The 70,986-nt window shown below is 47.7% G+C and overlaps 3 protein-coding genes across 3 annotated transcripts; 2 read left to right on the forward strand and 1 right to left on the reverse strand.

Moving 5' to 3' along the window:
• Window positions 1-1,454: 1,454 nt before the first annotated feature.
• LOC123948564 (olfactory receptor 5A1-like) lies at window positions 1,455-2,462 on the forward strand. The gene has a single exon (XM_046015777.1). It carries the CDS (start codon window positions 1,500-1,502, stop codon window positions 2,460-2,462), a length of 963 nt encoding a protein of 320 aa, XP_045871733.1. The 5' UTR covers window positions 1,455-1,499.
• Window positions 2,463-19,572: 17,110 nt separating this feature from the next.
• Window positions 19,573-24,152, forward strand: MPEG1 (macrophage expressed 1). Its single transcript, XM_046017428.1, has one exon. It carries the CDS (start codon window positions 19,953-19,955, stop codon window positions 22,104-22,106), a length of 2,154 nt encoding a protein of 717 aa, XP_045873384.1. The 5' UTR covers window positions 19,573-19,952; the 3' UTR covers window positions 22,107-24,152.
• A 759-nt stretch (window positions 24,153-24,911) lies between these two features.
• On the reverse strand, window positions 24,912-59,156 carry DTX4 (deltex E3 ubiquitin ligase 4). Its single transcript, XM_046016906.1, has 9 exons — window positions 58,908-59,156; window positions 50,057-50,780; window positions 43,762-43,823; window positions 43,257-43,418; window positions 41,179-41,240; window positions 40,230-40,382; window positions 37,013-37,174; window positions 31,496-31,585; window positions 24,912-28,383 (listed from the first exon to the last, which is right to left on the reverse strand). Exons 1-9 carry the CDS (start codon window positions 59,116-59,118, stop codon window positions 28,150-28,152), a joined length of 1,860 nt encoding a protein of 619 aa, XP_045872862.1. The 5' UTR covers window positions 59,119-59,156; the 3' UTR covers window positions 24,912-28,149.
• Window positions 59,157-70,986: the final 11,830 nt, after the last annotated feature.

Below are 70,986 nucleotides of genomic sequence, written 5' to 3' on the forward strand. Positions count from 1 at the left end.
ACTCAAAACTAGACTTTTTTTAAAAATATTTTATTTATTTATTTGACAGAGAGAGAGGTCACAAGTAGGCAGAGAGGTAGGCAGAGAGAGAGGGAGAAACAGGCTCCCTACTGAGCAGAGAGCCCGATGCGGGGCACGATCCCAGGATCCTGAGATCATGACCTGAGCCGAAGGCAGAGGCTTAAATCACTGAGCCACCCAGGCGCCCCAAAACGAGACTTTTGTTAATCTTTTAACCCTGCTCACCCTATGCTCCTACCAGTCTGACATTTTTAAGGTGTCCCAAGTACTATCCTCTCCTCTGCTTTGGCAACTGATTTTCCCATCTTTAATATAAAGTTCTCTGAATCAACTGCCACCAACCCCCTCACACACCAAATTTTCATCCTGCTAATCCTTTTTTCACTGTTGGAACCCTCCTCAAACACATCTCTCTGAAGCCTCCAGCTTCGGTGCCCAGGATAAAGGCACCGTACAAACACTTCCCTCAGGGAACCTGTCACACTGTGCTGTGGTTTATCTGTTTCCTGTCTTTCCCATGCCTTATGCTGAATATTTTGAACATAATAATAAAGTTTCATTACTTTCTACATCATCCACATTTAGCTCTAGCAAACATAGAGTGCAAGGTTTGTGATCCGTTGATAATATTTGTGCTAAATGAGCACTGGTGCTTCCTAGTGTTGAATTTGTTTTAAGATTTATTGTAGAGAGAGATGAGTGTGAGCATGGAGGGGGAGCAAAGGGAGAGAGAGAAAGAGAGAGAGAAGCAGACTCCACGCTGAGTGGGGGGCTCAATCTCATGACCCTGAGATCATGACCTGAGCAGAAATCAAGACTCAGATGCTTAACCAGCTGAGCCTCCCAGATGCCCTGAACTTCTATTTTTAACTCCTTTCTTTAATCTTTAAAGGGGATGCCAGTGTTTCGCACCTCTACATGCTTCATTCCACTGATTAAAGGAGAAAGAACACCTTGATCCCATAAGAGCTGGTCAGAACAAATTATGATGATAAGAAACACAGAATTGCCTCTCTGGGTATTTCAATTTCTACATATTTATTTTCTTTTAAAAAAGAAAGAAGTATCTAGCATGAATTTGAGTAGTTCCATAATCCAACCACAGTGCTTAGAAGCAAGTGAATAAAGGGGGGCGGTATTTAGTTCAAGTACTGGTAATGACTTCCTTCAGAAAGTCATCGTGGTGGCATTGGCAGTGAAGGTGATAATCCAGACAATGCAAAAATGCCAGTCCTTTCTGAGCTGTCAGTTTTGCATGAACAGGGTATCAGAATCAGGATGATAATGATCTCCATAAAAGACCCAATAAATGCTGTCGAGAGGAATTCTGCATTGGATAGAGGTAGGACATTTGCTTTCCAGTGTTTCTTGTGACTTGGGGACTCTATGATTCCATGGCAGAACAAATGAAAATCATCTGGATTTTCATTCCCCAGGAATCTCCTTTTGGGGCTCTGCTAGCAGCAGAGAAAAGATCCATGGCTGTGGGAAGGAACATCAGCATGACAACCAATTTCATCCTTTTGGGATTTTCAGAACATCCAGAGCTACAGGTTGTCCTTTTTGTGTTGTTTTTGGGGATCTACTCCATGACTGTGGCTTGGAACCTGGGCCTCATTGTCTTGATCCAGTTGGAGTCATGCCTTCATTCTCCCATGTACTTCTTTCTTGGAAACCTGTCCTTTGTTGACATCTCATATACATCCTCCATTGCTCCCAAGATGCTCTGCGACTTCTTCAAGCAGCAGAAGACAATCTCCTTTGTGGGCTGTGCTGCCCAGTTTTTCTTCTTCTTTGGCATGGGGGGCACTGAATGCTGTCTCCTGGCAGCCATGGCATATGACCGGTATGCTGCCATCTCCAACCCTCTTCTCTACACAGCCCTCATGTCACCCACCTTCTGTTTGGGGATGGTCATTACAGCATACACTGGAGGGTTGCTCACTGGATTGGTCCAAACAAGCTCCATATTCCAGCTGCGTTTCTGTGGGTCACGAGTCATTAACCACTTTTTCTGTGACCTGCCACCTCTGCTTGTCTTATCTTGCTCTAGTACCTTCCTCAGCCAGGTAGTGAACTTTCTTGTTGTGTGTGCAGTTGGTGGGACATCAGCTCTTGTTGTCCTGGTGTCCTATGGCTACATCATTGCTGCTGTCATGAAGATCCGTTCAACCCAAGGGCAGATGAAGGCTTTCAACACCTGTGCCTCTCATCTGACCACAGTGATTCTCTTCTACGGCTCTGGTCTCTTTTCATATCTCCATTCAAGTGCTGGCTACTCACAGGACCAAGAAAAGGTGGTGTCTGTGTTCTACGGAGCTGTGATTCCCATGATGAATCCCATTATATATAGTTTGAGAAACAAAGAGATCAAAGATGCATTGAAAAAACTCAAGGACAGGAAGAAGCAGATGTCCTCTCTGTGTCTTGTAGTTCCTTGAGTAAAAAAAAAAAAAAAAAAAAAAAAAAAAAATCTTAAGTTCTGCTATATACAAATAGGCATAATGATAAGTTGGTCACAGAATCTGAGTAATGAAGAAGTTATTTCAAGCAAGATCCCTAACCTACATGTCTACTGCCCAATTAGGCTCAACAAAGGTTTTTCTTCCCTTTACCTCTCTTGTCATGGACTGATGCAATTTCAATTTTGGTCACTTACAATAGAAAACAAATATTCTTTTCGACGACATTCTTTAGCTCTGTGGCAACAGGCACTGGGTCCAGGATGCCATGCCTCAGAGTCAGTTGGGTCATAACCCCAGGACCACAAGCATCCACTGCAGACCTCTTTACAATATAACATGGCTCATACCAATCCATTCACCACTTGACACAAGTTTTATGCTCCCCTTGCCTTGGATTCCTTCCTATCCAAGTGTTGATACTGACCAGGAAGGTGACTCTGGTTAATGAACCTGATTGCTCTAACTGGTTGGGTCTAGCAACGGTTGCTCAGGAAAGAAATAGCATACCTCTAAATTATGCCCAAGATGAACCAATGTCATTTGTGTGGGGTCATGAAGTCCACTGAGCCAGAAACAGGAGCCCAGACCAGCAGATCCAAAGTTGTAATGTCACAGTGAGCAAAAAGCTGAGATAAGTTTAAGTAAGAAATTAGAGTGCCAAACGTTTCATTTTCGTGTCTGAAACCACTTAGTGGTTGGGAGGGACCACCTGGTTTAAGGGATAGGATCAGGGAAAAGAGGCTTCCCCTGGAAACTCTTAATTCCATATCTGCTCCCTGAACAGTTCTCCCTCTTGGTGCTGTGTGGATATTTCCTCTCTGTCCTCACCCCATTCTCAACTTACTTTCACTTTGTGTTATAGAGTTTTTATCTTGTCTCCTGTCTCTCTGGAATTTGACCTCAGCCTGTCCCATGAATCTGATATCCCTGCTTTCATTTTTATGCTTTATCTCAGAAGGAACCCACTCCAGGACATGAGGTGGGACAACCAAGTCAGTGAGCAGACCTGAATGTGGGTTTTAAGTCATCTTTCATCTATTTTTACAAGATGGTTCTTGAGCAAAGACAAACATTTCTGAAGTATCGATTCTTTAATGGTTGTGTGTATAAGTTGTGGTGAATCATGACAGCCATCCCTAAGTCATATCAAGTTTGACTCTAAATGGTCTGCTTCAAGCCTTCTTTCAATTCATGCTGTTATTGGTTCTAGTCTCTGACTACTTGCATTATTTGAAAAGTGTTCCTCGTTCCTTGACTTCTCCAAACCAGGTTAAGAGTTATAGCAATGTCAAAGATTGCCTGTTGTATGATTTGATTTACAGGAGATTTCTAGAAAAGACGAACTGTAGAAATGGAAACACATTGGTGGTCACCTAGAGCTGACGGTGGGAACAGGCATCAACCATAAATGGGGATGAGGAAACCCTGGGAGGTGACGGAAATATTCTAAAACTGGCTCATGGAGGTAACTGTACAATTATATAAATCTGCTAAAAACTCATCAAACTCTATATTTAAAATGGGTGAATTTTAATGCATTTAAATTGTGCCTCGATAAAGCTTTTAAAAATAAGTGATAAAACTATGAAACAACAAAGATAAAACAGGAAGAACAGGAAACCAATGCTGTTAACTGGCTTTCGAGAGAAGAACAGAAACAAGTATTATCCCATTTTTATGCATTAGGACAGTGAGAAACAGTGATGTGCCTGATGTCACATGGCTGGTAAGTGACAGAACCCAGAGGCGAACCTTAACTCTTTGACACCAAACCCATGTTGCTGACCCCTCCACTACAAAAACTTTCTTCCCTGTTGCGTGACCTGCCCCAAGTCAGCAGCGCTGTGTACAGAACCATCATGAGGGACTCTGCTCACATGGCAATGTGACCAGAATGCTCATCTGAATGACATGTAAGCAAGAGACCCTCTGAGGTCTGATGTCCTTGGACAGTTCATTGAAGTTGCTGTTGCTACTCTCCTGTGAGCGTGGTGTGCTGGGTTTCATTTGGTGTTTTTTGTGTGTTGCTGATCTGGCAGAGACTTACTACTCTTCAAGTTCCTGCAGATGGCTTTATTTTCTATTGCTATTCAGTTGGTTTTGAACAAGGAAAAAAAAAAGAGTTGCAGCAATGTGTTCCCATTACGTCCTCTGTTTCTACCAGCAGCTGTGACATTTTCTTATTTTGTCTTGGTCCATGAGTAGTCTTCTCTCTGAGTTGTTAACATCTGCGTAAACTGCTCTCTATTAAAACATAGACGTGACTGGAGCAAACTATGTGCTTAATACATATTTGTCTAATAAATGAATAAAATCCAAATTTACTTGGCAGATAATTTTGAGATTTTATGCCAAAGGAAGGGAATTAACACTTAATAGATGCTTATTATATGCCAGCCATTGTACCCAGCAGTTTTTAAACATTCTGTTTCAAGTCTTTTTTTTTAAAGATTGATTTATTTATTTTAGAGAAAGAGGGAGAGAGAGAGATTGATTGAAGAGGGGCAGAGGGAGAAGGAGAAAGAAATCCTTTCGCTGAGTACTGAGCCTGACATGGGGCTCATCCAGGACGCTGACACCATGATCTGAGCCAAAATCAAGAATCGGCTGAGCCACACAGGTGACCCAAAATTCTGTTTCAATTCTATAGTATATGCACAGATTCCTTGCTGAAAAAAAAAGACTTTAACACTAGAGGTAAGAAAATGTCTCCTTTGACCATAGTTCTCAGTTTCAGTTCCTTCTTGCACTCCCCAAGAGGCAATGACTGTTATGTTAGTGTGTAAATTTACAGTTTTTCTGCATATTCATATACATACCAACATATAATATTGCTTTATGTGGCTCAGTGCATGTTTACATAAATGGTGTCATACTGAATGATCCTTCCATACCCTTTTTTTTTTTTTTCATTTTTTTTCCCTTTTTATTAATTTTTTCAGCGTAACAGTATTCACTCTTTTTGCACAACACCCAGTGCTCCATGCAAAACGTGCCCTCCCCATCACCCACCACCTGTTCCCCCAACCTCCCACCCCTGACCCTTCAAAACCCTCAGGTTGTTTTTCAGAGTCCATAGTCTCTTATGGTTCGCCTCCCCTCCCCAATGTCCATAGCCCGCTCCCCCTCTCCCAATCCCACCTCCCCCCAGGTCTTAATCTTCCATACCCTTTTTTAAAAAAAATTTGATTTTATTTTACTTTTTCTGTGTTCCAAGATTCATTGTTTATGCACCACATCAGTGCTCCATGCATACCCTGGTTTATGTGTTTTGTTTTGTTTTTTCATTCAACGTTATTTTTTGGAACTCTTCCCATGCAATACATTTAAATCTACCTCAGTCTTTTAAATTATTTCACAGAATTGTCACACCAAAATTTATGTAATTATTCTGCTTTGATGGGCATTTGGGTAGTTTCCAGTTTTTGTTAGTTTATTACGAACAGTGTTGCAATATACGTGCTTATATGTACCTCTTCGTGCTAATGCCCAATTTTTCTGGTAGAAACAGAGGAGTTGAATTGCTATTTATAGGATTTGTCTTTTTTTAAACTTTAATAGACACTGCCTAACTCTCTTTAAAGTGGCTACCAATGGATATTCCTGCCAACGACATTCTAGGGCACCTGTCTCCTCATACCCTTGATGAAGGATGATATTAACAAAACTTAACTTTTTCCTACTTGATAACCTCTTTATACGTATTATTTTAATCCTTAAAATGATCTTGCTGGATAAGATTGTTTTACTTACATACGATGTACTACATACCATATAAAGACTATCTACACTCTTTTTTCAGTTTTTACAACCACATATGAACACAAAATAAGGGTTTTAACCATTTTTATCTAAGAAATGAAATATTTAAGGCTCAGGAAAGAGGTCACATAACACAAAGGCACACACTAAAAAGTGAGGGAGATCCTAAGTGCATATCTACATGACATTAAGACATTAATTGAAAATACGCATTCTCGCATGTATGTTTGGCATTATCCAGAAATGAAGAAGAAAATATTAAAGCACATTCTGTCAAAAAGTATTTTCTCAAGTCATGCATAATTTAAGTGCAGAAGAAGAAAGGAGAACAGACCTACAGACCTCTGTTAAATGGCTATGGCCAGTTTTGATGGGATCGTCACTTATGTTACATACCGGGAATGACAAGCTTTATTTACAAGCTTTATTTAAAACAGCATTATCCAAAAATGGATTTCTCAATGGGGCCGTTCTATAAATGGCTTTATTCTCAAGTGACCTTGAAACAAGCGAGAGACAAGACTGTTAAAACAAAAACAGAATGGAATTGATAACAAATCCATAATGCTTTTCAAAGGTAACAGTAGTGATGACGTTCCCTCCCAAATTAGAGCATTTGCATCTAGACTTAGATAAAGATTTAAATGAAGAAATGTCCAGTTGTGCTGTAGTCTCTGGTGAAGGAGAACAGTCTCAAGCAGCTAAAAAGTTCTGAGCAGAATCTGTGACTCATCTGTAGCAAGAATTTTGATCATCTGGCACACACTCTTATTCTTTTGGTTTTTTTTTTAAGATTTTATTTATTTATTTGACAGACAGAGATCACAAGTAAGCAGAGAGGCAGGCTCCCCACTGAGCAGAGAGCCCGATACGGGGCTTGATCCCAGAACCCTGGGATCATGACCCGAGCCAAAGGCAGAGGCTTTAACCCAGTGAGACATCCAGGTGCCCCACACACTCTTATTCTTATCCATGGTTCTCTTCTGCATCCCTGCTTTGTGTCTCTCACAATTCTTTATTCTATCACTATGTATATTTTATATACCTCTGCAAACTGCTTACTCAAATATTTGGGAGCAAAGTAGAATATAAAAATGTCTGAGAGTTTGCTTTACATGCTAGGTTGGTGCATTTTTTAAAAATATATATATTTAAATTAAATTTAGGTAACATAAACTGTAGTATAAGTTTCAGAGGTAGAATTTAGTGGTTCATCAGTTACGTATAACACCCAGTGCTCACTACATCAAGTGCCCTCCTTAATGCCCGTCACCCAATTACCCCAAGCCCCACTTGCCTCTCCTCCAGCAACCTTTCCTCAGTTTGTTTCCTACAGTTAAGTCTCTTATGGTTAAAAAAAAAAAAGTCCCTTACGGTTTGCCTCCCTTTCTGTTTTTATCTTATTTTTCCTTCACTTCCCCTATGTTCACCTGTTTTGTTTCTTTCCATATATGAGTGAAATCATATGGTATTTTCTTTCTCTGACTGACTTATTTTATTCAGCCTAATACCCTCTACTTTCATCCACATCCTTCCAAGTGGCAAGATTTCATTCTTTTTGATGACTGAGTTATATTCCATTTCCATTTTCTTTATTCATCCATCTGTTGATGGGCATCTGGGCTCTTTCCATAGTTTGGCTATTGTGGATGTTGCTACTATAAACTTTAGGGTGCAGGTGTCCCTTTGAATCACTATGTTTGTAGCCTTTGAATAAATACCCAGTAGTCCAATTACTGAATCATGAGGTAGCTCTAATTTTAAGTTTTTGAGGAACCTCCATACCGTTTTCCAGAGTGGCTGCGCCAGCTTCCATTCCCACCAACAGTGTAAGAGGGTTCCCCTTTCTCCACATCCTTGACAACATCTGTCATTTCCTGACTTGCTATTTTAACCATTCTGACTGGTGTGGGGGTATCTCATTGTGGTTTTGACTTGTATTTCCCTGAGGCCAAGTGATGTTGAGCATTTTTACCTGTGCTGTTAGACCAACCCAGTCAAGAAATGGGTTGGTCCGTTTGAAAGGGAATTAGGCGTGTAGGTAACTGATGTTTCTGACCTTTGCTCCAATCCTACCCTTGTTCCTACTCTGTAGTCATTCCAGACTTCCTCCTCATAATTCTCCCAGTTCCCTCTCATTCTCTTTCTGTCTCTCTCTGAGCTTCTGTGTATCTGTCTGTCTGTCTTGGAGGATAATTCTGACCCCCTGGTCCAAGCTGAGGCCCTCCCGAATGTTCTTTTTGTCTTCCATACTTCCCTTTCATACAGTTCATCATTGTTCAATGTCTGTCTTCCCATTAGACTACAATTTCCACAGCAAAACAAGTGGTATCGGACACATACTATGTGCACAATAAATTTTTGTGAGTACTTTAATCATATGACTGTATCTCGGAAAATTTTTAGAGTTGTAAATGACCTACCAGTGACTAATCTGTTCCACTCCTCTCTTTGCACAAGTAAAGACTTGAAGCTCTGGGGGGTGAAGTAATTTACTAATGGCTCCTGTTTAGTGAAAGCAGCCCCTTTCCAGGCAGCCTCTTTCCAAGCACTCCACAACAGCCAATGGTGGCCTGTTAACAGCTTCTCTGAGATGAGGTGAAATGGCTCATACACATTGTGGGTCAAGGATCTTTGCTTCACAGTTTGGCAACTCTCACTTCCTGTTTTTGGGGAAATCATGTCACTCAGCTCTGTTGCATGAATTTCATGGCTAGGAAAACTTTCCTGCTCCTGATCATAATTGTAAGGTCTCACTGGGAGAAACTGGAGAAAGTACATATTGTTTCCTGCTGTTTCCACACCATGTTCCAGGGATCTCAGGGATCTGCACAGGACTTTTCCAAGAGGCGAGGAGGAGAGGAAGCCACTGGGCTTTGGGTCCCTGGCCCTTGTTCAATCAATCAAGGCAGTCCCCCCGCCAATCTTTTTTTACAACTCTAAATATAAGTTTCTGTGTAAACTTGCACTTGAAAATAAAGTTTCCACTGCTAAATTATGGTTATAATCCATAAATTTAATACAGTCCTCTAATTTTGTGAATGAAAAAGTGACAGGCAGAGGAAAAGAAGCAATTCGCAAGAGAACAACAAGTCTGGGATTCAAGCTTACTTCTCCAGACTCCCACTGCCTGGACTGTGCCCTTTACACACACACACACACACACACAAACACTCTCTCTCTCTCCCTCTCTCTCTCACACACACAAACCCACACAAACTCACAGTACTCTCTCACACACACAATACACTCATACACAATCACACAACATTTAAATACATGCACACACACACACACAGACACACGCATCATGGAGGTGAAGGTGAAGAATGGAAGAGGTGGTTCTTGTTCATATCCCAATACCAATAAAGCTGGTCTCAGGCCTCTCTCCACCCCAGGAGCTTGGCTTGCTTCACCACTCCCTCTCTCTACCCTACTTACGCAGTGACCAGCTGCTCTCCTCCCTTCTCCCTGCTCAGGAAAAGTTCTGTTCTTGTCACTTTGTGAGAATAGCTAGTCTCCATCTTATCCCGGGGATGCAGCAAGAGGGAAAGGCAGGTCACATTGGAAGCCCGAGCTCTCCCAGCGGGAACAGAGTTGTTGCCTATAGTAAAAGGGCTTCAGGCTTCAGTGAAGGAGTCCTCTTACTGGGAGGAAGGGTGTGGTAGCAGGAAAGTTTGCCTCCTGAAGCCCTGATACCACAGTACGTGTGTGACCCCCAAAGTATATCTGTGAGAAATCAACCATACAAAGTAGCCACAACAAGGCAGAATGTGACTGGTTGAGCTGACTCAACCAGTAGATTCCCCTCCCCCTTAGAGGGACACATTTCTTCCAACACAAGGTTTGAGCTCAAAAACCAAGGAAGAGAAATATTTAGGTGCCAGAAAGAGAGAACTTGAAATCAGGGCAGCCAGTGGGAGCTGAATTTCTATGGCTAAGGGGCGTTCTGAGTCATAGTGGGCTCCTGGGGTATTAGGGGCTGTGGGAGGAGATCCAGGTCACTGGACCCATGTACAATATTCACAGGGGACTGGAAGTCAAGAGAGGCTGTCTGTCTCAGCCACCACCTGCAGATGAGAAACACTTCACCCCCTTGCCTGTGGGAAATGGGTGAGTTGTTTGCCATCTTCTAAGAAATGTCAGAACCCCAGGCCTCTGTTCATGCAGATGTGAGGTCTTACTTCAGGCTGAGACCAAACAAAGAAATTAGCATGAACAGTGTTCCCGCAGGAGTGTCAGGCCTCAGCACAGACAAATTTAAAACCACTTTGGAGGGACAACTGCATGAACCGGAGCAAACTGGCCTGCCAGAGCAAACCCCTGCGGAAAAGGAGCTCAAGAGTCATAAGTTACAAACCACACAAGGAAACAAGCCAGAAAGAGGAAGTGGCATTGGGAACAACAAGTGGGAAAATGTACATGCCATGACCCATATGGGACAGAGTATCCTCAGCATTTATTAGTAAAAGATCACAAAAGATCACCTAGTAAAGTGTGTAGCTTTCAGCTGAAGCAAGTTAATTGGATTGTAGAACTCGTGGACCATGCATCATGCCGATGCCGAAAAGGAGCTCAACAAACTATTATTTTATAGATGCAGAAACAGAGATTCAGAGAGGGGAAGTGACTTACCTAAGGTCACCAGCAGGCTAGTTGACAGTTGAAAAACAGAACCCAAATCTCCAGAATTCAAACCCTGTCCTACTTTTACTGCCCCATGATGCCCTAATTTCCCAGTTAGACACGAAAAACCCAGCTTCACGAGAGGACCAGGAGGAAAGAGAGACAGAAAGACATTCTTGAGACTTTCCTAAGACTCTAAGTCCAGAGCCAAGGCCCTCGGTCTCGGTAGCCAAGCTCAGATTTGGTTCTGTAACACTAGAAATTTTAAATAAAACCCCTCCTATTTTCTTTTGCATTATGCTGACCTGTTTCTCTTTCCTGTTCTTCCTCTGCCTTCCTAAGTCCCTGTCCTGACGGTCAGCATGAAGGAATTGTCATCAGAATTGGGGCAGGTCAGTTCTGGTAGTTTCTCCTTCCTACTCAACTTCTACCCCACCCCCGAGACAGGCCCTGCTTGCACACTGTGCAAGAGGATCACGGAGAGGGAAAGGGAGTAGGGGAGGGGTGAGATCTGGTACCTTTAAGCCAGCCTCATTAGCTGCAGGCACTGGCCAGGGATGGGGGATGAAGGTGAGTATGTAAATGGATATGGATTCAGTCCTTCAAGGTCAGAGCTTTCAGCACTGATTCAGACATAGATAAGGCAAAAGCTCTTGGCACGTAAGAGTACTCGTTCTGGACTTTTATAAGTCATTTGTTACATAAGACACTAGGCTCACACAATCCCTGATCCACCCAGGGTACAATTATAGATCAGAACATTAAATCATTTTATAATAAGAAATAACAAAGACACAGTAGTGTCAGAGTAAGTGCTCAGAAATATTGGCGTAGATTGAAATAAAAATCGTATAATGTTGCTTCGATTGGAATATTCACTTCCAACCATTCACGGCCTGACTTTCCAGAGATGTGTTTGAGAATCATTGTCAGCTTTGTCTGCTCTATTAATTTATGTACTCGTTCAATAGTAACAAGTGATGCTAGGTACCAGAACCTGCACTAGGCCCTGTAACACAAAAATGAAGTGAAAGGACACAGTCTCTTCCGTAAGGAGCTCACAATTTACTGGAAGAGAAAGTCAAACAAGAAGGTCATTAAAATAGACTGTGGCAAATGCAAGAGATGTTACAGAGCACATAAGAGGGACATTATAATGTTAACTCATGTTCCACATTAATTAATGTTTCACTGGGAAGTACAATCCCAGGACAGCAAAGGCAAACGCGTAAGGGAGCTAAGGCAGGAACAGAGACAAAGCAAACTAAGTGGGTATATTACTGAGCTGATCACAGCTTAAGGAAAGATACAGTTGTGTAGTATCTTTGGACAAATCACATGAAAACACCAGTCCTCCAAATGGTCCATTGGAAGGAAGACCAAATTTTTTGCCAGATCCCACCTATCTCTTGTCTCTAATTCAATAATGTTTACTGGCACATGGAATTAAGTCCTCTGTACTTCAAGACTGCATTATCCAGTTCCTCTGGCCAACTACCAGAGAACCCATATACCATAGGACCTAGTGCTATAGCTGAGTTAAATATGAGGAAGAAGCCAAAGTCTCTCTGGGTCCAGTAGTGTTTATGGTCTCCGGATACAACATAGGCTGTCAAGAGACCACTCTTCAGTTTGGGTTTGCCCCCATAACACCCACTAATAAACACGTGGTCAAAATCTTCTTACATGTCCACATTCTCATTTTCTCCCTACTCTAATCCCTGGTAAAGGTCATTCTACTTCCTGTCTCTCTGAATTTATTCTATTCTTATTCTAGGAACCTCAGGTAAGTGCAATCGGTCCTTTTTTTTTTGGTCTGTCTAGTCCCAATTTTGACAAGTGTCAGAATGCTGGCATAAATGTGGATTCTTGTCTTCAACCTCCAACATAAATTGGATTCTCCTCCTAAATGGAATGTCTTGCCCAGTTTGTGCTGTCACCTCGGGCCCTGGAGGTCTCTGCCATCGACTTTTCTGGTATCTCATTAATAGAATTCTAAGATTGCAAGGTTCTTACTTCATTTGTCCTTTTAGTCAGCTATTTTTTCCAACAAATATTTATTGACTACCTACTACATGTCAGATGCTTTTTTACAGAAGACTCGTATTCATGTGGATAGGTAGTGAAAATATTGAAATATATTTTTCTTGTAGGTTAACAGGTACTTTTCCCAGCCTACCAAGTACCCTATCTGCTCCACTCTCTGCCTTAGAAACCCTGAAATTCTTCATGACCCACCAATAAGGGAATAATTGGGTCAACAAGAGGCCTCTAGGACCCTCACACTATGGTCCTCACCCATTATGATTAGTCATTAAACAAGATAGACTTAATCATACTCCTGCAGGACTTCCATCCTGTGAGCCAAACACCTTCTCTTGTTTGGATGTGATATACAACATTGTTGTCAAGATGGCCATAGCTCAAAAGTCTGATCTCAGCCCCCAGAAAATTCAAAAGGACAATTTGGGTTCAGTTGAAGAAAATGTTAAGAATCAGAATTATCTGCAGACAATAGGTAGATGCCCTGGAGGCATCCAGGCCGAGGTTGGATTATATTGGATTGCTGAGACTGTATTGGAGGCGGCTCAAGCCTTAGTTAGGAGAGCACGTCTGCTCCAATTATGGGATTCTATAATTCTATGATTCTAAATTGGTCATCAGTGAATTACAGACCACAGCCAAAATCCAGCCCCACCCCACCCCATTTTGGTAAGTAAAGATTTATTGGAACACAGCATATCCCTTCATTTATGTATCATCTACTTTTAAATTACAAGGGCAGAATTGAGTAGTTACCACAGAGATCATCTGGTTGCAAAGCCTGAATTTTTTTACTCACTGGCAAAAACTTGTCAGCCCCATTCTAAAAGACTCCTAGGATGAATTCTTTGATAAAGCAACCAATTACTTCTAATTTACCTCTGTCATTAACCAGATGGCATGACTGCTAGATTGTTTTCCTTAAAGAGATGCCTGTCTTTGTCTAGGACATTAGTAAAAAAATATTCAGATGATCCCTCAGAGTCAATACGGCTTCCCAGGCTGTCAAATGGACAACCAGAGGAAAGTCGAGCTCCCAGGGTGCTGTAACATGCCTTTTCTCCCATTTCCATTGTGAGAGGACTGAACTACAGGGTCAACCTGAACACGCCAGCAAGCTCAGCAAAGCTGAAGGCAGATACACACTGAGTTCCTACCCGGGTCATATGGAGCTTTTTACATGGATGATTTACAACTTCACGTGTTACATACAGGTAGATGCTACTACTCCTGTTTCCCAGTTGAGGTGACAGAGGTTTAGGGAGGCTCCAGAACTTGCCCAAAGTCCCATATGGAGCCCAGATGTTGCCTACATTTCAATTCTGAAAACTGTGAAAACATCCATGTTTATCAGTCCAGACATGAGATATTTTCGAGTAACTATACTAAGCAGAACAAAATCTAGAGACTGAATAGACCCATAACACAGCCCATGCTCTTTTTTTTTTTTTTAGATTTTATTTATTTATTTGACAGAGAGAGATCACAAGTGGGCAGAGAGGCAGGCAGAGAGAGGAGGAAGCAGGCTCCCCACCGAGCAGAGAGCCTGATGTGGGGTTTGATCCCAGGACCCTGGGATCATGACCTGAGCCAAAGGCAGAGGCTTTAACCCACTGAGCCACCCAGGCACCCCAGTCAGCCCATGCTCTTAATGTCACATTTAGATCACCAAAAAAATAGAGACAATAGGAATATCTCTTTTTTAAAAAGATTTATTTATTTGAGAGAGAGAAAGAACAAGTGAGCAAGAGAGTGCACAAATGGGGAGAGGGGCAGAAGGAGAGGGAGAGTGAGAATCTCAAGTAGACTTTCCACTGTTCAAGGAGCCCAGTGCTGGTCTCAGTCCCACAAACCTGAGATCATGACCCCAGTCAAAAGCAAAAGCTGGAAGCTCAACCCACTGAACCACCCAGAGACTCCTAAGACAATAGGAATATTTCAGTGGAGGACCCAAAGCTCCCAACTCCACGTAATTCTGGAAGAACCACCTTACTAATTCGCTTGTTTTACCTTAACCTATTCATGATCACTTCAGATAGAAAGAAAAGTGTCTCTGCTCAAAGTCCCATCTGGAGAACCTGTGGTTAAGGAGGAAAAGATTGAATGTTAGACTGGTTTTATTACCCAATAAGGGAACAAATAGAGAAATATGAAATCTGTCAGCAGTTGACCCAGGGAGGTCAAAGGCTACTCAGTTATTTCTTTTGTCCAGCTATTTCTCAAAGAGGAAGTTACATGACAGGAAAGATGTGGGGACTGGGAATCAAGGACATAGAGGAATCCCACTGTATTTCCAGTCCTGTTGTGTATAAATCTCTTCATGTGAAGCTGCTTTCAGCTCAAGAAGGATACAAGAAGCACTCTTCATATTAGACTGATGCCATTAGGAATCCTGAAGGTAGATGGGGAGGGGGAATGGGTTGGTCTTAATTGTTCTGTCTCCAAAAAACTTAAATTGGAGAGGAGATGGAAAGTGAAGGCAGCTCTGAGGGCTCACTCAGTCACACAGACTCTTAAAAGAGCATTAAATTGGTATTGGCTACTTCAGATATGGCACCTACAATGGGTGCCCAACAAATAATAGATGCTCAGTAAGTATTTATTTAGGGAGGTAGGTTGATGGGATGGGGTAACTGGGTGACGGGCATTCAGGAGGGCACGTGACATGATGAGCACTGAGTATTATACACAACTGATGAATTACTGAACTCTACTTCTGAAATTAATGATGTACTGTATGTTGGCTAAGTGAATTTAAATTTTAAAAATAAGTATTTATTTAATAGGTAGATGAAACAGGCTTCCATTAGAATGTCCTAGAGAACTGTGCTGAGAAATTACAGACCACAGAAGGGTATGGAGGCAGCCTCAGAGCAGGAATGAATGGTATGACTGATGAGTGATGTCTGCCATGACATGGAATAAGGAAGCACAGCCTAAACGGAGTCGGTGTTTATTTCTTCTTTAGTGCAGTGGAAATGTCATCCTACAACACAGACTTGTGTCCCTCGAACCTACATATGGAAATGGCAAAGAGAAACAAAGAGCAGAAAAGGAGTAGTTGATGAGGAGAAAAAGCATTAGCAAAATTGGGAGGAAGAAGGGAGGGAAAAGTATTAACCAAGAAAAGAAGAAAAATGGCGTAGCCTGCCAAATCCTGACCTAGCTTTCAGCGGGAATTTCAGAGGCATTTCACCTGGGCATTCTGTCTTTCAAGATTAAAAGGACTCAAGGAACCACAGTGTTCTTATTTTTGGGGTCAGAATGCACAGTTGGGGTGCCTGGGTGGCTCACTCATTAACCATCTACCTTCAGCTCAGGTTATCCCTGCTGAGTGGGAAGTCTGGTTTTCCCTCTCCCACTCCCGCTGCTTGTGTTCCTTCTCTCGCTGTCTCTCTCTCTCTCTCTCTGTGTCAAATAAATAAATAAGTAAATAAATAAATAAACAAATCTTAAAAAAAAAAAAAAGAAAGAATGCAAACAGACCTGATGGGAAAAGCAGTCTCAGAGGGAAAGGCTTAACAAAGCAGCTCTCAAAAACATCGGGTTAGCAATCCACTCTTCAGAAAAGACAATGTTGTCACTTTGTTAGCTGATACATCCTGCATTTTCCAGAACAAAGTTTATTACAGAGTCTTTAAAAGACTTTGTTCCTCGACCCATTTTGTGACCATTTGATTGGTTTCCTGGATCCCTGCTAAAAATAAGAACGGGCTTGGTTCCCCGCAAACACAGTCTGGGTTTCCTGCCCATGTCAGATCACAGGTGAAAGGCAGAAGTTGGAAACAGCTGGACCTGCTCCAAGCCCACACAGAACCGAACCTCAGGCATGAATCATGGTTTGGCTCAGAAGTTTGCACGTGCTCAAACTGAGAAAGAAAGCAGACGTGGGACTTCCCTCTTGCCTCTTTCTGGAGGAAGTGAAATCACACTTCTGCAGCACTGAGGCAAACGTTTGCAGAAAAGTGACCTTTTTCTTTTCGAGACCCAAGTTCGGTTTTCAGGCCCTTGAGAGTAGCCATTGGGAGAGTTTCTGCTATTGCATACGCCTCTCAGCACAAGAAAAAGCAGAGGAAGTTGCCGGTGAGCAGAGTAAAGCAAGAAAGAAATGAGTGACCCCCGCTTCCTCACCCCTGACCGCCATGAGCCGTGATTTCTGCCTGTGGCACGCAAATTGAAGTTGTGCTGGAATTCCCATCATTTTGCACTTCTCTTTTCATTGTTTCTCCATGAATAGAAAATAGAACTTCCTTGAACACAGCAATCACAGGCTTTAGATCATTTCAGGTACATGGAAATTCCAAAAATAATTTTTTTCTTTTGTGTTTAAAATGGATGTTCATGCCTTATTTTCCTGAGTACAAAAGTGATGACCATTCCATACCCATCCCTGTGTTTGCTACTTAATAGAATCTCACTAAAAATATGTCAGATGAGGAAAGATATGCTCCTTGTTGAACACTCAAAAAATATAGGAAAGTCAGAGGGAAACATTTACATCATCTATAAAACTTACCAGCGGATATCATCGCTGTGAATGAGTCGGTGTATGTCTCTCCAGTAGCTTAAATGTACATAGCGAAGGCCACACTGGGTGCCTATCATGCTTTCATCACTTAACCTTACGGCGTAAGAATTTCTTATGTCACTAACATTTTTTGAAAATATAGTTAAAAACCTTACGGCGTAAGAATTTCTTATGTCACTAACATTTTTTGAATATGTAGTTAGGATGGCTATAAAATATTTCATCAATAGATGCAATATAATTTCACTCCTGTTGGATCTGTTAACTATTTTCCACTTTTTGCTGTGGTAGAAATGAAGACAAAAACCAGGACAACTGTGTGCGTTCAGAGATAGAGCAGCACCAGCATAGAGAATGATTTATATCCGCCTCGCTTGGACTCTCATCGAGGAAGAGTGAGAATGCACCAGGATCTATTAACAGGTAAACGAAAAGTAATAAGTTGTCAGCATGTCTCCAAAACGGGGTACGTGTGCCGGTTTTCTCACGATGATGAACTCACCCTGCGGCGGTCTGACGAGGGGTGTGGGGGCATTTTAATAGACTTATTGGAAGTTCTCGAGGGCATTCACCTCTAATGTTTCTAGTGGTGGAATCACTCTACTGAGCTACAAATTTATAAGTAACTCATTTGTTAATTACCCAGGACATCCCCTGCACAGGCTTGCTTCTCTGGCCAAATATGAATAGTGGCCTCTGGCTCATACATTATATATGGATATATATAATGAAACAGGGATATATTATTATATATAAGGAAATTCCTCCAAGCATGATAACCTAGGCATGAATAAGCCCAGAACATCACCAAGGTTTGAATAATAACTGGTGGAGTTCGACCTGTGAACCTGGACAACTGCATCAGGGGCGACATGCCGCCGTTCAAGTCCTTGAGACCTTTTCCCCAGGTTGCACACAGGTGGTAGAGTTGTGGTACCTGTAAACTGAAACACGATGTTCTCAGTCTCAGCTCTGCCTCTGGTTTGTGGTAAGATCTGGGGGGCCATGTGGGTACCACTGGGAGCTTCATTAATTCTTTTGGATTCTTTGTTTACCACCGGATGGACTAAGATGCACCTTAATGGTCTGAAAGAAGGGATGGAGCCGGGCTTGGGTTAATCCTGGCACTAGACCAGGTCTGGAAACACACTTCCAAACTATGGGGTCTAATAGACATGTTACATACATGTATATACATACACATATACATCATAATACACACAGCATAGGCACACGGAAGGAAATTCATGAAATTGTGTTCTCCTAATGATAGAACAAATGAGTCGTTGCTTCAAAACCAATGAGTAATAAAAAGGCACTTGCTTTTTTATGCACCTAGACTGAGTACATAAACTTAGCAGCAGCACGAAAAATTAAAGCTGTAACAACAGGTACCAACTTAGCAACTGTACACACACACACACACACACACACACACAGAGGATGTGTAAGTGTGTACATGCATACACAAATATTCCTTGGCTACTGTCTGCTTTTTTTATTTTTTAAGATTTTACTTATTTATTTGACAGACAGAGATCACAAGTAGGCAGAGAGGCAGGCAGAGAGAGAGGAAGGACCCTGGGATCATGACCTGAGCTGAAGACAGAGGCTTTAACCCACTGAGCCACCCAGGCGCCGCTGCTTTTGATCAAAATCTAGATCAGAGTGTGGATTTTTCTCTTTGCTTCAACATTTCGGCCTGAAAGGAAACAACACGATGTGGGGCCGATGCTTTTACTCTGAGCACGGAGGACGGCCCACACCGAAGTTTCCGGAACGCAGCAGAACCGAGTCTACTTGAGCCTCCGCAGCTCTGCCTCACGTAACGGCACCTCCAAAGCCCGCACTACGAGGCTCATAACAGGGAAAGTCCACAGGACTTGTGTCCAAGATTGCCATTCCTTTCTTGTGTGTTAACTGCCTTCACCCTGAAGTGAATGGGAGCCCCAGGCCTTGGCTTTGACCTACAGCGAGCCCAGGGAAGGTGGAGGCAGGGAGTCTCAGCAACGGCGATGTTGACGTTCACTATTTACTGTAAAAGGAAACCGATGCTGGAGTCCTAGGAGAGAGCCGTCAAGGAACATTTGAAACATCAGAGCAAAAATGAAACCAAAGCTTTCTTTCAAAGCCGGAAATCTGCCGTGAAAGCAGCCCTGAGACGTGTGGTCTGGTCCCACTTCTGAGAGCCCACTGCTGCGGCAGAGTCACCAGCCTGGAGCTGGGGGGCAGAAGGGGCGGTTAGGGCAGTTAACTGTTAAGGATACAGGGCTGCCTTTGCATATCTAGCACAACATGACTTTTTCAAAGTCCTGATGGGCATTTGTATTCCAATCGACTCCCGTTTCCCTATTTGGCGATTAGACTAGCCTGAAGAGGAACTGGTGGCTTTGGGAGAACTGTTGCATGTGTTCATTTCTGCGGCTGCCTTCTTTCCCATCTGCTCAGTTTGTACAAAGCTCGCTGGCTGCTGCTTAGGGCTGGCGTGCGGTGGGACTGTCTGAGCCATGAACGGCCTCACAGGTGCTGTCCTCTTCTGGGCAGTGGTAGCGTGGGCTGAAACGAACGAGCCTCTGGGAGAGACGAATGAGGCTGGATTTCAAAAATGCAAGAACGCCTTGAAACTACCTGTTCTAGAAGCCTTACCCGGAGGGGGCTGGGATAACCTGCGGAATGTGGACATGGGACGGGTGATGGACCTGACTTACAGGAGTTGCCGGACCACGGAAGATGGACAGTACATCATCCCTGATGAAATCGTCAGCATCGCCCAGAAACAAAGCAACCTAGAGATGAACTCTGAAATCCTGGAGTCCTGGGGGAATTACCAGAGCAGCACCTCCTTCTCCATCAACTCAGAGCTCTCCCTCTATTCCAAGGTCAATGGCAAGTTCTCCTCTGGCTTCCAGAAGATGAAGACCCTTCAAGTAAAAGACCAAGCTGTGACTACCCGGGTTCAGGTGAGAAACCTGATCTACACAGTCAAGATCAACTCAGCTTCAGAGCTAAACTGGAGGTTTAAAAAGGAGCTGAGGGACATCTCTGAGCGCCTGGAGAACAACCAGACACGGATGGCGACCTACCTCGCAGAACTGCTGGTCCTCAACTACGGCACCCATGTCATCACCAGCGTGGATGCCGGCGCTGCTCTCGTCCAGGAGGACCACATTCGAGCCTCATTCCTACAGGACGGCGAGAGCAGCCGCACCTCCGTGACTGCCTCTGCTGGGATTGCCTTCATGAACGTCGTCAACTACAAATTCGAGGAGAATTACACCTCGCAGAGCGCCCTCACCAAGAGCTACCTCTCGAACCGCACCAACTCCAGGGTGCAAAGCATCGGAGGGGTTCCCTTTTACCCGGGCATCACCCTCCAGGCCTGGCAGCAGGGCATCCCCAACCACCTGGTAGCCATAGACCGCGCTGGCCTGCCTCTGCATTTCTTCATCAACCCTGACATGCTGCCCGAGTTGCCAGGGCCCTTGGTCAAGAAGCTGTCCAGGACGGTGGAGGCCGCCGTGAGGCGCTATTACACATTCAACACCTACCCTGGATGTACCAATGCCAATTCGCCCAACTTCAACTTCCAGGCCAACATGGATGACGGCTCCTGTGAGGGGAAAATGACCAATTTCTCCTTCGGAGGAGTTTATCAGGAATGCACCCAGCTCTCCGGGAAGGAGGTTGTCCAACTCTGCCAAAACCTGGAGCAGAAGAATCCCCTCACTGGTGATTTCTCCTGCCCCTCTGGCTACTCCCCAGTCCAGCTGCTCTCCCAGATCCACGAGGATGGCTACAACCACCTGGAGTGTCGGCGGAAATGCACCCTTCTCGTCTTCTGCAAGACGGTGTGCGAAGACGTGTTCCGGGTGGCAAAGGCTGAATTTAGGGCTTTTTGGTGTGTGGCGAGCGGCCAAATACCAGAAAACTCAGGACTGCTTTTTGGGGGCCTCTTCAGTGGTAAGAGCATAAACCCTTTGACAAACGCGCAGTCCTGCCCAGCTGGCTATCTTCCACTGCGGCTCTTTGAAAGCCTCAAGGTATGTGCCTCCCTGGACTATGAGATGGGATACAGGTTTTCAGTCCCCTTTGGTGGCTTCTTTAGCTGTGCAGTCGGGAACCCTTTGGTAAATTCTGCCGCATCCAAAGATTTGGGGACACCTTCGCTAAAAAAGTGTCCCGGGGGCTTCAGCCAACACCTGGCTGTCATCAGTGATGGATGCCAAGTGTCCTACTGCGTCAAGTCTGGGCTCTTCACAGGAGGGACTCTGCCCCCTGCCAGGCTCCCCCCTTACACCCAGCCACCCCTCATGAGTCAAGCTGCCACCAACACTGTCCTAGTGACTAATAGTGAGACAGCCAGCTCCTGGATTAAAGACTCCCAGACCCACCAGTGGAGGCTGGGGGAGCCGTTAGAGCTGCGCAGCGCCAGGAGGGTCATCCGTGGGGATGGTGGTGGTCTGTCGGGAGGGGCAGCCGCTGGGGTCACAGTGGGGGTCACCACTGTCCTGGCAGCAGCCATCGCCCTGGCCGTCTATGGCACCCGGAAGTACAAGAAGAGGGACTACCAGCTGTTGGAGGAGGAGAGGCAGAGTTTGGCTGCGGGCACTGCAGACACTGGAGGTGCCCCTGACCAAGAACAGGAGCGGAGTCCAGCCTGAATCTCTCCCCCAGAAACGTCTCTCCCGTCTCTGCATGCTTGCCTTTCATCTGTCCCCACTTCTGCCTTCCTGAGGACTGGTGTGGTGGGTGCAGGAAAAATCAGGTATAACTTTGTGACTTCCTTAGGGCTCCCAGCCATGAAATGAACAGAGCTGTGTGGACAGGGTTGGGGAGGGTAGGACAGCCAACGTGCCTTTTAAGCCAAGGTCATCCTGGGGGCTAAAACGTGAAGGGGGTGTCTTTTCTCTGTGTTCATCACTGTTTATCTTCACCTGGCTACAACCATGAGAAAAGAGGGGGAGAAACATGCAGATCTTTGGGTTTGGGGACCCTGCGTTGAATCCGAGATCGGTTTCCAATTCACAAGCTGTAAGGATTTGTTTTGTTTTTTAAATATCTCTCTGGATTTCATGCCCCTGGGGGCTGAACTTTCCCCCAGAAGATATGGGAAGTCCCGCATGGGCACTGATTTTCAGTGTTGAGGGTTCTGTACCAATGCATGAGGTCCTCCGAGGCTTATCTGAACAGCACGATGTTGTCTCTACTAAGTCTATGTTTTCTAACTTTCCAACCACAATTCAGACTCACTCAGATCGGGCCACTCTTGGACTCGAGACTAGTGCCATAAGGTCCTCAAAAATATTTTAACTTAACAATCTTCTATTAGGAGGTCAAGGGAGAAGGGACGGTTTCGAGACAAGGCATGAGGAAAGAAAGGATGAGAACTGGACAAGATCCTGGCACTCAGGGGAAACTGAAATCCTTACTCTCAACCACCTGCCTGACTTATGGAGCTGCAGATTGGAGTAGAACAAGCATTACAGTTTCCTCTCTGTTTCCAGAGTACTACCCCCTCTTCATCCATGAGGGACACCTTCCCTTCCCGTCCTCACATCACTGTACACACCCTCAAACACACACACACACCCCAAACACATGTGTGCACACACACACCCCTTCCCCCCACCCAGCACATTCCAGCAAGAAGTCTGCATTTTTCTAGGGGTGGGAGACAAGGGAAAATGCAAGAAGTCAAAGTAAGCCCATACAAAGTATTATTTCCTCCCTAAAACCAAAACAGAACAGAAACTACCAATTATATATCTTACCTTTGTTTTCTTCCCCCTCAGCAGAAAAGGGGCTGTCATGATCAAATCCATGTTTTTAAATGAAACAAAAAAGGCATCCAACACCATTCGTGACACATTTATTTCAGTTCCGGCAGACCTCCTTCAGGCATCCAGTGGGATGTATGACTGTTTCCTGGCATTTGGGGCTTTGTCCAATTTTATTTGTTTTTTTTTTTTTTTTTTCTATTTTTTTTGTGGGGGTGGGGGAGATTTGCCTGATTTTAATACCAGTCTCATTGAATTGTAACGATTAGGGTGAGTTTATTAATATTTCTCCATGACATTAAAAAAATTTTTTTTATTGACTAATCTCTACTCCCAGTATGGGGCTTGAACTCACAAACCCTGAGATCAAGCGTCACATGCTCTATGGGCTGAGCTAGCCAGGCACCCCTTCTCTACAACATTTTTAATTAGTTAAATATCCCTTCACTGAATCAGATGCCACAAATGAGTTCATTTTTGTGAAGGATAATCTGCCCTCGCCTTGTTAACATTCACAATCACGAGTTTCGGCTTACATAAGTCCTTCTGAGGAGCCTGCAGCATCCCAGCCTGTGGGAAGATGGGAAGGAGGCTACTCATTTGTCTCCCAGGGAGTGTGAGCCCTCCTCTCCAGACTGCCCAGCCACCAACACTGATTTCTGCAACCTCCGCTCTGAATCCTGCCGCTTAAACATTAAAATATTCTTCTAAACCTCTGGGTGTTTTGTGGGTGAGTTTCAGCTGAACTAACCACTTTTCTGAAAATTCGCCATGAATTCCTTGAAGACGACTGAGTCAGAGAGATAAAGTGCAGCTAACGGTTCTCAGACTTTTAATGCACTAACTGCCCTTTGAAATAGAAGTTCTTCCCAAACTTGTATTTCTAACAAAATTACGCATAAATATGCATTAAAATGTGTACTGAAGGATTACGCTCTCCAACTGCTCATCTACAGGAAATGAGAACATGGGGGTTTGCAGTTTTCAGCCATCACATCATTTTGCAAATTCAGAACCCAGGGTGGGGAGTTCACGGGCTCTGCAGTCCTGACCCGGGAGCTCAGGCTGAGCTCTGTGGAAAGATGAACCCCACCTTCCACGAAAACAACACTCTCTAGATTCTCAGAAATCGACACATTTGGGTGATAAGGGCAGGTTTGTATTTGCATTTCGTGTTCGCGTTAGTTAGTATCGGGATGATTAATACTAAACATTTACTTGAGAAGCAACAGCTTGCAAACTATTGAAACATCCGCTACATTGTAGTTAGGTGGACTGAACTGTAAGAAGCAAACATCCACGTGTTTAAAGGCGGTCTTTTCCGTATAGATTCACTTAAATTTCCCCTGCCGTGCGGTCTAGTTCTTGAGAGGAATGAGAAGTCAAACCAGGTCCCCTGGTCAAATGTGTGGTTGCAAAAGATTTGGGGAAAAAAAAATTTAAGGCGGTCTTTTCCGTATAGATTCACTTAAATTTCCCCTGCCGTGCGGTCTAGCTCTTGAGAGGAACGAGAAGTCAAACCAGGTCCCCTGGTCAAATGTGTGGTTGCAAAAGATTGGGGGGGGGGGAGAGAAGGACTCCCCCGCCCAAATTCTGGTCTTGTGGTTGCTTACAGATCGGGGAAGGTGCCCCACATGCCCCGTATTTAGGTGCCCTGATCTGCAAAAAGCAGGTTAACAGCCATTTGTGGTTTGTTCACTTGCCATTTATTGTTCTGCACATACACCTCATGAGCACCAGGTGGCGATGTCCTCTCGCAGAGCAACACCAAGGACTTCAAAACACCAGTTACGAAGATTTAGGTTAGGACATTCACCTTCCCTCTCCCAGAAAAACCCCCACTCAATTGCCAGTGACCACAGACAAGAAAAGGGGACAGGGCCCTTTCTTGTACCACACGGGGCCTTCCCCCTACCCTCTCATGCACACAACAGTGCAATACCAGGACGAGTACTTTTCACCAAGTGTAAAACCACAGAGAAGTCCAAGTTTTACAAAAAAGATGGGGGAAAGGGTATGAAACACAAAGGCACACACAACCACATATACACAAGTAACCTTTAAGGGATGGTCATCTGCCAGAGTTTGTCTGCAATCCCATTTGTCGTCCCTGCAGACTCAGGAGGGACAAAGGAGGCTGCTGGTGCATGAAAGGAAAGGCATGGGGTTCCCCTCACGGGCCAGGAGACACGGCAGGAACAGCCATGGTGGGAAAACATCCTGTGTCGGAGGGGTGGGTGCTCAGGACCCCTGCTGGCAGGATTCTCACTGAGCCCAAGACTGTGCCTTTCCGGGCCGGCACAGAGAAAGGGCAAAGGGACACCCCCTCCACGCCTTCTGTGGCACAGTGTTAGAAAGGAGAGTCAAGACCCCTTCTGCCTAGAAAGCCCCCAAGAGGAGCAGCTTGAGGGTGAGGTCATGCCTACGGAGCACCCCAGGGAGGAAGAGAACCAGGGTGCAGACATCGTCAGCATCCTAAGGGGGAAGTCTTGAAGGTATGAAGACTTATTGCCCCTGGTCCTGCCTGGTCCATTCTCGGAGTCCTCGCCCTTCTTCGCTCCGCTACCCCCTTCCCCCCCCGTCCCTTCTTCTGCCTACTGCAGGGAAACCAGACTCTCCCCGCTGCCCTCCGCCAGTGGTCAGAGTGTAATTTCTACCTCTCCTCACCTACTCCACAGATGTGTATTTCTACCCACCGACCCTCAACCTGTTTCCTCAGCCCCATGGGTGAGAAGCTCGGCAGACGCTTGACCCGGGTCTCCCGCTGAAGGCGGGGATGGGACTAGGTCTCCAGTGAGGCTCTTCCACGATCTCTGGTACACCGTAGCCTGGCAAAGGGCAGGGGGTGGGTGTGATATTAAACACCGCAGCAAGGTCCCTTCTGCTGAGTTCAGATGTTTCCTCCCGACTGTGGTAGGAAACTGTGCCCTGTGGAGCTGTGAACTCAGGCCCTATGTCCTGGTCCACTGGTAAGATAAGACGGCAGGTGGCCGACAGGAGAAACCCGACCGAAGGGGTCAGGAACAATTCTCCAGTCAGAGCTCCCTCTGCTGGAGCCAGTTAGCATCCTGATAGCCGTTTGGAGAATGAAGAAAGGCTCAGAGCCAGCATGTCCCAAGGAACTGGGTGACGCTCCGGTGAATCCACCAGTCACATCAACGTGAAAATGGCTGCGGGCGAACAGCAAGCAGCTAGGAGTCAGTTCGCAGGAAAGCCTGGCTTCGGGTTCTAACTTAAGTACCATTTCTGAAGGTTCTTTTGTTTCATTTTTCTAGCATCAAAAACCTTCCAAATATTATGAAATATATATGGATATATACACGTCAAACCCCCAAAACATGAGGTATATAAATTCAAATTAGTATCCAGAGGAACTTCCCCCAAACACATAGTTCAAAGAACCCACTTTCTAAGGGAGATTTGGGTTTCCCTTCTTGATCCCCCTTCTCTCCTCTCTGACCCCCAATTCATTCCTTAAGGGAAGTGGAAAGCAAGAGGAATGCTGGAGAGGGTATAGACAAGAGTCTTGGGACACAACCCAAACGCAGGTTAGACTGGACCACGATGTGGTCCCAGCCCGTTAGGAATGAGCTGAAAAGTCTCCCTCCATGCTCCAGCTCAATCTGTGATAGATGAGGGGTCCAGCACCACCTTGGAGCTCTCATTAGCAAATGTGCATGGAGACAGAGCAAAGCCCTCATAGAAACAAGACTGGGTGAATTGGTTAGATCCGATCTTGAAAGAGATATAAAAAGGGGTCAGTCCAGCCCTCACCTGACACATCTCCCTAAGCACAGTTCCCTGGGGCATCTGGTAAGATGCATGATCGTTGCCATCTGGGTCCAAGTTTACTATGGGATGGGTTGCAAAGGGTGAGGAAGGTTAAGGAACCACAGCCTGATTGTTTGATCCCCATCAGAACTGGAGTTTGACAGTTCGCAAAAAGGATGGGAGAACTGGACGGGGCTGTCCACCAACCTGGCCCAGTGGTGCACACACGCACACACACAGATATGCACATACACAGGTGACACAGAGCCCAACATGGGCTCTACTCACAGTGACTTGATGAAACTCATGGAATCTTTGAGCTGGTCTGGGATGAGTTGGGAAGAAGGCTATGGGCTCCTCTCCCTGAGGACAGTTCAGATGCTAAGTGGGATGCAGACTCTGGTCTGATCAGAGAGGGGCTGGACACATCACGGGATGCCACCCCAGAGAGGAATCCCAGAGTCCATCCATCCACACAAGAGAACCAGATGCCTCTTTGGACAGGTCAATAAACGTGAGGAGGGAGGGCTCAGAGAAGCCAGGGACTATGATGAGAGCTGAATGTGCTCCCAGAAGCCTTTGCTTCCCTGACCCTCTTGGTGGGAAGTGCTTCCTTGCTGTACAACGAGGCATTGATTTCTGATGTCACAGCAGTTTAGCGGTTCACCCCTTTCCCCCCAATCTTGCACAGTGAGAGCTCCTCACCTCCAGAGGAGGAGAGAAAAGCAGAAACTCCGCTCTCAAAGGAGAGTGGAAGCAGCAAGAAGCCGGCTAAGGTACTGAACCTCAGGCTTCACAAGGCCAGGGTATGGAGCGCCCTTGCACTGTCCATACCCTAAGTGTGCTGACCATGCCCCCTACTTAGGGGGGTGGGGGGGTTCTTGCCTACCCAGCACCGAAAACTCCATGGGAACAGACCGAGGAAGGCCCTCATCCCATGTTTCCTTTGTGGTGGATGAGGGTTATGAATGACGTCACCTTACTCAATCTCCCTCCCCCACTGTGGCCGGGAGGGATGGGGGATGGGGACAGGACAGAAGGGGAGATGAGGGAGTCGGGAGGGCATGGCACCAACTTCCACCTTGACTCTCCCGCTTCCCGCCCTGTGGTCCCCACGGCCCCTCCTGGCCCATAAACCCCCCACCCCCAGCCCAGCTCAGTCTCTCTCCTGAGCAGTGCTGTCCTCAGAAATGCCCTGGGCAGCCAGTTCAGCCAACACGTTATCCAGGTAATTGGCATCCGGGTAGCCATGACCTGTGAGATTAGAGCCGAACTCTGTCTTGTGGTGGACCTCATTCCAGATCACGGTGTCTGACTCGCCCGTGGTGCTGGAGGTACCAATGGCAAAGATGAGGCGGCGATCCCAGGCCACAAGCAGCAGCTTCAGCACCTACGCCAGTCAAGGCAAGAGACCAAAGGCAGACATTTAATGTTGGTCAAAGACTATGCCTCGGACAGTAGAGCCTTCCCAAGGGTCCACCTCTACTTGCATCATGATGCCCCAAGCAGCACAATGAGAAGAAAGAGTTTGGGTGTAGAGTTAGGGAGGCGCGAGTTAAGTCTTGGTTCTGTCACCGGCGAACTGTGTGAACTTGGACAAATGACATCACTTTTCTGAGCCTTAATTTCCTCACTTACAAAATGGCGATGCTATGATCTGCTAAATGTTACTAGCACTTTCACAGGAGAAACTGACTCACGCTACTCAACAAACATTAGCTACCAGCATCACGGCGAAAAGATAAGACCTAGGACTTCAAGGAACTTATGATCCCTAGAGATTCTGAAGCTGTGCCTTCTCCTCTCACCCCCCAAATGTAGTATTAGAGCACACGCAGCTAAAGACATGCCATAGCTCTCCAGTGATGGGGTTGCAAATGCTGTGACATCAGGCTTTTTTTTTTAAGATTTTATTTATTTTTTTGACACAGAGTGCGTGCACAAGCAGGGGGATTGGCAGACAGAGGGAAAGGGAAAAGCAGGCTCCTCGCTGAGCAGGGAGTCCGATGCGGGGTTCGATCTCAGGACCGCGGGATCACGACCTGAGCTGACGGCAAATGCTTAACGACTGAGCCACCAGGCCCCTCTACCAGGCTATTTCATATTTGTTTGCTGCCCTGGTCCTCACAAGTCCACCTTGTGGCAGATCTGGCAGGGGTTACTATCGTCTCTATTTTATAGGTGAGACCCGGAGAGGTGTTAGGGCTTGCAGAATGTTCTAATTCAGCTAAATTTTTAAAAATCGTCGTTGAGTGGGCGCCTGGGTGGCTCAGTGGGTTAAAGCCTCTGCCTTCCGCTCAGGTCATGATCCCAGGGTCCTGGGATCGAGCCCCACATCGGGCTCTCTGCTCGGCGGGGAGCCTGCTTCCTCCTCTCTCTCTGCCTGCCTCTCTGCCTACTTGTGATCTGTCTGTCAAATAAATAAATAAAATCTTAAAAAAAATTGTCGTTGAGTAAGACAACTGCCTACCACCCTGTCCAGCATGAAGAAAGCACCTGATGAAAATGCCCGGCATTCCAAAAAGGACTACCATGGGGCACCTGGGTGACTCCGTCAGTTGAGCATCTGACTCTTGATTTCAGCTCAGGTCATGATCTCAGGGTCCTGGGATTGAGACCCGCATCGGGCTCTCTGCTCAGCGGGGAGCCTGCTTCCTCCTCTCTTTCTGCCTGCCTCTCTGCCTACTTGTGATCTCTGTCTGTCAAATAAATAAAAATCTTTAAAAAAAAAAAAAGAAGAAGAAGAAAGAAAAGAAAAGGAGTCAAGTGGTTTAGTGGGCAGTTCATGGGTAAATGCTCTGAGCAGGGCATTCAGAACAAGAGATCACCAACATGTCCAGTCTGGGTCCCAGGGATCCTGGGTATGTCATTAACATGGGGACAAGCCTTGGAAGAGGAACAGCTCTCGACAAGAGGGTTTAAGTTTTAGCAGTAGGAGTCCACAGTGGACATGTTTAGCCAGCAGCTGGGACGGTCGATCTGGGGCTCAGGTACGGACATGTGTCTGTTCAGAGCAAACAGGTATCAGGCCTAACCCTGACTCCTAATCTAAGGACCCCGCACTGGGCACATCTTCACATTATGGTTGATTTTCTCACTGTTCCAAACGATCTGCTTCCTCCTCTGTAAGAGGAAAACACAGTCATACCCTTTGCCATGGGACCCAAGGGGCCACTTCTGGGCAGTTCATGACCTCATTGCCTGTGTAGTGCCCATGATTTGTTGGGCTCGGTGACACGTGAGTAGAAGCAAGAAGCTTTCAGGTGCAACTCTAGTAGGGTTGAACCATGCCACTTGGATTCTCTCTTGGTCCCTGGCCCCGTTCTGTGGGATGGGCATAGGTCACAGAAGGGCTGCTCCTTCACCCCGCATTCCAGGACATGGAGCCACATGGGCAGACTGAGGGGACTCACAGCAGCAACCAAGCCACAGCCACTGGCGTGTAAAGTGCATGAGAAATAAACATTTGTTGAAGTCACCTCTGAGACTGAGGTTGTTTGTTACACAGCATGACCTGGAGAAAGCTAGCTGAAATCCACCCCTTAGGAGGCACCTAGGTGGCTCAGTCAGTTAAGCGTCTGCCTTTGGCTCAGGTCATGATCTCAGGATCCTAGGATCGAGCCCCACATTGGGCTCCCAGCTCAGCAGGGAGTCTGCTTCTCCCTCTCCCTCTGTCCCTCTCTTACTCCCTCCTCTGCCCCTCCCCCTGCTAGTGCTCTCTTTCTCTCTCTCACAAATAAATAAAATAAAATCTTAAAAAATAAAATAAAATCCACCTCTTGTCCAACACTGGCCCCCGGCACCCCACAAAAAGGGTCACAACACCCCCCTAGATCAATGGTTCTTATCCTTTTTGAGATTAGGGAAGTTTTAGAAAATTCAATGACTTTCTGGCCTTTGCCACAGAAAAATGAACATAAAACTGTATTCTAACTTTATAATTTAAAGAACCACTGAAGCCTGACCACGAATCCTGGGAATCCAGAAACCCAGTGATTTTTTCCCTCTGCCTTTTTGGGACCATCATAGAATACAAAAATACATTATAAAAAAAAGTAATCTCTCCTAAATTAAGATCCCTGCCCCAGAGCAGTGCCTCCGAAGCTTTAATGTGATGTCAGATCACCTGAGATCTTGTTAAAACGAAGCAGGTCCCAAGGTTCTGCATTTCTACCAAGCTTCTAGGTGTGGCCCTGGTGCTGGTCCCAGGACCAGCAGCTAATAAGCAGCAAAGCCTGAGAGAAAGGATCCTAAAATAGATGAATTATTGCTGGTATTATCCAGGAGAGGAAAAAACCCTGCCCCCACACCCCTGCAAGAGAAAAAATTCTAATCATACCCACCCTTACCTATGGCTGACTCAAATATGACCTTAGTTACCATGTGCATTTAGAGTAAAAAGAGACCCAGCACTTTTTAGCCTATGCATGGCAGGAAGCAAAACCTGGGGTCCTGACATAGAAGGAAATCCTCCCCCACCCCACCCAGATGCCTGCTCTTACTTTTCTCCCTTTCTCGCTGTCTGGAAGGTAGCAGTGTCTTGGGAAGCCACGGGCGCTGAAACTCTTCCCGGGATTCGGGTGTTCTGGCCCCTGAAAGCAGAAAGAAATATAGCCAAGGGCAGTTTTCAGATGAGATCGGGTGCGTTTGGAGGGGTATGGCTGTAGACAAGTTTTCAAAGTTTTTTTTTTTTAAAGATTTTATTTATTTGACAGAGACACTGCGAGAGAAGGAACACAAGCAGGGAGAGTGGGAGAGGGAGAAGCAGGCTTCCCGCTGAGCAGGGAGCCCAATGCGGGGCTCGATCCCAGGACCCTGGGATCATGACCTGAGCCGAAGACAGACACTTAACGACTGAGCCACCCAGGTGCCCACGTTTTCAAAATATTTTTAATGAAGGGACGCAGACCGTGACAAATGCAAATAACGATGACAATAATAAGGGTCGTAGTGTCTAGGCAGAAACAGATTGCAAAGCTGTGACAGGAGTGGTGTGACGCACGCACAGTGGAGTCTTTAGACCTGGGTTTGGACCCAGAGCTGCCACCTCCCAGAGGCACTGGCTGGAGCCCTCTCTTGGGGTGTGGGTTCCCGTCTGCTAAATAGCGAGAATATGAATGTTAAGTGTGCTTGGCCCCCGTGCATAGTAAGAGTCGGTAAATGTTCATCGTCATCACCCATCAGCTCTGCTGGCTCTTTGCTTTTACAAAAGAGGAAAACGTGCAGCCTAGAGAGGTTACAGGCCTCCTCCAACAGCTTTGCCCAAACCTAAGTCCAGGTTTCCTGGGACACACTGAACTGTGTACCTCCAGACTACTCAGAATCACGCAAGTGCCTCCAAGCCAGGGGCCGTGCTATCCTCTTCTTTATCTGTTCATCCACTGATGGACCCTTATCTTAGGTTTCTTCCCTGCCTTGGCTATTGTGAATAATGCTGCAGTGAACATGGGGGTTCACCAATACCCCAATTAGGCAAGCAGTCTCCTAGGGCTGGGTGGCAAAGGACTGACACAGAATTCACCCAGAACCCAGGCTTCCTAAGCAGGGTCCAGAATGCGTCCACAGGCCCCCTGAGCAACTAACGAAAACAGCGGGATTTTCTGCCAGGACCACAGCACATACTTCCCTCAACCCATCCCCGTCCACACACAAATGTCTGCCTATAATTTCTGAGCATCTCTGACCCCCTGAGGGTCTGTGGGACCCCTTGAAAAATCCCTTCTAGACGAAGCCAATATAATAATGATAATTCCACGCAGCTCCTGGCACAAGGTATCATACAAATGGTAAATGAGTTCTGGCTGAAAAAAATGAGTGAACAATGGAGCGCCTGGGTGGCTCAGTGGGTTAAAGCCTCTGCCCTCAGCTCAGGTCATGGTCTCAGGGTCCTGGGATCAGGCTCTCTGCTCAGCAGGGAGCCTGCTTCCTCCTCTCTCCCTACCTGCCTCTCTAACTACTTGTGATCTCTGTCTATCAAATAAATAAATAAAATCTTTTAAAAAAGTAAGTGAACGAGTGAATGATTGTGTGAATGACAAAACTGAAAGAAAATACAGACTTTGGGTTTTGTTGGTATTTTTTTTTTTTTTGTAAATAATGGATGTGGTTCCAAATTGATGTTAAAATCCTGTGACTTAAAAAAGAATTTTAAGGAACCCCTGGGTGGCTCAGTCCATAAGCATCTGCCTTCCGCTCAGGTCATGATCCCAGGCCTGCATCGGGCTCCCTGCTCAGCAGGAAGCCTGTTTCTCCCTCTCCCACTCCCCCTGCTTGTGTTCCTGCTCTCGCTGTCTCTCTCTCTCTCTCTGTCAAATAAATAAATAAAGTCTTTTTAAAAATTAAATAAATAAATAAATAAATAAATAAAATTTTCATGGGGTGGAACAAGATCATCTACCGTTTCACAAACGAATGGCGTAAGTGCACTATCGGAGAAGGGAAAGGTCCCTGTAGGCACCTGAGAGAGGCAACACCATCTTCTTTTATTTTAAAGATTTTATTTATTTGACAGAGAGAGAGGGAACACAAGCAGGGGGAGTGGGAGAGGGAGAAACAAGCTCCCTACTGAGCAGGGAGCCCGATGCGGGCTCCATCCCAGGACCCCGGGATCATGACCTGAGCGGAAGCAGAGGCTTATGGACTGAGCCACCCAGGCGCCCCGCAACACTGTCTTCTTGGAGATCCAGGACCTGACAGCCCTGAGTTTCATATTCATGTGACATCATTCCGCATTTACAACACGCTCACGGCCACGGCTGTTTGTCGGCCAGGCTGCCAAACGGAAAGGCCATTCCCACCACGGCTCTGCCCGTGCCTCGCCGGCCAGGGACGTGCCCAGGGTGCAGCCAACACAGACGCCTGCCTGGCTCGGACCCAGCAAGGCTGCGTGCTCCCGGCCCGTCGCTAAGCGGAACAGTCACGACTCTGCCTCCCGCCCCCCCATCAGAGTCTCTCCTCCAGGGAATCGTTCTCTGAAGGTGGAGCTTCAAGTTCTCTACTCTTCTTGGAAGCTCAAGCCTGTGGGGTCTTTGGGAGTCTCTAGGGATGGGAGCAGATGTGACCCTGGGCGTCCGCAGCTGCCCTGACCCCAGAGAGATGCAATTCTCTTAACACAGGCTTGGAGCCCCTCTACCCCTTGGTGCCACCTCTCCGTTCTTCAATCCCGGAGGCCGGGAAAAGAGTCTCCTGTGAGATAGTGCCCCCCCACCCCCGCTTCAGCCCGTTCTACTCGCCGCCACAGCCGGCCGGGCCCCAGCACCTCCCGTGTTCGTGTCCCAGGACGGGAACAGCCGCTAACCTCTCCTGCCCGGCTGGCCTTCCTGAACTGCATTCCCAACTGCCCAAATTCCCGTCATGCTGGTCATGCCCAGCAGCTTCCCAGGGCTCCCCACAGCCTGGCAAGTACACAGGCTGGCGTCCTTCCTCAGTCTGGTCGCGGTCCTCCTTCAGGGTGTGGTCGTCTCCATCCTTCTCGCGCCCTCCTCCCATCCCACCTTTGCAAGTCGTAAGCCCCAAATTAAGCTCTTCCTCGTGGGCCTCCAACACCTCTCCGCTACAACCCCGCTGTGTCCTCCCACTACCAATGCTTTCCATTTCTTCACGGCTCTTAAGGCCCTACCATGTGCCCTGCACCAGAAATTCTCCTCCCAGCCCTCCCAGACAGACAGACAGACAGACATAAGCCCTCTTCCTTATGACAAGCAGCATCTTCAGCTAACCCCGGTGACTAGGCACTCAGCACAGAAGCCCTGTGCCCAAGACCACAATGTGCACAGTGGGTTCCCAGCTGTACAGCTGAGCTCAGAAAGGTCAAGTGGTCGTCCAAAGTCCCAGCCAATAAGGAGCCAGACATCGGTCAGAACCCAGGTCTGCCAGACTTTGGAGACCCTGTGTGGCATTTATCAGTGTGTGCCTTTATCAGTGCCCACCGTGTCTGACTCTACGGTTTAGTGATATGTATCTCTTTTCCCAGACTGGCTGGTAAAGTTTTTATTCAATTCTTTTACAGACTATCACCCCCCCCCATTTTATTTCTTCCATGTAACTTATCATCAGTTGGAAGAAACTTGGGTGGCTCAATCGATTAAGCGTCTGCCTTCGACTCACATCCTGATCTCAGGGTCCCAAGATCAAGCCCCACACCGGGACTCCCTGCTCAGTGGGAAGCCTGCTTCTCCCTCTCCCTCTGCCCTTCCTCCTGCTCATGCTCTCTCTCTTTCTTTCACTCAAATAAATAAATAAAATATTAAAAAAAAAAGAAAGAGAGAGACAAAATGGAAGAAGGCAAGGAGGGGGAAGGAAGGAAGAGTGAATTAATAAATATTTGCCCAATAAATGAATCCAGTAAGTACCCTAGATCATTTAGGAAAATCTTCAATGTGTGAAGGAAGGAACGCATTTGTATTTACTGGCAGGAATATTGTTCAATTTGTTCATTAGAACTATCTTCCAAAGAGTCAAAAGAGGAGAGCAGTGTCCCCAAAAATCAAAGGCAGGGAACATCTATCAAATATTAAATGCAAATACGATTTGACAAAAAAATTCTGCTTCTGGAAAATTATTCTACAGATATACTCACAGGCATACAGGTTATTCCCTATGGCATTATTTGTTGTTGTAAAAGATTGGAAACAATCCATATGCCCATCAAATGGAGACTGTTGAATATAAATTATGGTACATTTATATGATGGATTATCACCCAGAGCGAAGAAGGAACGAGGAAGATATACTGACAAGGAAGGTCTACAAACTATATTTTAATTGAAAAATTCAGAGTGCAGAACAGTGAGTCTCATATGTCATCTTTTGTGTACAGATGGATGGGATGGAAACGATCTTTGCTGGCAGACAGAGAGAAAGCCGGGAGACACGTAAGAAAGTAAGCACAACGGTGGAAGTTTGGGGGCAGGGGGTGAGACCATGTCGATGGGAGAAAGGAAACTTTTCATAGTATAAAATTATCTTAGCCCTCTTGGGCTGCTCTAACCAAATACCACAGACAGGGTGGCTTAAACAACAGAAGTGTATTTCTCACAGTTCCGGAGGCTGGGAAGTCCAAAGACCAACAGGCCCAGTGTCTACCGAGCGCCCCCTTCCTGGTTCACGGGCGTCTGTCTTCTCCCTGTGGCTTCCATGTGGCAAGGGGTGGGGAAGGGGGTCCCTGGGGGCTTTTTTCACAAGGGCACCAATCCAGGTCCTGGTGGCTCCACAACGTGACCTGTTCAGTTTCACGGGTTCCCAACTGGAGAGGAATATGTACGTGGGGTCTCTCCCATCTCTGGTCTAGATGGTCTATAGGACAGACCTTGGATTTAGACTTTCAAGCTGATGCTGGAGTGAGTCTTAACTCACTGGACTAGAATGCCTTTTGCACGCAAGGACAGAGAGGGGTGGAATGTTATAGACTGAAAGACTGTGTCCCTCCAAAATTAATGGGTTGAAATCTAACCCCGAAGGTGATGGTATTTTTTGGAGGAAGGACCTTGGTGGGGGGGGATGATAAGATGAATCCTCCCGAAAGACATCAGCGCCCTCCTCAAAGAGACCCCAGAGAGCTCCCTGACCCTTGTGCCATAAGGACACAACAAAAAGACATCTATGAACTAGGAGGCAGGCCCTTACTGGACAGTGAATCATTTTTTTTAAGATTATATTTATTTGAGAGAACATGAGAGCAGAGAGGGTCAGAGGGAGAAGCAGATTCCCTTGCTGAGCTGGGACCCTGATCCGGGACTCAATCTCGGGACTCTGGGATCATGACCTAAGCCCAAGACAGTCCCCTAACCAACTGAGCCACCCAGGCGTCCCCAGACAGTGAATCTGCCAGCACCTTGACCTTGGACTTCCCAGCCTCCAGAACTGTGAGAAATAACTTCCTGTTGGTTCAAAGCCGCCCAGTCTGTGGTGTTTTGGTACAGTGGCCTGAACAGATTAAGACACACATATCACCTGCCAACATGCAAACCTCAAGAAACAAAACAAAACAAACACCCGCCAGCGGCCGAGAGTGAGCGCACCTGAATGCCGGGAGGAATGCTGTAGATGATCCGAATGGTCTTGCAGTCGGGGTGGCCGGGCAGGGAGTGAGGGATGAGGTGGTACTCCATCTTCCCCGGGGGCTGAGTGCCTGTCTTCACTCCATAGATGGTCTTACAGGTTGGGCACTGCAGACTCCCATCCTGAGGGGACAAGGCAGGAATCAGTTTGGGTAACAACCTCCCCACCTAACACTGGAAGGAAACAAAGATAAAGGGCCAGGGGAACAAAATGCACCCGAATAAGTAAATTCCACAACTCGGCTCCCTGCTAAGGAACCTGTAAGAGAGACCCCACCCTTGCAAGGGGGACCAGCTCCTGCGGGCAGGTTAAGTCATTATTTAACCGCTAAGTACCAAACGAGTGGGACAGACAATGAAGCACTAGGGGGGCAGCCACTGCCATACAGCCAAGCATCACCACCCCCTGAAGAGCTTGCTAGAAATAAAAGATGTCTGGACCCCACCCCAGGACACCGAGTTGGTTTGGTCAGGGGTGGGGATTGGCCCCAGAACACAGGGGTTAAGAGTAAAAACATTAAATAAAAAAAGAAGAAGAAGAAGAGTAAGAGTAAGAACTCTGAAGTCAAACTGCTGGGATTTGATTCTCAGCTCAGCCATCCACCTGCTGTGTGACCTTGGGCAAATTAATTAACATTCTGGGTCTTGTTTTTTGTTTTTTTGCTTTTTTTGTTTTTTCTATTTTTTTTTTTTTTTTTTTTTTTACAAAACAAGAAGATAATAGTATCTATCTCACGGGATTGTTGGAAGGATTAAATTGGATAACCCACAGGAAGGGTTATACACCATGAAGAGGTGGATCTCAATGTTCTGATGATCTCTGTGCCGAGTCTAATTCTCCTTCAGGTTTGCCAACCACTGCTCTGAGAAGAGAAAGTGGGCGCCATGTGCTGGAGTAGATGAAGCTAACTTTTAAGGAACCGGTCCCTGAAGAAGAGCTGTGAATTTGCTTTAAAGGAGGGAGGATAAGGTCTGCCCACACAGGGAAGGAGGGAATGAGTCGTTAATTATAGCATTTTATACCTTACAACAGAGTTTATATCTTGTTTTATTTAGCCCTCGCCTGACAGCGGCTGAAAAGGAACATTAGCCTTATTATTATTATTAGCCTTAACAAATGAGTCCCTTTAACAGAAAGGAAAACTGAGGCACAACACAGTTGAAGACGAGGGCCCCAACCGGTGTGTGTAAACTCCCCAGCTCTGCATAGCACCTCGGTGGCTGCGGTGGAGGGCAGGGCCAGACTCTGGATGCAGAGATAAAAGGGGCCCTGGCTTCACAGGGGGACCCAGCGAGGCTTGGCCTGCATGGGTGGGAGGAGCCTTGTCCCAGGCTTTCCAGAAGAGAGTGGGTGAGAAGGAAGACGTGAGCAGGGAGCAATGTGTGCAGAAAGGGCTCTTGTGCAGCTGGGAGAGGAACTCTCCAGGACATCTGCAGCATCTTAGGACTGAGATCCTCTGAGAAGCTATCTGGGGACTTTTCAAAGGAAGCTCCAAGAATTTCAAAGAAAAACTTGTATTGAGGATGATGGAGAAGTTTCCTCCATGCGATGGATGGATGGAACCCAAGGCTTGGGGTCAAGAGCCCAGGGTCCCGCTCTCTGCTCTGGCAGAATCTCTTCATTTCTCTCTGGGTCCTTTTGTTCCATCTTCTGTGCAAAGAAAATTTTAAATGCATGCTTCAAAGTATTAGTGCTAAAAGAATGAAGGATAGTGTCTTGAGGCATATTTCTGAAGCACTATGGAAATAAATATAAAAAGGTGCTAGGTTATTCTTGAAAACGGACACCAAAAAAGGGAATCAATGTGCTAGAAAACCCCTTTAAATCCAGAATAACCCTTTAAAATGCCAAGTCCCAGTGAAACTTCCTAAACTAGGGTCAGGAAGTTGAGCACCAGACTGGACAGGTATCACCCATCAATGACTGAGCATGAGCTCTCTGAGTCAGACAAAGATCCCAAGGTCAGCACCATGGGAACTTAAATCCCAGGCTATATAAAGATGAAGGGAAAAATTACAACTATCATATCAAGGAGATATCAATTTGAATAATAATGGTGATAATACCCTGTAAACTAGGTATTGTTTTATCTCCACTTCCAGATGGAAAATGAAATCTCAAAGAGATTGAAAATCTTGCCCAAGGTCATCCAGTTGCTAAACCAGGTCAAGCTTGGGTCTGCTACCTCTCCTGCCTCTACTTTTTCCCACAGCAAGAGAAGTCCAGAGCAGCCTCCCAAAGCCAGAGATTTTTCGGAGGCAGGGGATGAGTAAGAAGTTGGAGATATCAGGGAAATCTCTGATTCTGATGCTCTCCGAGCCGGTCTGGAGAAGCAAGTAGGACTTGAATTCATGGAGATGGGGGAGGGATGGTTATTGTGGCACAGCAAAGAGCAGGAGAAAAGTCAGTGGCTTTGTGAAAACTTGGACAGTATAAGAGAGAGTTATCATCTAAGGAGACTCCCAGATTCCTGGGGACCAGCTTCATAAAGGAATAGCACTCCATCATCAACAATGGACAAAACAAGCATCACAAACAGCCTTCCCGTGGGGTGCTTGCGTGGCTCGGATGGTCGGGCGTCTGCCTTCAGCTCAGATCATGATCCCAGGGTCCCGGGATCAAGCTCCATATCAGGCTTCCAACTCAGTGGGGAAATCTGCTTCTCCCTCTGCCCCACTCCTAGTGCACTCTCTCTCTCTCTTGCATGTGCACTCTCGAATGAAGAAATAAAATCTTAAAAATAAACAAACAAATGGCTTCCCCCTCCTCCAACAGGAGGGTTCGAAGGGCCTAGCAGGAATACTTTGGCAACAGTCCCTAATGCCTCTGAAGAGGCAATTGAGGGTGTTATAAAATTGTCCATAGAAAATGAATTGTAACTGAAAATCACTAGCCCTGGAGAAGGACGGGTAATTTCGGGAAATCCGTCTACACTGGTAGTGCACCATGGGCACCTCCCCTCCTCCACTGCCCCCCATCTCTCTCCCCCCAACCCCAAGAACATTCAGGGACTGGAAGTCTACACCTCTCAGACCGTCACACCCAGTGTAGAGACTGGGGGCAGTTGCCTAAGACAGGTTATCATTTCGCGGAGGCCTGATGCTACTGAGAACAGCCGAGACGCGCCCCCCTCCCGATGCCGATCACCTGGGCACAGCCCCATGGGCCGGTGCTAACCTTGTTGCCGTTGTTGTACATGGCAACCAGGCAGTAGATGTGGTAGATGTGGCCGCATCTGGACAGCTTGCCCACCAGCTCAGGCTTGACCATTGGCTGTAGGCCCTTGTAGCCTGAGGGGGCCGTGAGGCGCTCCATGCAGATGGTGCAGTCCTGAAGGTGGGAGGGGACAGGGTAGAGAGACCATCAGCTCTCACCAGCCTGGAAGCCAGAGCACCTCACCGTGAGGTCCAGCAGCTGTCTCCGCTGCTCTTTTAGAAAACCCACAAACCAAGGTATAGATTAACGTGCTTTTGGGAGTCTAAATACAGCTTTATCTCACTTTACACGACAGAACAATTCTTCCAATAATTGCTGGCGTCAGTCCGTGCTCCCAGGGCTCACCCCCAAAACTATAGGAGGAAAGAGACTCTTGCCTATAGACCCCTTTAAGCTGAACGTTTGCAAAGGAGTTATACTTCAAGTGTACCAGAGGGCTATTTAAATAAGTCCACAAGAGGATTTCTCAACTTTGGCGTTATTGGCATTTGGGGTTGGAGCATTCTTCCTTGAGCGGGCTGTCCTGGGCACCGGTGGGTGTTCGGTATCTTTGGCCTGTGCCCACAAGCATTGCCCCTCCCCTCCAGACACGCAAAATCCCCTCTGGCTGAGAACCACCGATCTACATCAAACCCACTGAAAAGTCGGCTCCCATAGCTTATCATACCGTTCGTCTTGTATTCAGACTATTAATGGAAAGGTAGCTTAGACTCAATCAATCAGCTCTTTGCTAAGTGGGGTCGGGGGATGGGGGAGGGTCAGGGGACCAACCTTGGAGCCCTGGGACAGCTCTGAGTGGCTCTGTGCCCTTCAGGACACAGCCGGTCAGCTGCTCCCACCACATCCTGAGGAAAACTCCAGCAGGGGAAATGCTGGCAGGTGAGACCGACCCTGCTCCCCCTGCACTCACCTCATCCGGGGGATGCCGGACTTTCTGCAGGTACTTCTTCAACACCTCTTCCGGGGTTTTACCTATGGGGGGACAGGACGGTTGGTCAGCCACTAAGACAGAGATAAGGGATCAAATAGCCCTGTCAAGAGGGGTTTGCCAGACAGGGGCTGTCAGCCAGGATCCAAGCAGGAAAGGGCAGGAACTCATTCTGCAATAATCAGATGTAGGACCCTGAAAGGGAATTAGCAGATGGAGGAGGAGAGACCAGGGATGTCTGAGGCGGTGGGAGGTGTTCCTGCCTGTCCTTACCTCCTGCAGTCTTTTCCCTGACATCCCCCGGAGCCTATTTTCAACAAACCCAGGTTTTGCCTGAGATCGGTTATTTGAGTGGGTTTCTCTTCCATATAATCAGAGCCTGGGCAGGCCCCCAACAATGCGGTGAGAAGACAGCCCAAGGTACTGTGTAAACTGTTACACGTTTTAAAAAAACAAAACAAAACAAAACAAAAAAAAGCATGCAGTAGACTTATCACTTTCTTCTTTCACAACGTGCTAAATACTGTCTCGATCTATAATGTGGTGTCAGAGTCACGTTATTTTCATGGGAAAGCAGGAAGTGATGCCCGCAGCTTTGGGATACTGTTCCCTGGATGCTGGCGGCGCTGCGACTGCCAGCAGAGAGAGCCCAGCAGCGGGCAAGCATCCTGCCAGCTTCCCGTGATTCTGGAGGTTTCTCTGGGGACGGGACTAGGAGGAAGGACGACACGCCTTCAAAAGGGTCCGTGCCTCCCTGGGTACCTACCTGTCGGAGCCGCTCTGAGCTTCTGTTTTCTCCCCTAATTTAAAATGGGAAAAAGCAACAGCACCAGCTCAGAGGGTTGCTTTGACAATCTGGTGAACGAAGGGATCCAAAGTCCTTTAGCGCCTTTCCAGTGAAGGGTCCAACGTGCGCTATTAATAATCACAGGAGGAGGGGCGCCTGCGTGGCTCAGTTGTTAAGCCTCTGCATTCGGCTCAGGTCACCATCCTCGGGTACTGGGATCAAGTCCCGCATCGGGCTCCCAGCTTGGCAGGGAGTCTGCTCCTCCCTCTCCCACCGCCCCACTGCTCCCCCCGCTTGTTTTCCTTCTCTAGCTGTGTCTCTCTCTGTCCAATAAATTAAAAAAAAATCTTTAAAAGAAAATAATCACAAGAGAACCACGGCAGTGTGAAATCCTGTCATTTCCTATCAGACGACAAACAAGGCAATCGAGTCCATTTAAGTGGAGCAGGGAAGTAGAACAAGGGTTTGAGGACGCGGATCGTGCAACTGTCAAAAGCCGGGATGCAGCCCTTCCTTCCCACTGTCCTGCTTCTAAGAATTAAGCTTCTATTAACTGAGAGCCCATTACTTGCTGGACCCTGGGCCGAGTTACAATGTAGGTGAGATCCCACTGAAACTTTGAAACAAGGTTGCCAGCTGGGGTCTTAGGGTGATGGTCAAAACATGTCACAGCCAGTACCGCAGCTGGAAAGACCAGCTGCGGAGCTGGGACGGGGTCCTTTGGTGCGAGTGTAGGTACAGGTCCTGCTAGTGGTGGGATTGCACACTGGCAGGAGGGTAGCCCTGAAGGACAGTTCACACAGTTCTAGGGGCTCTAGAGGGAAAGAGGACAGTGGTTCATCCCTGGCTGGCCTGGATGCAATCTGTCCCACACCTGCCCCATACTGGTTCTGAGCACTGTCACCCTATCGTAAAGGTATGAAAACAGGCTCTCTCTGCAGCCACACGACTTGCAGTGGCAAAGTCAGGGTTTGAACCCAGTCTGTTTGGGTGCCAGGGCCAAGGCAATTTTCCTCTGTCATACCTCGTGGTTTTATGTTTCTCTCTTTCTGTGCTGCGTTTTTATCCTTCTTAAAGCATCTCCATCTGATTCGCACACAGCCCACTTTGGGTACAGTCTTTGGGACGGGTACCAGTTGGGCCCACTTAGCAGAGGCAGAAACGAAGGCACAGAGGGTGAAGCCATGGGTGTGACCTTCAGCGATGGCAGCCGAGCCAAGGCTTGGGCCCGAACCTTTGACTCCCACACCCCATAAGATAAGGAGGTCGATACCTTTCTTGGCTTGTTTTTTGGTCGTCTTGCGGCTCGTGTTGGAAACCCCTGGGATGGATTTGATTTCACTCTTGCTCACTGGGGGTGGGTGGAGGACCAGCTTTGGGGGTCTGGTGAGACACACAGGCAGTCCCGCGGCACTCATGAGAATCCCAGTGATTCCTGGAAGGGCAGAGCGTGAGGAAGGACGGCAGAGTTAGCTCCCAGCATCCCATAAACCGCCCTCCCCATAAACCTACACTCTGCTTCCCAGCAGAGTTCTCAGAACTCACTTATTCTCTACCTCCCCTTCCTCGAAGTTTTCCCTGGAAATATATGCATTCACTCACCTTCAACAGTATGCTTTGCTTTTAACAATCGGTTCTCCCCACACTCTTCCTGCCCTGCCGACCTCACTCTTAAAACCCTTATTCACTTTAATTCTTTCTCTTTTATAAATGCCCTCTACCGAGGTTCCTGCTTCCTTTTTCTGCCTTGAGCAAGGGCAGCCCAGGGTCTCTCTTACCTGCCAAGGCAGGATTCACAGGACTGGTCCCATTTAGGTTTTTCACCGGGACAGTGGGGACCCTGTGGGAGGCAAGAGCGGGTACATTATGGTCTTGACAAGAGGGACAAAATGGGTCGGGGTTCAAATCCCCCAAATTCACCCACTAAGGGGGTTCCCCTTTTATATTGAAACTACATATCCCCTATTCAAGGCAGAGTCCGTTCTTAGCACCACAAACAGAAGGGTTACCTTCATTTATTTATTTTTAAAGATTCTATTGATTTATTTGTGGGGGGGAGGGGCATAGGGAGAGGGAGACAGAGAATCTCCAGCAGGCTCCCCGCGACGTGTGGAGTCCAACGTGGGACTCGATCCCAGGACCCTGAGATCATGACCTGAGCCGAAACCAAGAATCAGATGCTCATCCGACTGAGCCAGGCATCACCGGGAGTGTACCTTTAAAATCTAAGACTGTCCCATTTAAGACTGTGACTCACTCCTCCCTCCCACCTCAATCCCTCTTACCTTACTCTACTTTTTTTTTTCATGAAACTTACGATTTTTTAAAAAATAAGTTGTTGCCTTACTACCCCCCCTTCCAGAATCAAAGCTCTGAGAGGGCAAATATCTTTGTTTCATTCCGAGCCTGACACTCACAGGCCTTCCGTGAGTATTGGTTGACCGAATGATAAATAAAGCAGCAAGTTCAAACCTGGGCGTGCACTAGAGTCACCTAAGAAGCGGTGAAAAAGACGGAGCCCCGGGCCTGAATCAGAGCTCCCACCGGTGGGGCCCAGGAACCTGCATTCTCACTAGCTTTGGCTAACAGGATGCAGCCCAACACTGGGAAACCACTGCTCCGACAGCTGTCACCCCTCCTTTTCCCTGAGAAATCTAAATTTCAAGCAAAGCCTCCTCCTCTTTCTGTCCTTCTCCCCAGAAACCCGAGCCAGGCTGAGAGGAGTCCGCACAGCTGCCTGGGAAAGGCGAGGCCTCCCACGATGCCGAACAGAGAAATATGGGACACAGGGGACCGGGTATTGCACCATCCCACCCCCTCTCCCCACACACCCCCTCCCCCACCGCCACCCAGGCTTCTACAGCTGGGCTCGGAGAGGAAAGTGGGCTGGGAGACGCATGGCCTGGGTCACAGATGACTCCAGGAGCCAGTGGTTCTGCTGTGGGGGCAGGGCTGTGCTGGGAAAACAGGAGAGGGAAGGCCATGTTCCCTTGTGTCTCTATATTGTTTATTATTTGTTTGTTTGCCCATTCATAGTGAGCCCTACTTCGTGTGAGATGTTCTGCTGGAGCCTGGGGACGCAGCCGTGAGCAAGGCAGCCCATGGCCCTTCACCCATGGGTGGTCATGGCGGGCAGGCACAGAGCCCACCTGGTACCTGTCACAGTCATAACGGCTCACCGTGTATAAATCCATCCAAGACTTCCGACAACCTACGCAAGAGGTGCTGTGATCATCGGCCTCATTTTATTAGGCAAGGAGGCTGAGGCACAGAGAGGTTAAGCGAGCTTGGTGGATGCCACACAGCTGTGTATTCACACTCGGGAAGTCTGGCTCCAGAGCCCCCTGTTGGAGCCACTCATCCTGCTGTGCTCTTGGGTCTGTGCGAATCTTCTGTCACCCCACAGTGCAGACAGAGAACATGGGAGCGCAGAGAGCATAGAGAATAAACCCACGACTAAGACAGAGGAGTCGGCATGGGGCTGAGCAGAGGGTCTGTCTGTCCCCCACAAGCCTGCAGGGATGGGTGCTTCCCTGGCTGAGTCTTCTGGGGGCCCCTGTCCCTTCCTGGGACAATGACATGTGTGCTGGGGCTGTGAGAAGGATGTGAAAGAACAGATGTGGGAGTGTTTGTGTCTCAACGGGCTACTCTTCCCCCAGGATAAAACAAACCCATGTAGGGGGAGGGGAAGGCTGAATTCAACACAAAGGAAAGTCAGCCAGAGAAAGAGGCCCAGCCTTGCTTTTGGACTCCATGACCTGCCCCACAGGGCCAGGCATGGTGGGGTGGACAGGACTCAGGAAAATCAGGTTTGAGGCCAACCCTGCCAGTAACTGCTCATGACCTTCCTCAGTTTTTTCTGAGCCTTACCTGTGACCCTGTGAGGGTCTGGAGTTAGCAGATGCGGGGGCAGATGTGTGTGTGGGGGAGGGACTTGAGGATTCCCTGCCTTCGTGCTTAAGAGCAAGGCAGCTGCCTAAGCCCTGGGTCCCCCACCTGGGCAGACTGGCATCCCCTGGGCGGGCCTGGAGACCTGGAGGGAAGGGCCGGTGGCCTGTGCCCATTCCCCAGCTCCCCTCCAGGGGGCAGCGCTCCCAGTCCGCCCCGCACCTGCCTTCCCCCTACCAGCTCCAAGGCCCCCCTCTCCAGCTGATAAGTAGCTGTGATCTGGGTGACAAAAGCCACCTTTGTTCCCACAAACTGGACTGGCAGGTTTCCACACCCAATCTGGTTAACTAGGAAGGAGTCCAATCCCCAGAGCACACACCCTGGGCAGCCCAAGGACCTGGGGAGGGGGCCAGGCCTGAAGAGAGGGAGGGTCCACCTGAGGACCCTGGACTCCGGACAGTACTGTGGGAGAGGCGGTGTCCCTGCCATTCCAGGAAAGAGACAATGTGTCAGTTGGCTCTGGATGGTGGAAGCCAACTGCTTATGGAATGCAGAAGGGAACCGTGGAGGGGCCCTGAGCAGAGGTTAGGAAACCTGCGTTCTCGTCCAGCTTGGCACAGTGGCTTTGGGCCTTTGGGCGAGTCACACGGCCTCCTTGCACTTCTCTGACCACGTCGGAGTCACCACCCCCAATAACAGGGCACCCTACCTCTCTGTCCACGGGGTCCCTGGGAGGATCTAGGTCAAATATTCTGTAAACAGGCAAGCCCTGTGCAAATTGGGTGGTTATTTACATATTGATTTCCTAACTGTAAGGGGAAGTTGGGGCCCTTTCCTGCCGAAATCCTCCAGTCTTTGGAGATTCTGGAGGACAGGGAGGGTATAGTGTAAAGTTGAGAGGCGGGCAACGCTTTGAATCCTTGAGTTGACCACAGCTGATAAGACCCTCCCCCACGGTGGTAACTGGTTAAAATGGAAACCATGGAGCTGGCCCATGTCATCCCCACAGGTCACACCCTGCTGGGGCCCCAGCTGTCTACGCCTGAGCCCTCCTTCCAGAAGTCAGCGACCCAGCAACAGGCGTGCGTCTCACACCCTTCCGACCACTCCGCTCAGCCAGTGCTGTCTGGCCCAACCATCCGAAGACACCCTCCCCCATTCCGCTGGGCTGTTCTCAGTTTCCATTTCTGTCTCTCAAGCACAAAACTCAGAAAAGAGAAGAGCTGGCAAGGTGGCAGGAGAAGGGGGCTGGTGGCAGGAGAAAAGCTCTGCAGATACCATGGTGAGAAGTCGTGTTTTGGGGGCGGGGGGGGGGGGGTTGTGAGTTGTGAGCCTACCCAGGAATCCTCAGGCCGGACAATGGTCTTGTCTCTCCAGCAACCAAAGTCTCGCCGGAGATAGAGAAGTCTCAATTCTGGAGGAGAGGGCCAGAGGGGCGACTCCTGCCCCCCACTCCGCAGCCTCCCCTCTTCTCTTTAGAAACCCCCTGCTTGTGTCTCTGAATAATTCACAGGATCTTTTGTTCCCCCGAAAACCCTTCTCTTCAGCGCACCTCTCCCGCCCTCCCTGGTCTTCCTCTTTTCCGTGGGAAAGTTGCTTGAAGAGCTCACGGACAGGGAGAGGAGGGGAAGGGGCCATTCCACGACAGAAGGTCAATGGCAGCACAAAGGGAGTGAGCACGCTAATTAAATGGCCAAGAAAGACTGGAGGACAAGATGGTGGTGGGGGGTGAGGGTGGTGGTAAGAGGTAGAAAAAGGAAAGGGCTGGAAGATAGAGGGGTAGGGCGGGGCCTCCCCTCTCAGGAAAACAGAGCGGAGAGAAAAGCTTGTTTCTATAGCCCTTTTGAAAAGGCTCTGCCCGGACCTCCGCCCCATTCTCTCTCACTCCAATTCCACTGGCAGGCAGGGGGAATAAAGCAGAGAGATAAAGAGCTGCCGGTTCCCTGGGTGAGATTTAAAGTGATCTGGGGGTCCTTTGGCTCGGTTACGGTGTGGGGTCACTTGGTATTTGCCATGGGCTCCAGAAATGAGGTGGGACGTTCGGCTCCGCTCAGCTCTGACTTCAACAACGATCTTCGATAGATACGTGTGAACAAGGGCAGCGAACCCCGACCAGACGCTTCCTATGGGCCATGCACTGTGCCCCACCTAGACACCTAGACACCTGAGTATTTCATTGAAGTCTTGTGACAGCTCTGAGAAGGGAGGTACTATTACTCTCCCATTTCGCAGATGAATAAACTGAAGACCGAGGGAGCATAACCTGCACCAACTTACAGACCAAGGAACTTGGGTTCCCGCCCCGGGGCGGTCAGGCTCTGGAGGCTGTGTTTCTCATCCACTACAAGAGCCTCCCTTTGCCACTCAAATAGTTATCCTGGAGCCCTCTCAGGGGCCCTCAGGATGCTGCTGGCTGACCTGGGGAAGAAAGTGAGCCATGGTGTGATTTAGGGGCCCATTCCCCTCTCCCAAACACTGTCAGCTCAGAAGTAGTCATAGGGAAATCCCGTGCGCCTGACCAGCACCTGACCATTCATGAAAGGCCTTCACATACAACGAGGAGCTGAGCTTTAGCCAAAAGGACGAGGGGACTAAACCCGGGGCTCCAACCCCTACTCTAGGACACCTGAGCCGTGTGGCCCTCCTTGGAAAGTTAATTCTGAGCTGGGGCCCCAGGCCTGACTCCTGGCTCACGGGGCCAGGGGATGAGATAACACCGGCAAGCACACCTGATAAACTCTCACGGGATGACCTCCCTTCGTGGAGGCTCCCACAGCGTCTCCATGAGGCGGGCAAGGTGAGCCTGACCATCCCCATCCCATGCATGAGGAAACTAGAACTGGCAGAGACTGTGGCTTCGTTCAGGGGCCGGAGTGAGGGCTGGGCCTCTCCTCTGCAGCACCCCCTCCTCCTCTTTCTTCCCAGTGCTGAACCTCTGTGTGCAGACAGCCTCCTCTGGGCAGCCTAGGGTTTACACTCAGGCTCAGTGAGGTTTTAACCTCACTGCAAACCCCCATGCCCGTCTGGGGCTCGGGGTCACACGCAGGGTGAGGCCCTTCTGGAAAAAGGCAAGAGCGGGCTAATGTAAGGCCCATCTCACCAGAAACCAGGAGCTGGCAGGCAAGGGCCGTGAGCACCACATGGACCTGGGTGTCTCCCATTTGAAGATCAGGAAGACCAAAAGGATCACGGAACCCACGACAACACCAGCCTGTCCCGGGAAGTACGAAGGCAATGCACAGAAAGTGCCTGGCACACATAGGAAGTACTTGCCAAAGATGTACTATTATTTCCAATCTGGTGTGAGCCCTCCAGTTTCCGAAGAAAGGGGCTAACCGCATTTGGCGCCTACTGTATGCTGGGCACTGCGGTGTGTGCTTGACAGAGAAGCAGCAGGCAGAGTCAGAACAGGAGGGCTTGGGGCACCTGGATGGCTCAGTGGGTTAAAGGCTCTGCCTTCGGCTTAGGGCATGATCCTGGGATCCTGGGTCCTGGGATCGAGCCCCACATCGCATCATGCTCTCTGCTCAGCAGGGAGCCTGCTTCCCTTCCTCTCTCTCTGCCTGCCTCTCTGCCTACTTGTGATCTCTGTCTTTCAAATAAATAAATAAGATCTTTGAAAGAAAAAGAAAAAAAAAGAACAGGAGGGCTCTGACTGTCAGACTTCTCAAAGCTTGAATCCTGGTCTCAGCCAATGAATGCTCTGTGACTTTGAGCAAAGTTTCTTCATGGGTGGAATGGATCAAAATGCCTACTTCAAAGATTCGCTGTAAGGATTAAATGAGGTGGTAAAGCCCCCAGACCAGATTCTGGTGGGAGCTCATTTAGTGTTGCCTATTAGGGCATGGTGTGCCTACGCTTGTGCCCTCGGCAGCCAGCCTAACACGGGATTATCACCAGCCTTTGCAGAGGAGGAAGTCAGGACTCTGGGATGTTAGGGATCTGTCCCCAAGTCTCAATTAGAAGCCAGACAGGATGGCCCCAGAGGACCGCAGAGAGACCCCAGACGGATCCCCCCTTCACCACCACACGGCCTCGCCTTCCACCTGCAAACGCAACCAGGAGGTCAGGACAAGATCATGGAGAGCTTAAGACTTGGCAGCCCCTCTCTCATCTCTGGCCTGGGTCAGTCAGGTCGATGCCCGTTATGAGTAAACGCCGGGAGACAGCCCTGGGAGTACCTACCCAGAGGCGATCAGCACCCGGGACTGGGCAATGGCCAGTCGCTGCAGGTTAGTCCGATTTAAGGTCGCCAGGGCCACCCTTCCGGTCTTGCCGTTGGCTCCCGGGGGACTGGCGGGGGAGCCCACGGTCACCCCTGCGGGCGTGCTGGAGGCCTGTCGCCGGATCGCCTGCGATGGGACAGTCTTCATCGGGCCTCGGACGGTGCCCGTGCTGTCCAGTGGCTTGGCCCCAGGGCCTGGTTGGGGGGGCAACTTGACCGCTCCGGATGGGGGCATGTTCTTGCGGGCGGCTGGGGGCTGCAGCGGACCGGTGCTCCCGTTGGCCACGGCGGCCTTGACGCTCATCACCAGGACGCACTGCGGGCAGGAGCAGGGCGGGGCCGCGGGCGAGGCGACCGAAGCGGGGCTGGCCGGCCAGGACTGGGCCTTCGGCAAGGTGCCGGTGACCATCGGGTAGATGAGATCCAGGCGCCGGCGGACGCGGCGTTGGCGCTGGGTCTGCCGGTTGATCTGGCCCATGGTGCTGAAGTCAATGACGTAGCTAAAGCCAATGGAAGTGAGGTCGATCCAGGGGTGCTGCTTCTCATAGGCGTGCTGGATGGTGATGCCCACTTCCATGTCATAGGGCGTCCAAGAACCGTTGTCATTCTCCCACTCCCACACCACGCCCTTGCCAGGGGCCGAGGACGGGTCGTAGTAGTTTCGGCGAACCGGCCGGAGCGTCCCTGCCAGAGTGGGATGGAGGATAAGGTCAGGGTCAGCCAGGACTGAAACCGGATTGTGTTACGTTCAGAGGCAAAGAGGAACCTGTTCTGTTGTGGGGCCAGGCCCTAGGCGGCCAGCTGGGGTAGCAGCTTTGAGTGAGACACCTTCCTGCATGAGGAGTGTGGGAGGTGGGCAGGGGGTGGGAGCATCTTGGTGACAACGTGAAGGGTGTGGGGCCCAGAGGGATACCAGAAAGAGCCCCTGCCCATTTGCAGTTCCGAGACCTTGGGTCTGCAGCCAGACTGATTCACTTCTGAGTGTATGAGTGTATGTAGGACTCCCCAACCTCCTTTCCTCCCCCGAGAAACAATGAGTCCTTTGCAGAATTTTTGTGAAAATTAAATGTGACCCACTTAATTCATTCAACGAATATGTATTTGCCAGGTTCTAGATCTCTCCTGCACTGCACTGAGGCACCTAAAGCCCTTAACACATAGTAGGGGCTCATAAATATGGAACCACTTCTCGCCTAGCCTCTAAATGTTCCTGCCTCGAGGGCTATGAAGGGAAAGAACAAAGGGTCGCCGAAGCCTACAGGCAAGAGGAAGAAGACACTGCCTCCAGGAAGACTGCCAAGCAGCCTGTGGAGCTAGAGTATGCTCCCTGTCCCTTTAAGGGTGTAGTAAAAACAAAAACAGAAAATCAGGTTGAGAGAACTCTCTTACACTTAAGAGCTTTAAATCATATACCAAATCAGTAGTGATGATCATAATAATTTTCTATTTCTCTAACATCTTTCTTTCAAAAAGCCCAAACCCTCCTAAAGATAGGATTATTTTCATTTTCAGTCTCACGGGGGGAGGGGGCAGGGAAGGGGGGCCAGCATTCGTGCAGAGAAGGAGTATAGCAGAAATGAGCCTGCGGGACTGGAGGGAAACTAAGCCTGTAAGTCTTGCCTCTTTCTCCCCCACCCACCCCACACCTGGATTCAGACTCACACCCAGTCAGGGCTCATTTCACGGGTATCAACATCAAGGCTGAAGATGCCTGGGTCAAGGCAGGGTGAGGCGGCCTGGGAGGACCCCAAGGGTGCTTGAATCTCGCATCTGTCAGCTTAGGCTCTAGCCATCAAAGTGGTGGGAAAAGGCTCCCCTTGCCGGCCTCTGACCCACCCCCTCCTCCATCCCAGAAGGAGACACCAAGACCGGGGACAGAATTCCATTCAAGGGGGGAAGAAAAGGAACAATGGCTATTCAGGCCTTTGCCAGGGTCATAACCCGCCCCCCACCCCAACTCCCCCCCACCCCAACTCCGAGCCCCTTAATGACCCAAAACATCAACATTCAGAGGCTGGAGGGAGAAGCAAAACAATTCCCTATTCAGTACCAGGACCTCTGCTGGGGGAACTGGGGGGGGGGGGGGGGCTACGGGATGGGAGGAAGAGAGGAGGAAGAAAGGGGGTGGGCAGGAGTTCCCTGGTCTGCCTCCATTTCCTTCCTAAGTAGCCAGCTCACTGGGGAACAAAGAGCACTGGCTTTGGGTCCAACAGCGGAGGCTCTGTCCCTTCCAGCTGTGTGATTAAGCCTCAGTTTCCTCCTTCGCTTGGGCCAGGGTAGCTACTTCAAAGGATGGATTTGCGGATTAAAGGAAGGACTGAATATAAGGCACTAAAATAACACCTGCCACAGGGCAAGAGCTCAATAACAGTTGGTTGATTATCATTGTAATTTATTTTCTATTATATGTCTATGCAGATGGAGACGTCATAGGGAAAGTTGAGTTCAGAGGATGTGGGGTGTGTGTTTGTGTGTGTGAAAGAGAGAGATTATAGGTAACTCCTTATACAATCTTTATTATTTAGAAGGCTCCTAACTCATCCCATATGATCTTCATGGCAATCCTAAGAAACACCTTTTAGAAATGAGGAGATTAAGTTTAGAGAGCTTAAATGACCCTGTTTTATATTCTTTCCAGGCGGCAGGGGCAATGCACTTGTCCAGTGCTCCCCAGTGTACTTAAGAGGCATTTTTTCACAACAGTGAGACCAACCTCAGCGATGCTGGAGAGCTGCCACGGAACTTCTGGATGCTAACTGTGGCTTCCCAGGTTTAGCTACCCCACGCTTGTCTTTTCCTCTACTCCTCTTATCCTCCTGCGTTCCCTTGCCGACTATTTCCCATCCACCACCACCACCACCCCCCCCTTGAGATGCCCTCCTTTGCCATTTTTGCCTAATGAAGTTGCCCTCATTCGGGTCCTATGCCATTTGCCAACAGTTTCCTGAAATGTTCTCCCAGTCCAGGCCCCTCGCCCCCCGGGAGGTCTGGGGTACTGATCTGTGGATGCCTGCCCCTGCCCTGTGTGTGCCTGTGCCGGCCGCGGCATTCTTCATAAGGGGTCCTTAAGCAGAGGCAGAGACACCACCATCCAGCCCTAAGCTCCAGCGCCTAGGGCGCTGCCTGGTCCTCAGAAGGACTCAGTAAACATGCTGTGATTGACGGAAGACTTCTGGCTACTTGGGCATTTAATCATTTATCCCACCCTGCTACTCAACCCACCGGCTGCTCTGCGGAATTCGGGCACCACTCAAATAGCTTACAGTCTAAAACTAGACAAGTGTGCGCATGACTACTTATGAAGCAGAATGTGCCAGAAGAAGGGTGCTCACAAAAGGCACAGGGGCTGAGAGAATTCACCCACATCCCTTTCGTGCTAAAACCCCTTTCTGCGACCTCCCCTTAGGTCACAGGATCTGACCCTCGCAGCCCCCAATGTCTGCGGGCCACCTCATGCCCCGAGACCTGTGCCTACCTTGGTGCAACAGTGGCCTCTTGTCCACTCCCCCCACCCCCATGCTTCTCCTCTGGGGCCTTTCCACAAGGCTGGTTCCTTGGTTCCTTCTCCAAACCCTCTGGCATCCTTTTCGCGCTCATCCTTCAGAGTTTGCTCATTTCCTCAAGGAAACTTCTTTGGGCTGCCCTCATCAGATCAGATTCCCACTTTTATTTATTTATTTATTTATTTATTTATTTATTTATTTACAGCATTTATCCTGACGTGCAGTCACACGTTTCTTGGTGGGATTAATTTGGTGAATGTTGGTCTCTCTCCACTGGACCTCCAGTCCTGCAGGGTGGGTATCAGGTGTCTGCTCATGGTTGTCTCCCTGGTGCCTGACATGTCCCAGGCGCTCCATAAATAATGACCGAGTAAATGAAAGAATGATGGGCGGGAGAACATTTCAAAGAAATGGATGACAAGGACCGCAAGGCTTGCACGAGAAGGAGAATTTCAACAGGCAAAAATGGCATCTCAGTTGAAGGGGCTTTGTGACTACTTGGGGGAGGGGGTGTCAGAGAACCCTAAGGGAATACATGAGGATAAAAAAGACATCTGTTTGTCAGGAGTCGGGGGAAATAGAAGGCAGAGCAGAAGAGAAACCTAGAAAGATATTTTACAGCCAAAGCTGTAAAAAGACAGACTGTCTGTCTGGAAAGCCAGGCTGGGATGCTGGGTTTTATCTGTAGGGCCAGTGATGTCTGTGACACAGAAGTGACGGGACCAGAACTGCTCTGTTCATGAGCTCCACGTGAGAAGTAATGAGGGTCCTGGCAGTGAACATGAAAAGGAAGTGACAGACTGGAGGGACCCTACGGAGAAGAAGTGGGTAGGACTCGACCTTGAGTAGCTGAGTGCTTTTGGAGACAGATTCCAGGATCACCTGCTTCCGAATCTCCTGGGGTGCTGATGAGCAACACCTTCTAGAGTTCCCACTGGCCACTACGAGGAATCATTGGCCTCTCCGGGGCCTGGGAATCTGCATGGGAACAGCCGCCCTGGGTTTTCATCACGCACAAGAATTTCAGCAGCTGGGCCACAAGGTCCATGTGCCTCGACACACTGGGCACCTAGACAAGGCTGTGAACAAGAGTCAAAGAATCCTGAGGTCTTGACAATGGGCAGGTGATAAAACGGTGGCACCATCTGCAGGCAGAGGCGTGTCAAGAGTCAAGAGGAAGAGCTGGTTTTGGGAGGGAAAGGTGCTGAGTTCATTCAACCCCAGCAGGTTAGAGACAGAAGGCAGACCTCAGAACCAAAGCCGTGGGACAAAAGAATGTCCCTGTGGGGTTTCCATTCTCTATTGTCAGAGACCTCCGTAATCTGGAATGGGCTAGTCCTGGCCTCCTCCAAACGCAGGACCATGAACTGGATGATCTGAGGAATCCACTTAGTCCTTGGGTGCAGTGACCCAAAGAAAAGGCCTCTAATGGGATAGGAATAATGAATGGTCATAAACTAGGCAAGGAGAAAAAGAAGCAAACTCTGTTTTTCCTGGCAACTCAGACACCTGCATTCCAAAGCACCTGAGATGTTTTGGCTCCTGGGAATTGAGGGAAACACCTTCCAGGCATGACCCTGTCTCAGGAGCACTTTACATCTGTGCATCCCTGTGCCAGAGAAATTCTGGGTCCCTCCAAAGCGCACCTCAGCCCCACTGGAATGTCCCACGAGGGCAAAGCCCCGGATGTCCCGCTACTGGGCTATCCCATGTGCTTGCGCGAAGTAGGCGCCCCAGAACTGTTCACCGATGACAGAGGAGAGCGTGGGACACTTGATTTGGCATCTCAGGTCTGCCTTTGACTAGCTGTCCAACGGGGAATGACATAATCTCTTCCAAGTTGTTTCCCTGCCTATAAAATGGGGACAGTAGGTCTGTCCTAAGATCGCTATGAGGACTAAACAAGACAATGCCTGCAATGGGCCTGCAGTCTCCCCCACACTGTCACAGCCACATGGCCGTCATGACACTCGCGTCCTCCTCTGCGGTGCTCACACAGAGCAGAGGGTCTTGTGGAGACCTAAACATCAGCTTCTGTCAAAACTTTTCATCTCTCTCCATCTTACCATATTAAAGACACAGAAGAGGTGAAAGCTGCAGAGAAAACTTGGAGCTGGAAAGGACCCTGTCTTGCACCAGGTCACTTCTAAGCAGCATCCTGACTGGTGCAGAGGCCAAACCCAGTCCCCTGGCATGATGACAGGACAGAACCCAGAGGACTCTTAAGGCTGCTCTTCATTCCACAGAGAAAAACGAGGCCTGAACAGCTAAGGGACTTGACCAAGGTCACACAGGAAGCCAATGAGTCTGGCATGAGAGCCTGAGTCCTGTCTCCCCACTCTCAGCCTGGGGCTCCCCATGTCCTGGGGGCCGGAGCCCTGGAGGTGACCGTCAGAGGTACTAAAGATACAGGGGGCACGGATGCTGAAGGACAGCATTCCGGTCACCGCCCTATGACAGAAAAGGTGAGTCTAGCCAAGATAAATGACCACAGATGGACAGGACCCAACCAAGGCTCTGGGAGCAGCCAAGACCATCCCCTCCACCATCCATCTCCTCCCTTCCTCCAGATTCCTTAGCCCAAAACACTCACGGAGACAAGCATCGAGTGCAAATAACCTCAAACCCAGACACAGTGAGGGGAGGAAGGGCCCAGGGCAAACAAAGGCGGCAGAGGGTATCTCTGACCTCCCAGCCATCTCCCTGGAGACAGGGTGGGCACGGCTGGAGCCCGGGGAGCCCAGAGTCTGAGGCCTCCCTCCCAGCAGGGCAGGCAACTTCTGAAGAAACAGGGCTCCCGTGTCAGGAAATGTCCCCACATAGAGGAGGCAACAAAAAGAGAGAGGACTCGCCTCTAGGCAGGGGACTTCCAGCTCTCCTTTGTTTATGGGGATGTTTCTGGTTCCCAGCTTCAAACTATGGCTTGGGGATGGCGGGTAATTTAATTAAACATTGCCAGGGCTTGGCTGAGGTTGCCTGGGCGCCGGCAGGATAAAGTTCCTACCCTGTCATGGCCTCATCAATGAGCTATATTGAGAGGACCTCTGTGGCAGAGAAGGGAGAGGAGGGGGCTCCGAGCCCAGAAACCCAGAGATTCTATTCTGCTTTGACAAGCTCCTTGACAGCCCGGCATTCCTGGGAATTCAGCCCAGCGCCTCCGGCACCCGGCGCAGGGCCTGGCACTCGGGCGAAGCGCTCAGTACCCGCTCACCCACCGACCACTAGAATGAGCGGACAGAATCCAAAGCAGTCTGAGTCGTGCGCCTCTAAGACGGACTCGAATATAAAACAGGCCCTGCAGCAGTCTTTAAAATGATGCAGGGTTAACTCTCTGCCTCCGGCCTCCAGTCTGAGGGGACACGAGGCCATGGTCAGCCTGTCCTCAGGGAAGGGTGGTCAGACCTGGGGGGAAGGGGGGGATGTTGCTTCAGTCCCTCAACCCCGTTTTCTCTGTGCCTTCACCTCTGTCAAAAGGTCGTCCTTTATCCCCATCTTAGACACCCTAAAACAACGATTAAACTTCACTCCCTCCCAAACATGGGAAAGGGGCTGGGACCTTTATGTCACCAGGGTGTTTCTCCATATGCTGCAGAGATTCAGCCTGAAACAGAAAAGTTAACACCTTCCTGCCCGTTTATTCCAAGCAGGACCAGAATGCCCAGTCAGGTGTCTTAACCCTCCTCTGGGGCTCAGCAAACCATCACCACCCCTCACCCCCAATTCGCTGCCTCCAACCTCACCTCCACAACTTTACCCCAATTGCCCAATGACATCCTCCCCCGCCCCCTCCGCCACACTTAATCCTCTTTCTCAATCTCCCTACATTCCTCCTCATTCCCCACCCCCCCTCAGGCTCTCTCAGCCCCACCTTCCTCCCTTTCTCACCAGGGTTTAAGCCCCTCCAGATGCTAAGACTTCTGGAATCCTTTCCCCCCAGAAAGCTTTACTCAGCCGGCCAGTATCTGCAGAGTCCCTGGCAAAAAGGCTATTGGTAGTTATGACTAAAGATGGGGACATGGGGGTGGAAAGACGCCCCTTTCCCATGACAATCCTAATTAGCAGACAGGATGTGGGGGCTTTCCAAGGCGGCTGGGATGCCCGGCTCAGGCAGCTGTTCTCTGATCCTCTGGGACTCCCCGGGTGGGTCATCGTCTTTAGCCCCTCCCCAGCACACCTGCTTCTGCAGGCTCCGGGGTAACACTCTTGGGAAAGCCCAGCCAGAATTCCAGAAACAGTCTTCCACCCTTGTAAAGAGAATCCTAGAAAGGCAGACTTGTCCCAGGTCCTCAGTGAAGCCTGGACACCGAGTTGAGCGAAGAGGAGTTGTTCAGTCCTGCCACTGACCCATCCCCCTGACCCCCTCCCTGCAGGCTTTCTGCTTTGCTCTGACCTGGAAAGGCTGGTCAGCAAGCAAGTGGGATTGTGGCGGCCACCGTGGCAACTGGATTCACATGAAAAGACAGGGGTTTAGTGCCCTGGGAGACCAGAGTGTCCCTCACAGGGGGCAGTTTCAGGAGGAAGCTTGGGGACCCTTTCTCCTTAGGAATCCATCTCCTCCTCCTCCTCCTACACGGACAAAGGGAGCGGCTTCCCTGCCAGGCATTCCCGAGCCGCGTCCCTCCCCCTCCTCTCCCCATCTGCTCAGGCCTGTTGCTTCGGCACTTGCAGTGCAGAGGCGGCACCGGCCAATAGCACCGCATCCAGGGCCTTCCATGCCCCGGAATCCCCCAGCTCCCGGAGTCCAAGGCGACCACCCTTCCCATGCTAGGGCACCGCCAACGCCTCCGGGGAACCCCTTCTTCCCTCCCGCGGGTCCCACCCCCAGGACCCAGCTGTGGGAAGGCATCCCACGCAGAAGGGGCAGAGGCAGTAAGGTGGGTGACGAGGGGGACTTGTGTCAGTCCCAAGGGTGCCTGAGGCAAAGCAGGGTCAGCCAAGGTGTGAGGATGAGAGCAGGAAGCCTTTCCCAGCGGCTGGGATGGCTTGCGGGCTGGGCCGGCCCTCGAATTTCTACATGGAAGAACTTGGGGCCTGCGAGAGCTTAAAATGGGGCGCGGAAAGGGGTCATTTAGGGGCTCGCTTGAGGCTCCCTCTGCATAACCAGAACCCTGATAGTACGTGCAGGGACATTGATTGCCGGGGGATCGCAAGAGGATGGTGAGGAGTAAAAGCGCCCCCTCCACAACCACCTCCCGGTGACACACTGAGCGGAGTTGAGGACTGGGTGGGTCCCGGGGGGCTCTCGAGGCGGAAGATCCCAGGGCAGGGAGGGGAGGTGGGCGCGGGTGGGGCAGGGGCGCCGGCTCACCCGTGTCCTGGCGGAACTGGTTCATGGACTGCAGGTCGATGATGTAGGGCGCGAGACGGCTGTCCACCTGGCCTAGCACCACGCTGCCCCCGGCGCGGGGCCCGGCGCGGACCACCGCCTCGATGTGGTGGCTCACGACCGGGCTGTAGGGACGCCAGCGGCCGTGCTCGTTCAGCCATTCCCAGACCACCACGGCCGATGCCAGGAGCATGGCGAGCCCCGGGCTGCGGCGGCGGCGGCGGCGGCGCTGCTCTGCCTGCCTCCCGGGCCCCGCGCGCGGGTCCTCCTCCGCTTCCTCCTGCGCCGCCGCCCGCGGGCCTCGGCCGCGCCCCCAGCGCCGCGCCCCGCAGCCCCGGGCAGCCTCAGCTCCGGCCCATGGGCCTCTCCCCAGCCGCGCATCCACCGGGGCCCGGACACCCGGGCCGCCCGGCTCCGACCGCGCGCCGCCGCCGCCGCCGCCGGGGTCCGCCGCTGCCGCCGCTGCTCCGTGGGGTCCAGCGGCTTCATGCAAATGCCCGGCTTTCCGCAGACGGACCCCCGCCTTGCAAAGCCCGGGCGGGCGCGCGGCCGGAGCTGGGCTGCCCGGGAGGCGAGCCCCGAGCCCTCGCACCAGTTGCGCCTCGGGCTCTGCAGACGCCGGGGTGGGATCTCGCCGCGCGCTCGCGCTCGGAAAGGCACGCCGGGCTCCCCTCCCCGCCCGCCCCTCCCTGCCCACCCTCTGGCCGCGCGGACGCTGTCGCCGTCTAGCCGAGAGCTCCCCCTCCCTGCGGCTCTGCTCAGTCGCCTCCAGAATGAAGCGCCCCTCCCGAGCGGGGCGCTAAGGCAAACCCGCGCCTGCGGGGGTTTCCCCAGTCCCCAGGCGCCCCAAAGCGACAGGCCATGACGCGGCCCCGGGACCGCAGCTGTCGCCCGCCACCGCTTTGCAGCCTCCCTCCCAGAAATGGAATTTTCTTTCTTTCTTTTTTTAATTCATCGTGATCGGTGTCCGCAGAGCCAGCTCCGAGACACGCTGTCTCCGGCTCGCGCACGCACTCACACTCACACACACGCACACACGCGCCCGCACCTCCACGCCCTCCTAGCTGGGCTCCTATTACCTCATCCTCGCCAGCATCCTTGGCTGTCCGTCAAGGATGTGGAGCCACGCCCCTGGCTGCCGGGCCGCTACCCCGGAGCTCACACGCCCCCTGCTGGCCCAGGGCTACGCGTGCGGGCCAACGGCCACATGCTAGGGCTGGACTCAACCTCTGCTCGCCAGACCCAGGGCAAAGGGATGCAGCAATTTGCTGGATGATGGGTTTATGTCATCCATGTGGAGCGCAAATGTGTTTTTTAGGGGGGCCTGCTTCGATGTTGCTATAGTCCAGAAAGTACAGGCTACATCGATTTATTCCGCAGGGTTTCTTTGAAGGAAATAATGAGACACTAGGACAGGCACAAGCCAGATTTGGCTATTTCGCCGTCACTAGTTAACATGGAAAATGATCTAGAAGGGCAGATGAACATCAGGATTTCTTGTTAATTTTGCCAGAGAACGCAGACTTCACATGAATTTACATGATGAAGAAGATCCAGGATAGGACAGAGAAAAATAAAAACAGTGTATGTGTTCTGGACTGGGATTATGAATCTCTTTGAAATAATCGTTTTCTCTCATAATATCATAAACTTTTTTGTTGTGGAAGATACGCTTTCCCACAGCCATCCATTCTCCTATTGTTAGTATTACCCGCATCGTCTTCAACCTTCTACCCTCGCCTCGCCCCTCACTGGGTTCTAAATACAAAGCAAAAGAAAAATATAAGAAATGTCCTTCTTGCGGCGCCTGGGTGGCTCAGTCATTGGGCTTCTGCCCTTGGCTCAGGTCATGACCTCAGGGACCTGGGATCGAGCTCCACATCGGGGTCCCTGCCCAGCGGGAAGCCTGCTTTTCTTTCTCCCACTCCCCCTATTTGAGTTCCCTCTCTCACTGTCTGTCAAATAAATAAAATCTTTAGATAAAAGAAAGAAAGAAAGAAAGAGAAGAAAAGAAAGAAAGAAAGAAATTTCCTTCCAGCCTCCAAAAAGTGCTAGGATGGAGGCTACCTGGGAGCCATGTTCCTAATGGTGCCTTTACCGAAAAGGCTCCCTAGCATGACTTCTAGAGATTCCAGTTAGTCTCTCCCAAAGGCCACTCTCCCAATCCGATTCAATCAACACCTTCATTAAAACATCGCATTTCAGGGTTTGAAGGACAAAGAGGAAAGGAGTAAAGGAGATCTCAATTTATCCTACCAAGACCCATTATTATTTCTACTTTACAAATGATGAGACTTAGGGAATTTAAGCAATTTGCTCTCGGTTACATATTTAGCCAGAGGGGAAATTGGTATTCAAAACCTAGTTGGACTCCCCCCCGCAACCCCCCCCCAAATGCCTATTCCATCTGTGACAAGGAGGTGGTGTGGTAAGAAACAAGGTATGTGACGACATGAAGTAGCCTCCGTGTGAAAGAAGGGAAGGTAGATCATGAGGATGGGGTATTCTGGAAGAACAAATGTCGGAGTAAAGAAAAGGTAATCTAAAGCTTTATTAAGCTATTTTTATTTCCAATCATAAGACCAAGAGTATGAAGACTTGGGAAACTTTCTGGGTTTGGGTAATAACTTTCTGGGAAAATTTCTGGGTATAGATCCAGAACTGTTAGTACTGATTTAAGGGAATGCTGAAAGTCCCAGGAAGAAAGGAGCGCCTGACCAGCTCAACCAGAAGTTCTCAAGCAGAAAACACCTAAACCAGGTGAGAGGGCTGTGAACACGTTAGACCGACCATTTGAAAGATGAATAGGAGGTAAGAGGAAGCTGACTTTTACTTATGTCCAGCGTGATTCTGTGTCTGGTCTTGTATCTGCCAGTGTATTGCAACAGAACAAAACTGCCTGATGAGACAAGAGAGGGTTTGTATATATCCTGATTCGTTTGTAAGAGGAAGTGAATATAAAGATGACATTAGCCTTCAATTACAGTTATAAAATGTGTATTTTTGATAAGGTGTGATGATTTATAATTTATAACAACCCACTTGGCAATCATAATTTATAATTATGTGTCAACAATAAAAGTAATATATTCATTTATACATTTCTCAGATCCCCCAACACAGTCTAATTTCAAATAATCTGTATCATAAACCCTCAAAAACCTCAGACCTTCTATTTTCGTATCCAAACTATGTCTCCCCAATTGCCTCCTGTTCCCAAGTGGCATACTAATCTTTAACCAAATGAGGTGCCGAGTTTGTAGTTTGGAATATGGCAGCTATAACAAAACCTCACTAACTGAGACAGAACTGAAAAGAAGCCGGTCTGAATAGTTCAAAGGTATAATCTGCTGATACCGCAAAAAGTACCATCATCCCTGAATACTAAGTTTCAATGAACAAGGCATTCTTTTTTTCTGTGGAATGTTCATTTTTTCCAGTTACCTATTGCTCTTATCAGACATCCTAAAATGAGGGACTGAAAGCAGCAACAAGCATTTATTTTGCACATGAATCTGTAGTTTGGTGAGGGCTTAATGAGGACAGCTAGTCTCTGCTCCACATGGAACTCAGGACAGCTGGATGGAGGCTGAGGGCTGGAATCATGTGCAGGCTTGCTCATTCACATCCAGCGCTTGATTCTGGCTGTCATCTGGGACTTCATCTACACCTATCCACCCAACCACCTACACATGGCCTATGTTGCCAATTGGCTTCTTCACAGCATAGAGGTTAGGTTCCAAATGAGTAGGACCCAACAGAAAGAACAAGGCAGAAGTTGCATTGCCTTTTCTTTAAGTTTTTTATTTTTAAATAATTGTAGATTCACATGTCATTGTAAGAATTCAGACAATCCCATATTTTCCCCGTATATTATCCAATGGTAACATCTTACAAACCTATACTTAGAAAAGTATCCTACACGGGGTGCCTGGCTGACTCAGTAGAACATCTGACTTGGTCTCGGGGTTTTAAGTTCAAACCACACGTTGGGTATAGAGATTACTAAAAACTAATAACATTTCTTAAAAAAGTATTGTACCATATCACTACTGGTATCGACACCATCAAGATACAAAATAGCCATAATTCTGCTCCTTTATTGATACAATATCACTGTATCATATATTATACAATGTATACAAAACATATACTTTGTATATAAGTGTACACAATACACATTTCTATTACCACAATGATCCACTATGTGGCCCTTTTATTGCTACAACCTGTCCTCCCCCTACCATGCTGTCCTTAACCTCTAGCAATCACTAATATATTCCCAAATCTGTAATTTTGTCATTTCAGGAACGTTATGCAAATGGAATCACAGACTATGTAACCTTTGGGGACTAGTTTTTCCTATTCAGCATAATTCCCTAAAGATTTATCCAGATTGTCATGTATATCAAGGGTTTGTTCCTTTTTATTGCCCAATAGTTTTCCATAGAACAAATACACTATATTGCTCACCCCCTGCAAGACATAATAGTTTGGGTTATTATGAATAAAGCTGCTATGAATGTTCATTTACCAGTTTTTGCATGAACATAAAGTTTCCATTTCTTTATGATAAATGCTCAGGAGTACAATTGCAAAGTCATAAGTTTAGGGGGTTTTTGGCATCTATTTCTATTATTATTATTATCTTTTTTATATATTATCCTTTTATATCCTTTTATATATATAAATATACACATATTGATGTGTGTATATTTATATATATAAATATATATCCCTTTATCCTTTATATATATATATATCCTTTATATCCTTTTTTATATATATCCTTTTTATATATTATCCTTTTTATTGAAATGTTTGTTCATGCCTTTTGCCATTAATTTTTTTGTTGTTGTTGAAACCTGAAAGTTCTTTGTATATCTAGTTAATAACCCTCTGATGGATATGTGGTTTGTAAATATTTTCTCTCAGTCTGTAGCTTATCTTTTCACCCTTTTTGCAGGGTCTTTCACAAAGCAAACATTTTTAATTTTGATGAAGTCCAACTTACCAAATTTTCCTTCTATGGTTTCTGTTTTCTATGTCAATCCTAGGAATTCTTTGGCTGGTCCTAGGATTTGAGTATTTTCTCCTGGAAGTTTTTGTGGTTTTATAATTTACGCTTAAAATCTATGATCCATTTTGAGTTAATATTTGCATGAGAATGAAGAATAGCTTGACTTTATTTTTCCTTCCTTCCTTCTTTCTTTCCTGTTTCCTTCTTCCTTCCTTCCTCCTTTCTCATCCCTTCCTTCCTCCCTTCCTTCCTTTCCTCCTTCCTCCCTTTTCTCCCTCCTTCCTTGATCCCTCCCTCCTTCCTTTCCTCCCTTCCTCCTTCTCTCCCTTCCTTCCTTTTTTTTTTTTCCTGCCGATGGATGTTGAACTGTTTCAGCACCATTTGTTGAAAAAGCTATCCTCCCTTCTTTCAATTGCTTTTCTATCTTTCTCAAATATCTGTTTGGACATATTTATGTGGCTCTGTTTCTGGTTTCTCTGTTCTGTTCCACAGATCTGTGTGTCTCTCTTTACACCAGTACCACAGGGCTGGTGAATAAGCTATGTGATGTCTTGTTATAAATTGGGTATATTTTATATACTCTCTCTATAAAGACTGGTTCCTCCCACTACATTATTCTCTTCCAAAATTGTTTTTACTTATTCTAGTTCTTTTAATTTCTGTACAAAAGGATAATCTTGTCTATATGCAAATATATGTGCTGGGATTTTTCAAGGAATTGCACTGAAGCTGTGTATCATTTGGGGGGAACTGGCATCATTTTGCTATGCTGAGTTGTCAAACCCAGCAACGCAATATGCTTCTCTAGTTAGATCTTTGATTTGTATTATTAGTGTGTTGTAGCTTTCATCACACATGTGCAGTACATGTTTTGTTAAACTTATGCCCAAGTATTTTGTCTTTGGGGGTGTGCATGTAAGTGGCATTGTAGTTTGCATTTTGTTGTCCATGTGTATGCTGCTGTGTAGAAATACAATGGATTCTTGTACATTTACCTGGTTTCTTGTGACCTAATGAGTCCAGGTATAGGTCTAGGAGTTCTTTTGTGGATTCCTTGGAATTTTCCACATTCCTGGAAATGGGACTATTTTATTTCCTCCTTTCCTTTTTTTAACTTTTAATTCTTTTAACAATATATAATGTATTATTTGCCCGAGGGGTAGAGGTCTGTGAATTGTCAGGCTTACACACTTCACAGCACTCACCATAGCACATACCCTCCCCAATGTCAACCCAACCATCCTCTCCATACCCCCTCCCTTTCTTACCATATTATAATTCTAATTTCCAGTGCTATGTTGAATACAGTGGTGAGAATGGGCACTCTTGGGCCTTGTTTCTTTTTTTTTTTTTTTTAAAGGGGTAGGAAACAGCTGTTTCTTTTTTTTTTTTTTTAAGATTTTATTTATTTATTTGACAGACAGAGATCACAAGTAGACAGAGAGGCAGGCAGAGAGAGAGAGAGGGAAGCAGGCTCCCTGCTGAGCAGAGAGCCCGATGCGGGACTCGATCCCAGGACCCTGAGATCATGACCTGAGCCAAAGGCAGCGGCTTAACCCACTGAGCCACCCAGGCGCCCCTTGGGCCTTGTTTCTGATCATACAGAGATAGCATTTAGTCTTTCATTGTTAAATATTATATCAGCTGTAGTTCTTTTTTTTTTTTTCTTTTCTTTTTTTTTTTTTTAAGTGGAGGGGGCAGAGGGAGAGAGAGAGTCTTAAACAGACTCCACGCCCAGTGTCAAGCCTGATGCAGGTCTCGATCTTACAACCATAAGATCAAAAACGGAGCCACCCAGACACCCCACTAGATGTTTATTTCAAATATTCTCTATCAAATTGAAGAAATTCTCCTCTATTCCTATTTTTCTAAGCATTTTTTTTTTTTTTTTTGGTCACGAACATTTATTGAGCTTTATCAGATCTTTTTTCCGCATCGATTGATATGTTTGTTTGATTTTTCTTCCTTGGTCTGTTAATATGGTAGATTGCATTGATTGGTTTTCAAATGTTGACACAGATTTATATCCTTGAAATGAACTCCACTTAGTCTTGGTGAGTAATGCTTTTAATATATTGCTGGATTCTAACTGTTAACATTTTGAGGCTTTGGAGGTATTATGAAAGATACTGGTTTGTATTCTCTCTTTCTCTCTACTGTCTTTGTATGGCTTTGATATCAATGTAATATCAGCTTTATAAAATGAAGCATTCCACCCTATTCTACTTTCTGAAAAATTTTATGTATATTGGTGCTAATTCTTCTTTAAAAGTTTGGTAGAATTCTCTGTTTTATTAGTACACTAATATGCATTATGTTTTAATTTCAAATTTAAGCTGTTCATTGCTGATGGATAAGAAAGCAACTGACTTCCGTATAGTAACTGTGTGTCTTGCAACCTTGTTATCATTGCTTATTAGCTCCAGAAATTTTGTTTTTGTTGATTCTTTGGGATTTTATACTTAGTACATAGATAATCATGTTATCTGTGAATAAAGATAATTTTATTTCTTTCTTCCCAATTAGCATTACTTTTGCATCTTCTTCTTGTCAAAATGCATTAGGTAGGACTTCTGGTATGATGCTCAAGAGGTGAGAGCAGAAATCCTTGCCTTGTTTCTGATCTTAGCAGGAAAGCATCAAGTTTCTGACCACGAAGTATGTTAGCTGAAGGTTTTTGAAGATGTTCTTTATCAGCCTGAGGATGTTCCCCACTATTACTATTGTAATTTGTCAAATGCTTTTTCTGAATGTGTTGATATGATTATATTTTTCTTCTTTACCCTGCTGATGTCATTACATCAATAAGCTACATCAGTTAATTTTTTAAGGTTGAGCCAGCCTTGCATGCCTGGAATAAATCTCACTCCTCTACTGGTTTTTTTTTTTTTAACTATTTTTATTTTTTTATTAACATATAATGTATTATTAGCCCCAGGGGTACAGGTCTGTGAATTGCCAGGTTCACACACTTCACAGCACTTCACCATATCCATAACCCCACCACCCTCTCCCTACACCTCTTCCCCCGGCAACCATCAGTTTGTTTTGTGACATTAAGGGTCTCTTATGGTTTGTCTCCCTCCTGATCCCATCTTGTTTCATTTATTCTTTTCCTACCCTCCAAACCCCCCACGTTGCCTTCAGCTTCCTCATACCAGGGAGATCATATGATAATTGTCTTTCTCTGATTGACTTATTTTGCTCAGCATAATACCCTCTAGTTCCATCCACATCATTGCAAATGGCAAGATTTCATTTCTTTTGATAACTGCATAGTATTCCATTGTATATACATACCACATCTTCTTTATCCATTCATCTGTTGATGGACATCTAGGTTCTTTCCATAGTTTGGCTATTGTGGACATTGCTTCTAAACATTCACATGCATGTGAACCTTCGGATCACTAAATTTGTATTTTAGGGTAAATATCCAGTAATGTGATTGCTGGGTTGTAGGGTAACCCTATTTTCACCTTTTTGAGGAACCTCCATGCTGTTTTCCAGAGTGGTTGCACCAGCTTGCATTCCCACCAACAGTGTAGGAGGCTTCCCCTTTATCCACATCCTCATCATCATCTGTCATTTCCTGACTTGTTAATTTTAGCCATTCTGACTGGTGTGAGGTGGTATCTCGTTGTAGTTTTGATTTGTATTTCCCTGACACCAAGTGATGTGGAGCACTTTTTCATGTGTCTGTTGGCCATCTGGATGTCTTCTTTGCACAAATGTCTGTTCATGTCCTCTGCCCATTTCTTGTTGGATTATTTATTCTTTGGGTGTTGAGTTTGATAAGTTCTTCATAGATTTTGGATACTAGCCTGTTATCTGATATGTTGTTTGCGAGTATCTTCTCCCATTCTGTCAGTTGTCTTTTGGTTTTGTTACCTGTTTCCTTTGCTGTGCAAAAGCTTTTGATCTTGATGAAGTCCCAGTAGTTCATTTTTGCCCTTGTTTCCCTTGCCTTTGGCAATGTTTTTAGGAAGAAGTTGCTGTGGCTGAGGTTGAAGAGGTTGCTGCCTGTGTTCTCGTCAAGGATTTTGATGGATTCCTTTCTCACAATGAGGTCCTTCATCCATTTTGAGTCTATTTTTGCTTGTGGTGTGAGGAAATGGTCCAGTTTCATTTTTCTGCATGTGGCTGTCCAGTTTTTCCAGCACCATTTGTTGAAGAGGCTGTCTTTTTTCCATTGGACATTCTTTCCTGCTTTGTTGAAGATCAGTTAACCATAGAGTTGAGGGTGTATTTCTGGGCTCTCTATTCTGTTCCATTGATCTCTGTGTCTGTTTTTGTGCCAGTACCATACTGTCTTGATGATGACAGCTTTGTAATAGAGCTTGAAGTCTGGAATTGTGATGCCACCAACTTTGGCTTTCTTTTTCAACATTCCTCTGGCTATTTGAGGTCTTTTCTGGTTCCATATACATTTTAGGATTATTTGTTCCATTTCTTTGAAAAAAACGGATGGGATTTTAATAGGTATTGCAATAAATGTGTAGATTGCTTTAGGTAGCATAGACATTTTTACAGTATTTCTTCTTCCAATCCAGGACCATGGAACATTTTTCCATTTCTTTGTGTCTTCCTCAATTTCTTTCATGAGTACTTTATAGTTTTCTGAGTATAGATTCTTTGCCTCTTTGGTTAGATTTATTCCCAGGTATCCTATAGTTTTGGGTGCAATTGTAAATGGGATTGACTCCTTAATTTCTCTTTCCTCTGTCTTGTTGTTGGTGTATAGAAAAGCAAATGATTTCTGTGCATTGATTTTATATCCTGACACTTTACAAGAACACTTTACAGCAAGAACTATACAAATTCTAGCAGATTGGGAGTGGAGTCTTTTGGGTTTTCCACATATAGTATCATAGCATCTGTAAAGAGTGATAGTTTGACTTCTTCTTTGCCAATTTGGATGCCTTTAATTTCTTTTGTTGTCTGATTGCTGAGGCTAGGACTTCTAGTACTATGTTGAATAGCAGTGGTGATAATGGACATCCCTGCCATGTTCCTGACCTTAGCGGAAAAGCTCTCACTTTTTCTCCATTGAGAATGATATTGCAGTGGGTTTTTCGTCAATGGCTTTGATGATATTGAGGTATGTACCCTCTTTCCCTACACTTTGAAGAGTTTTGATCAGGAAAGGATGCAGTACTACGTCGAATGCTTTTTCAGCATCTATCGAGAGTATCATATGGTTCTTGTTCTTTCTTTAATTAAAGTATTGTATCACATTGATTGATTTGTGGATGTTGAACCAGACTTGCAGCCCAGGAATAAATCCCACTTGGTCGTGGTGAATAATCCTTTTAATGGACTGTTGGATCCTGTTGGTGAGTATTTCAGTAAGAATTTTTGCATCTGTTTTCATCAAGGATATTGGTCTATAATTCTTTTTTTTTTTTTTTTTTGATAGGATCCTTGTCTGGTTTTGCAATCAAGGTAATGCTGGCTTCATAAAATGAGTTTGGAAGTTTTCCTTCCATTTCTATTTTTTGGAACAGTTTCAGGAGAATAGGAATTAATTCTTCTTTAAATGTCTGGTAGAATTCCCTTGGGAAGCCATCTGGCCCTAGGCTTTTGTTTGTTTGGAGATTTTTGATGACTGCTTCAATCTCCTTCCTTGTTATGGGTCTGTTTGCATTTTCTATTTCTTCCTGGATCAGTTGTGGTAGTTTATATGTCTCTAGGAATGCATCTATTTCTTCCAGATTGTCAAATTTGCTGAAATATAGTTGCTCATAATATGTTCTTATATCCTCTTCTGGTTTTAATTGGTATTTTTACTGTAATAAACCATAACCATGAACATAACAGTTTTCTGACTTCTATGGATCTTTTACAAAATTATTGAACCTAAAGGTGGTCTTCGTGACCTCTTGAACTTGTGCCCTATCACAGGTTTGGCCAACAGGGAGCTCAGAAGCTAACATGGCCAATTAGAAATGACCCACATTTGCCCTTTACCATGTAATTTAACAGATTTACAGGGTCCAGGTATTGGGATATAGATCTCTTTGTAGGGATGCTCTCCACATTGCCCATGCAACTGACTTGTGATTTTTTGTCCTGCTCATACATCCTAGGTGTACCACTTTCATCTTCCAAGAGAACGTTTTTGGCCACACCTGACATTATGACTTGGGAAATCTAAAGAAACTCACAACATAATGGACAGTTCTGGATGCGTAGTCACTTGATGTCTTGAGACATGTTCCACTTTTAACAGGGTCCAGTGGCACACCAGGAGTTGCTAAGCAAAAGGCATGCAATTCTCCACTGCAAATGATGTGATCTTGCTGCAAAACCCCAGGAGTCTGTATTGTGATTCTCCCACTTAGGTTTGTCATCAACTCCACATGGTATCGTTGTCCTCATCTGACACTTGTGATAGCATATGTTAGGTGAGTCTGCACCGTCCAAGTAACAGCGCTGTTTTGTTTTTTCACCATAGCCAAGGTCCGCAGAACCTTTCTCTAACCTGAGCTTCACGTTAAGGCCAGCAGCCTATCTGTCACCCTTGTAAACAGGCTAAAGAAGTATATGCAGGTATGGAATTTGCTACCTTCAGAAACCAAAGAGGCAGTGTAACTCCTTCTTCATAGGGAGGTACACAAGATTCAAGAATTTATCTCTTGGGTACCTGGGTGGTGCAGTGGGTTAAAGCCCCTGCCTTCAGCTCAGGTCATGATCCCAGGGTCCCGGGATCGAGCCCCGCATCAAGCTCTCTGCTCAGCACGGAGCCTGCTTCCCTTCCTCTCTCTCTGCCTGCCTCTCTGCCTACTTATGATCTCTGTCTGTCAAATAAATAAGTAAAATCTTAAAAAAAAAAAAGAATTTATCTCTTTCTTTGGATGAGATGTCCCAGTACATCCCTGATTTTGTGGGCTGCTGATTCTTCATAGAGTTCATCTCCTATCATTTGAAATGTGTGTCTACCATGACCTCTAATTTGTTGGCTACTTCTTACTCATGTGGCCCAATTAGCATGATGTCATTGACAGAGTGGATTGATGTGATGGTCTGCAGGAAGTACAA

Source organism: Meles meles, chromosome 8, assembly GCF_922984935.1.
Source record: "Meles meles chromosome 8, mMelMel3.1 paternal haplotype, whole genome shotgun sequence".
Taxonomy (NCBI): domain Eukaryota; kingdom Metazoa; phylum Chordata; class Mammalia; order Carnivora; family Mustelidae; genus Meles; species Meles meles.

Coding starts and splice junctions, on each gene's coding strand:
- LOC123948564 (XM_046015777.1), top strand. CDS start 1,500: ATGGCTGTGGGAAGGAACATCAGCATGACAACCAATTTCATCCTTTTG.
- MPEG1 (XM_046017428.1), top strand. CDS start 19,953: ATGAACGGCCTCACAGGTGCTGTCCTCTTCTGGGCAGTGGTAGCGTGG.
- DTX4 (XM_046016906.1), bottom strand. CDS start 59,118: ATGCTCCTGGCATCGGCCGTGGTGGTCTGGGAATGGCTGAACGAGCAC. Junction 41,241..43,256: donor CAAAAAACAAGCCAAGAAAG/GTATCGACCTCC, acceptor GTCCCCCCATAG/GTAAAACCCCGGAAGAGGTG. Junction 37,175..40,229: donor TGTACAACAACGGCAACAAG/GTTAGCACCGGC, acceptor TTGTCCCCTCAG/GATGGGAGTCTGCAGTGCCC.